Here is a 72,089-nt window from a genome sequence, read left to right on the forward strand (position 1 = left end):
TCTCTACCCTTGCTCTCCTTCCCACCTCACACAGACCCTTTTCTCCCCACCACCTTTACTTCATGCTATCTTCCAGAGGCTATAAACGCCCCACACTACTCCTGATATCTTCAAACAGTCAGCTGGCCCCATCCCACTTCTGAATTTGCAGGTGGATGAATGCAGACTGGCCTGATCACCCTTCTCACTGTTCAGATATCCAAAGGAGATGGTTTCCAGGGCAAACAGGATGCTTACGTGGCCCAGTCACCCATAGATGGCGCCCGAGTCCTCTGTTTGGGGAGGTTCACATGAGTGTGCTGGAAGCAACCTCCCCACCTATGCAGCCACCATTCAAAATATCTTTTTGATATATTCCAATGGTCTAAATAAAAAATGTTGTCAGCCAGTTGCCAGTGATGGGTAAACTTTAAAATATTCAGAGACTCTGTTCAGAAAAGTACCCAAAATGATCCCCCCCCCCGAAACAATCCGTGAACATTTGAAGTCCCCATCCCATGACACTCAAGTCTTTCCCTCTCCTGTTAACACCAGTTCCTGTCTGGGCCTTTACAGGAGCTTTTAGAAATCACCTACTGAGATTTATATGCTCTGCAATATTTATAGTTAAAGTAACAATTCTATGAAATCCTCCTGAGTGCATAGCTATGCCCTGGGGAAGTTCCTGAACCACAGGCACAAGGGACAGCTGACAACTAATGTTTTCTCTTTCTATCTCTCTCCCACACACTTACCATGTACCATCTCTGGATCCTCTTAGTTTAGTAGTCTCAGTTTTTCCATGCCAACTCAATAAGAAAAAGAAGCAATTTTTTGACTAACTGTAAGAGTGCTGAAAATAGGACATGAACATTTGAAAGGAACAACAGCTAGGTATTGTGGCAGAAGTGGTAAAAGTATTATGTGAAGAAGTGCTAGTGGCTTGCATCATCACCAAGGCACTCATTATAGAGATTCTCCTTTTGTCTGGCAGTGAAGCTCTGAGGTTCCTTGTACAGAAAAGCTGCTGTATAAAAGGAGAGATGACAGGTAGAATCACCTTTGAAAACCACCTGGTCCCAAAAAAGAAGCTTTAAGTTGGAGGGGTTTCCCAAGTTGTAAAGTTCAGGGACTGGGCAGAAAGAAAAAGCTCTTTTTTTGTTAAAGAATTCAGATTTGTTTGAAATTCTAAAGAGAGAAAGAAGTCAAAAAGCTGCTTCTTGGGTTAGAGCTGTGATGCCTTATCTGAGGTTTTGGCAAAATGGAGTAACCTGTGCAGTGTGTTATCACCAACAGGAAACCAATCTGCAAGGTCCCCAAATCTGCTACTGCTCAGCAACGGGGCAAGAATATGAAACTACCAATTTTATTTAAAAAGTACCTTAAATGGGAGTCTGCAGAAGGCCTAAAAAAACCTGCAGATACACCACATTTAGTACAGCGCTGAGTTAATTAGTGAGCCCCTAAGTGCCTTTGAACTTGTTGGGCTTTTAAAAGTAGACATGTGAGACCTCTGGCCAGATTTTCTGGTGAGTTTGGTCCCTTTGGCCACTGAGGACAATCTATAAAGAGGCCATAATCTACTCACAAGTGCCTAGCAGAGAATTTCCTGGCAAACTGTCAGTTGACAGAGGTGCATGATTCTATGTCTCTGCTCCACTGGTGTATGGCCCAATATGTACTATGTCAGTGGTGCAAATAAGAGATGTCCAGCAGCTTTCTGATGGCTTGTGTACATAGGAAGGGTTTTAACGAGCTATGAGGTATAACTATCAATATAGTTAAATAGTATAATTATACATATATAGCTCTCCATGTGGACACTCTTAGCTCAGAATAAGAGCAGCTTCTTTTGGTTTAGCTCATTAGCTTTCCAAATGATAATTGGTAGCCCCGCCTCCCATCCCAAGGCTTTACCAGAAAAAGAGAGTGTCCACATATGGGGTTATGTCACTATAGATATCAATTTACATTCACACTATAGCTTAAATTGGTATAACTTTCCTACGCAGACAATCCCTAAGAGTTGTAGGAATTGAGTCTAACTACTGCCACATACCACTTGGCCCTTATGTGCAAGAAGGAAATTCAATAACATCCAAATTGAGATGGTCTCCCGTGTGCATTACAATACAGCCAAGACCAAGGGATAGGGAAGTGGTGACTTTAGAGCTGGGAGTTTTTACAACAAAGGTTGTTTGGAATGTTGTTTCAAGAAAAACATCTTCCTACATCTAATGGAAAGAAACAGTCTGACTGGGAACTGGGACAAAGCTAGGGTCTGACATTCAAAGAGCTATAGGCTGCACTTTCCTTTTCCAGTTCAATGTTACTGTTAAAGATTGTGCATATTTATCTGGTGATTCTCAGGATATCCAGGATTGAGAGTCACTTTGTTACTCCCCTGCCGCCAGAGAGAGGGAGACTTGTTGGTGCTTACCTGGGTGTCAGCTCACTGACATCTCTAGTCTATTAGAGAAAATCTTCTCTGGGCAATGCTAGACCTCATTTTGCTTTGCAGGTTAACGATAGGTGCATCCCAATCCCAAACTGTTTTGAAGCATTCCCGTGTGATATCCAGCCCCTGTCACTGGCTACTCAGAAATACCATGTTTGCTATCCCCAAGGGGAGTTTACACACTAGCTGGCTTGATTCAACTGAGATTCAGCTCCTATAACATCACGCAGTAAGACATATTTATAGTGAAAACAATCACAAGATTATTATCAAAGACTAAGAATAATTTAAGCAATAATGACAGGTTTCAGAGTAGCAGCCGTGTTAGTCTGTATTCGCAAAAAGAATGCCACAAGTACTCCTTTTCTTTAAGCAATAATGAATACGGATAATGGAAACAAAGGTTACATATAAAACAAAGTCAATTCACACTTTTATATACTATCCATAAATGCATTACACAATTCTATTAATGATCTGATCTGGCTTTGATGTAAGATCTTACGTGACATTATTTATGGATAAATACCAGGAAAGTGGTATGCTAGGTGTAGTGAGTTTGTCAGGCCTGTTGGGAGTTACTGTTACAGAACAGTGAATCCTTTGGCAGTTGGCATTGAAAGGTTCTTAGGATCCTGTAAATGAATTAGCCGAGGAATAGATTGTAAATGCCTGTGTCAAATTTTTCTCTTGTTTAGGAAATAACTCACTTTTAAATTTCAAATCTTCCTACTGCTTGGAAACCATATAATTTTTTTAAACTAGAATCTGAAATCATGCCTGTTTACATGCTGCTACTTTCAAACGTTAGGGAATCATTCTTGTTTTATTTACTGATTTTCTAAAATGTATAGAAATGTATTTTTCCTTATATAATGAAAATAAAACTGGGTATTTTTAAGCACTTTAAAAATATATTAATTCAGTAATTACCACTAGAATTATTCATTCAAAAGCAAACAAATAACCACTAGCCATTTCATTTTCTTCATTTCTTTCATGAAAATTTCCTACGTGAAACAAAATTCTTGTTATTTCTGCCATGGCTAAAACTCTTTAGTGCACCTGTGATATAGCCGCTTCTTATTTTAAAATTGAAAAGGCTTTGTGGAACCCTGTGAAACCCAAAAAATAATGAATAAAGCCATCATGAAGTAATACTAGAAAAACAGGCACATATTCACATTCATATGAAAGGAAGGCAGCCTGGTGATTATGGCCCTCACTTGGGATTCAGACAGAGGTGAAAGTAAACCATGCCGGCCTGGCCTGGCTTCCCCAGGCCGGCGCTTTAAAGGGCCTGGGGCTCCCTGAAGTGGCCAAAGGCTACCCCACGGGCTCCAGGAGCGGGACTCGGGGGGGGGGGGGCGTTTTAAAGGGCCCCGGGCTCCCCGCAGTGGCCGGAACCCCTGGCCCTTTAAAGTGCTAGAGCCCTGCTGCCAGAGCCCCTGGACTAGCGGCGGCAGGGCTCCAGTGGTGATTTAAAGGGCCCAGAGCTCCGCTGCAGTAGCAGCAGCCGGAGCCCGGGGCCCTTTAAATCGCCCCTGAGCTCCCAGGTGCCTCTGCAGCTGGTAGCTCTGGGGGTAATTTAAAGACCCTGGGGCTCCCAGCCACACCTCTTCCGGTCGAGGCCATGCCCCTCCTGCTCAGGACTCCAGAGTACCGTTAAGTCCTTTAAGTTACTTTTACCCTGGATTCAGAACATCTGGGGTCTATCCCTAGTTCTGTGACAGATTTCCTGACCTGTACCAAAGAATTTAATTTCTCTGTGCCTCACTTTCTCAGGCGTAAAATGGGGATAATACCTCCTAGTTGACACAGGTGTTGTGTTCAATTGTGTTTGTAAGGGGCTCAGATACTTTGAAAAACCTGTGAACATTCATATTCAGGAGTACAATTATTTTTTTAAAAAAAACTATGCATATCCTATTTCTAAATATAATTCTCTGTTCTAACTTACTCTTCCAGGCTATTGATGTTCTTGCTACTGGGACCAAGAATAGTCTGGCTTCTGAGGTGGCAGTGTTGGACTTATTTTTGACACTCTCCTCCCTTCAGCCAATCTTTCCTACTCTTACTTCTCTGCAGGGTGAGAAAAACAAAGTCTACCAATTCCTTCATTCCCTTCCCGAGAGGTCAAGGAGAGGGGAGCCACCCAAAATCTTCAAAAAGAAAAGGAGTACTTGTGGCACCTTAGAGACTAAAATTTAAGTGAGCATAAGCTTTCGTGAGCTACAGCTCACTTCATCCGATGAAGTGAGCTGTAGCTCACGAAAGCTTATGTTCACATAAATTTGTTAGTCTCTAAGGTGCCACAAGTACTCTTTTTTTTTTTTTTTTTTTTTTTAAGATGAGCTATTACCAGCAGGAGAGAGTGGGAGAGGGCGGGGGACGGAACTTTTTGTAGTAATAATCAAGGTGGGCCATTTCCAGCCATTGACAAGAACATCTGAGGAACAGTGGGGAGTGGGGGGTGGCGAATAAACATAGGGAAATAGTTTACTTTGTGTAATGACCCATCCATTCCCAATCTTTATTCAAGCCTAAGTTAATTGACAGAGCCAGAAGGATACCCAGAAGTCACCTACTACAGGACAGGCTCAGTAAAGAAAATAACAGAACGCCACTAGCCATCACCTTCAGCCCCCAACTAAAACTTCTCCAATGCATTAAAGATCTACAACCTATCCTGAAGGACGACCCATCACTCTCACAGATCTTGGGAGATAGGCCAGTCCTTGCTTACAGACAGTCCCCCAACCTGAAGCAAATACTCACCAGCAACCACACACCACACAACAAAAACACTAACCCAGGAACCTATCCTTGCAACAAAGCCCGTTGCCAACTCTGTCCACATATCTATTCAGGGGACACCATCATAGGGCCTAATCACATCAGCCACACTATCAGAAGCTTGTTCATCTGCACATTGACCAATGTGATATATGCCATCATGTGCCAGCAATGCCCCTCTGCCATGTACATTGGTCAAACTGGACAGTCTCTACGTAAAAGAAAAAATGGACACAAATCAGATGTCAAGAATTATAACATTCAAAAACCAGTTAGAGAGAACACATCAATCTCTCCGGTCACTCGATTACAGACCTCAGGGTAGCTGTCCTTCAACAAAAAAACTTCAGAAACACACTCCAACGAGAGACTGCTGAATTGGAATTAATTTGCAAACTGGATACAATTAACTTAGGCTTGAATATAGACTGGGAGTGGATGGGTCGTTACACAAAGTAAAACTATTTTCCCATGTTTATTCCCCACCCCCCCCCACACCGTTCCTCAGACGTTCTTGTCAACTGCTGGAAATGGCCCATCTTGATTATCACTACAAAAATTTCCCGCCCTTCCCTCCCCGCCCCGCTCTCCTGCTGGTAAAAGCTCACCTTAAGTGATCACTCTTGTTACAGTGTGTATGATAACACCCATTGTTTCATGTTCTCCATGTATATAAATCTCCCCACTGTATTTTCCACTGAATGCATCCGATGAAGAGACCTGTATAGCTCACGAAATCTTATGCTCAAATAAATTTGTTAGTCGCTAAGGTGCCACAAGTACTCCTTTTCTTTTTGTGAATACAGACTAACACAGCTGCTACTCTGAAACCTGTCATTATCCAAAATCTTCAATCACTTGCTCTGGAGGCTCATGGCAGAGGGTTTATTGTTAATATTCTGGCCCCATTGAAATTAATGGCAAAATTCCTTTCAGTAAGTCCAGGATTTCACATTCACCCCTATTACTATCTCCTCATGGACGGCTGAAAGGGGAGAAACGTCCTGCCCCAGGCAACAGTTCAAATGTAGATGATCAGGTTTTAGAGAGCAGGCAAAGGCAGGAATGTTAATCAATGTACTTGGCTCCAGTCTGCTCTTGACAGCAGCAGCAAGCCTAAGAGAGCAGAACATTTGGTTGCATCATTATTGTTTGTTACAGATTGCCAAGGGCAGCAAATTTCAAAGGTGGGATTGTGATTCAAACTCAAAGCAAGGAAATCTACAGTAAGCGGTGAAACTTGCAGTGTGCCCTCCAATATCTTGGCACAACAAGGCACCTGATTAACTTGTTTCTTGGTTCACCCCATTATGTCTCGGGTAATGGAAGACACATTGATTTTCCCAGAATTTTCAGAACTAGGTTTCAGTAGGTTTCCAGATTCCTAAACTTGGAAACTTAAGTATTGTATCTGATGGAATCAAGAACCATATTCCCTCACTCAGTACAATGCATATTTTCCTGTGTTAGTAATTCTGATTAGGCTCCATCTATCGCTTCAACTCCTGTTGATAATGTAGAATCAATCCAGAATCAATAGTGTTGCCTCATCTCATTCCCACTGCTGATCGCTTTGGTATACAGAGGATTTAGGACATTTGAAAAACGGCATTTGGAAGACCCCTGGGATAACATTTCCATATATCCATTAATCATCTCAACTTGTCTTCACACTTTTCACACAATATCAGTGAGAATTCCAAAATGTGCCCACTCACTTTGGAACCAAAGGTGACATTCTAACCCATACAGCACTCACTGCACTGAATAGATATATTTTATGGTATGTAATATCAGTGTTTTGTGTTCTTCATTACATTTGAAACAATCCCAAATTGGTTATTCTTCTTTCTCTTTGTGATCTACAAATGAATCTGTGAAGTTATTTTAGTGTATTTATTCAAAAGGTTCTCCTGCAATGCTCTAATAAATAAAAATATTAGACTATCCAAGTTGGCTATAAGGCAATATTTGGTAACCTAAATGTCTTGTTGATACTTAGGGATGCCAATACTATACTATTGATTTTTTTTCTGGGTATGTCTATACTGAAGCAAGGAGCATGTTTCACAGCTCAAGTAGACAGACGTGCTAGGCTCTGCTTGAGTAGTGCACTAAAAATAGCAGCATAGCTCATGCTATCTGCGAAAGTAGAGACCAGGGGGTCTGGGCAAGGTTTGTACTCAAGTGGCTGGCCATGCTCCCTCAGCTATGCTGCTATGTTTAGCATTCTAGCTACAGCAGAGCTAATACATGTTCATCTATTTGTGCTTGGAAACATGCGCCCAGCTGCAGTGTAGACAGACCCTTTAACTCAGAGTTGTTCACAGCCTCCATTTTCTCCTTAATCAAGAATAGTATCTAATAATCTGTAATAATTTTATGAATATTATATGTTACCCGGTTAGTGAGATAGTCACTGCATAGTTATATTGGGTAAGTGGACTTTCCTGTAAAGTTTAATAAGGGGCTGTGGGATAAACAAGTGAAGACCTTCTGCCGGGTGTAGTCAGCAGCAAACAAGGCCTGGCACATTCAGTCATTTCCCCTTGCTCACTAACAGATGCTGGCAGAGAGCTCCTTCCCCTGTGGAGCCTTGCCCTTCTGGAACTTCTGAAGCAATCCTGGGCCATTTCTCCCTGTTCACCAACAGATGATAGGAGCAAGCTCCCTACTCTTTACAGCCTGAAGCCACAGGGCTGTCTCAAGTAGGATGGCAACAATAGCTCTTGATAAACAGACTCCTAACAAACACTTGGGGGCAGTTAAAAGATAATGGCCAAGCTATTAGCAATGAAGATACTACTTCTAGGCTCCCGCTGAAATTACACAGCTATTTTACCATACCATGGGAGCCTAGAGATCAAAGGGATGCTAAATGTCTAGAAAGAATCTCTGGAGGGAGGGAGGGAGGGAGGGGCGAGTGTTAGTAAGCTCTTCATGGTAAAAATGGACATGGATATAGAGAGAAGTCCTTAGGAAGTGTCTAAAGTAGTTGAGGCCTTCCCAAACTTCCAAGGGGATGGTAAACCTTAGGAAGACAGGTAAGTGTATAGACTGTTTTCAAAACATTTTCTATGAAATGCTCTGGTTCTAAACAAATAATAGTTTGTTGTAAGTGGTCACAGTTCCCTGAAGAAAGAGCATCACAGGGGCTGAATGATATCGGACCTGCTATGAAGTCACAGTTGTTACACAGGGGACTGCATCCCAAGGCCCAGTCTGAGACTAGTGTGATCCCACAAGCAAGGTGAATGTATCGAGGCCTGTTACCTTAGATAATGCACACAGATACCAAGAGGGGACAGGCAGGGGGCTAACTGTTAATGGGCTAACTGAGGCACTCCTAAAGAAGAAAACGTGCCACTGCCTATTTTTTTTTTAAATCACTCTATCACATTTGCCAATTAGAGCTAGTTGAAAATCATCACTGACACTTTTTTCCCCAATGAAAAATAGCTTTGTCTCAGCAGAAATTTCATGAAAAAAAACCTCAAAAAACTCCATTTTTTGTCAACGAACAAAAATGTCGGTTTTCAATTAAACTTTTCAAATGAAAAATAATCATTTCCTAATAAGCTATTATCTGTGCATACATCCATTTTGTGGTCTTCAGCATGGTATCTTTTGTCCATGGCCAAGTTACTATTCACAACAGCCACCTGACACATCCACCCTGACCTAGGAACTTCTCAGCTCTATCTACATTAGTATATTGTCTCTTTGCTGGTGATTGCAGATGACAACAGGTCATACTGGACCAAAGCTGAAGACAGTTTAACATCTATTGTGGAAGGTGAAAAACCAATGTTAGCACTTCTGCAAAAAAAAAAAAAAAAAGTGTTCCTCCGAAAAAAGGGATCATGAGCTCCACTCATGCTAAGAAAATGACCCTCTGCTACAAGTAGTTCTTGGTGAAAGGCCTCCTTGAGACAACCTAACCACATAGCATAGAAGAGACTAAAGCATCTTTCAGAAATCTTAGACCAAGCATTCTTGAAATTTATTTCCATCAGGTCACAAGAATGGTTTCTCTGATGGTGCTGAAGTGGTATTTGAAATGTGTGGATTTTATATGTTTTTTGATTCAGTGTTCATGTTTAAATGTGAAGCATGAGTCCCTCTCAGATTCAGAGATAGCAATGTATTGATGTGCACAATGAAGGCTATCCTATCGAGCCTGCCACTAGCCAGACAGCCACAATACCAGTGAAGATGTGAACTTATGTCAAAATTATGTAATGAGGCCATACTGCAGAGCCTAATAACCATTTAATAGTTACCATGATTAAACAAACTATCCAGCATATAAACACCAAGGTGGATCGGCAGTTTCATTATATGTTTAATTATATATTTGAAAGTATAGCTTTAGTTATAGAAGAAACCTGCTTTTCTAGACAGAAGGGGGGGCAAAAGAAAATGATTTATGCAAAACAGACCCAAAGTCCACCTGGACTACTGTATTGTATACAGTGATGTTACAGTTGTACCAGTATAACTATTTTGGTTAGACCTGTGATTTTTTTTTAAAACCAATATAATCATACCAATGTAGCCACTAGTGTGGATGCAGTTATACAGGTATAAAGATACCTCAGGCCACATCTAGAGTACGAGGACTACAGAGGCATAGGTATGCCAGCACTGTAGTTATGCCATCATAACCCCATAGTGTAGATACAGCCTACAGTGACAGAAGAAGTTTTTCGCCATCTCTGTTGTGACACCACTTCCCCACATGACAGTAGGTAGGTTGATGGGAAGCTCTCTTCCATTGACGTGGCTGCATCCACAGTGGAGGTTAGGTTGGCATAGCTACATTGCTTAAGGAGGTAGATTTTGAAAAGGTCTTTTCTATACTAGACACCTGTATCGGAAACTACGATGCTCATTGGTGTGAAAAATCCACACCTCTGAATGACCTACCTCCCTCTGTAGACAGCACTATGGGGGTGGGAGAACATCTCCTGCCAACATAGCTACTGACTAGCAGGGATCTGGATTAACTATACTGACAGAAGAGCTCTCACCCGTCAGCTTGGAGCATCTTAATTAAAATGCTACAATGGCAGAGCTGCAACAGTGTGGCTGCGCCAATGCAGTATTTTAAGTGTAGACTGACCCTGAATTATATAGATGTGTCAATCTAAATTTAAAGTGTAGACAGGGCCTTACACTGATATAGCTTATTCTCTTTCCTATAAATGAAGAGCTATACTAGTGTAAAGCATCTTTATACTGGTATAACTGCATGCACACAGCTTTAGCTATACTTATGTAGTTAAATATATGTATCCTTATACCCATATTATAAATGAACTTTGGTTAAAGCAGTACACTTTCTAGTGTACACAATGTCTAAAAGTGAAAAAGCCATGTCATTTTAATTAATGTGATATTTATCCAGCTTTCTTCTAATAAATAACTTATACACAAGTGGATCTAAGTTTTCAGCAGAAAGCAGCAATATATATTTATCATAAAAATCACCATTCTAATTGTCAAAATCTGCAAAGTGGGTTAAACTGCTGTACTATTTCTCTGATATTCAGCTCAGAAGCCCAATAGCTCGTTCCATCCCCTATCCCCAATCAAATGGGACTGTTATGGATTTAAGGACTTGAGTAATCTATATCTTTTACACCATGCACATACTCACGAAGACTCCTGCTCTCTCTTTGAACTCAGATAAAAAGCTGTATATTGATATTCACAACAAACATTCAGACAGTACAAAAGAAATATAGAAATGAAATAGAAGTTGGCATAAGCACATGAAACATCAGATTCTGTCTAAACAGATCTAAGGCAGAAAACCTACAGCTCAGAAATGTGTCTCATCTCACCCTTTCATTCCCTGAATGCAGAAAGAGCAGACAACCCCTTCTCATTTTCTCTCTCTTTTCCTTCCACATTCACACATCACACTGTCCCTTATGGCCTAATCCAACTCTCCACTGAAGTGAATGAGAGCATTTCCACTGACACAAATAGGTGTTGGATAAGTATTTAATTACTATTTCCAGACAAAAGCTAGGCTGGTGTTAAGGACGTGAGAACATATCAATAATTTTGAGTGATCTAAATTACAGGGATGATTTAAATACTTCAGTAGTTGTGGCTATCACGATAGTAGGCATTCTTCATGAAATTCTCTGAAGTAGAACATTTTTCTCCAGCCTCAGCTGAAAGAAAAACTTTCACCTAAGAAGAAAAGACCATTAAATGTTAAATGCAACCTTCAAATATACTCCATGTACACGATTTCAGAGAGTTTTAACTATGTGGCAAGTTTGAAGGATCTAATGCTATGTCTATACTGTGCGTCATTGCAGACTATGGTGTTGTGAACTGCAGAGTGCGCCGAAGTGTTTGAAAGAGAACTATTTTAATGTAAAGTAGGTACCTTTTAGTTCATGCCAGCAGTATCCACATGGCATAGTTAGAGAGCAACGCTTTTGTGCTTTGCAATTCACATCCCCAAAGTGTAGACAAGCCCAACTTTATTTGTTACTCAGATCTTTTGAGACACACATAGGTGGGTGTATCTATATAATTTTCTGACACAAGATGCTGGATGTCTTGAAGGGCCCATTTTTAAATTAATTTCAGCTCATAAACTAATTACCGCATTTATTTGTAAATTCTCAGAAAATTCATTCTATTCTTAAACAATAACTGCTTTAATTTTGGGGAGTGCTGCATTTCCCCCCACATATAACATATGGATTCCTGTTTTAAGTGCAAAGTTTAGCCTTAACTCTGGAGCCACAACAAGTCTCTCCATACTTCATTGATTAGTATAAAAAAAGATCATAACTATTAATATGCAGCTCATCTGAATAAGCTTTCATAGCCAAGAGAGTTCTCACTTCTGCTCACCCCCCCCCCCACACACACACCCATGTTGCGGCCCTTTAACATCTGATTTGTAGGGAAATTACCTGACTTCCCTTTTGGGATATCTTTGGCAATCTTTTAAATATTTTATTTTACTACTTTTCCTGTGTTGTCCATTCTCTCTTACTTGTTGGTTATATGCAGACACAAACTGAGCACAACAACCTGGTAAAGAAATTGACCACGGATGTGTAATGAAATTCCATCATAAAGTAAGGTTTCTACAATGTTAACAAAAGAAAAGGAGTACTTTTGGCACCTTAGAGACTAACAAATTTATTTGAGCATAAGCCTTTGTGAGCTACAGCTCACTTCATGCATCCGATGAAGTGAGCTGTAGCTCACAAAAGCTTATGCTCAAATAAATTTGTTAGTCTCTAAGGTGCCACAAGTACTCCTTTTCTTTTGCAAATACAGACTAACACGGCTGCTATTTTGATACAACATTAACATGGCCCCATTGCAGACCCTGCATATTGTATTTTATAAATTTAATATAAGTCATGAAAGAATACATTGACAAGGAAAGTAGGAACACATTACACATCATATGGAGCCAGATACTGAGCTAAGGTAAACAGGCATAGCTCCATTAATTGACGATCTCACCTGCGTGTGTGGCTGGATTAATTTTACCATAGAAACCTTAATTTGTGGTATTTCATTACTTCCCTTTTCTGAATTTCAGAAACATAAAATTGCAATAAATGTTACATTGAGAATAAATTTATTTATGTGGCCCAGCTATCGTAGGCTCCCATCACCAGTGTTCATCCTCCAGGCTCTCCTGTATCCTAACCACACCCGCCTCTCAGAACTCCAACCACGTGGACTCTGAATTTACAATTTAGCTATTCATCGACATGAGAAATTGGAGCAAACAGACACCTAGATAGGTTTCAGAGTAGCAGCCGTGTTAGTCTGTATTCGCAAAAAGAAAAGGAGTTGCACCTTAGAGACTAACAAATTTATTTGAACATAAGCTTTCATGAGCTTCACATCTGATGAAGTGAGCTGTAGCTCATGAAAGCTTATGCTCAAATAAATTTGTTAGTCTCTAAGACACCTAGATAGATTTTGCACAGGATTCTAAACATCATTACTTTTCACTTAGCTAGCACAAGAGAGACACAGATCTAGACAAAGTAATAAACATACCTGAATGCATTTCCCTGCCTCACTTTCCTCACTAATCTGAAGAGTTCTTTTGGCTTAGGGCAGAGTCCTCTGAATAGACAAGGTTCCTCCTCTCCTTCACATAGCTTCTCTTCTGAATCATGAAGTCCCTCTCTGCTCCAGGTCAGCTAGCTTTTTCCTTCCTCAGCTGGTTTTGACACTAAACAGGACCACTCTGCTACAAAAGCAGCATTCCCAAATCTCGTGATTTTAATCAACTCCAGCAACTTTGGGATGTGTTTTAACTAGTCTCATGAAAACGATGAAAGATGCCAATTCAGGAATAATCCCCTATTCCAAATGACCACTATCTCAGACTGAAGCCAGCAAAATGGCTGACATTTCCTTATAGTCTATCTGGAAGTGAGACTGCCCTTAATAAAGCTGGCTAGTATCTACCACTGTTTTCAATGAGATTGAAGGCATGCCCCCAGGCAAAATGGCTGTCACTTGTTCAGGGAGATGGACAGGACACAGGGACTCTGAGGAGCAACAGAGACACAGAGCATGGAGATGGGAAAAGTGAGGGGGAGCAGGAGCCAGATTTAGGGATTGCAGGGGAATTGGAGCATGGTTGATTGTGATGTGGATGAGAGATGGAGGAGACAGAAAGGCAGCTCTCCCAGCCTGGAGGTAGTAGTGGACTAGGAGAGTCTTTTCCGAGCACCAATGGGAATGCAGAAGTGCCTACTCTTGCAAATTGATTGAAAGTCACAAGATTTTGGACTTCTCAATCCACAGCACCCTGAAGAGAAGTTGGAGAAAACTGGTTCTCTTAGCTTTGGTCAACCTATTGTTCCAAGGTGTTTCTACCTGAATAGGTGACCATTAAGGTTTAACAAAATTGACCACTGTCCCTGGTCTGAGACAGGTGACACAGACCATGTTAATTCATGGCTGACTCACTTTGCTTTGAGGCACTCCATGATGCAGCAATTTCATAAAATCAACCAGAATTCACAAATTGTACCTAGACACATTCTCTAAATTGTCACAGTGTGTCAGTGAGTAATTGTGATCATTACTTCTGGTGGGGAAGAATTAGCAGATGGATACTCAAGAAGCACTTATCCTATTTTGGTGCATTCTAGAAACAGGCAAAGAATACAGAAAAAGAAGTTCATTATGGTGAAAACTGCAGAATTATTTTGAAATAGGAGGTTTTTCAAAGTGTTCCACAAGGCGTCAGCAAAGTCTTTATTTAAAGTTTCCATAACAAGAGATATGAAGTGTGCCTAGCATATTTTGGTTGTTATGAAGGCACTTGGCGTGCAAAGTGGTTGTATTTGATGTTTAACTGATCTAGAAAGCCAGCTTTCTTAAAGGAACCACTAGCATTGTGTTTGTACTGTGAATAACATGGATTAATTTAGTCACTGGAGAGGCGTTTTTGATGTGCATAATCTCCACTTTATGTTTCAATTAGCTAGGCTGTATGACAAATATATATTGTAATAGCTCCTGTATGGTTGTTTAACAGAATATAAATGTGTCATCATCCCTCTTTGATATGCTGAAGAAAAAAAAGATTATTCAAAGGGTTTCAAAACCTACAGAGTTCAAGTGGTTCTAAAAGCTAGGCTATGCTTCATGTGGAACCAAAATTCAGATAAAGAAGTGAGTAGCGAAAGAGCAAGATGAGTATCATTTTGCACCACCCACCCGCCATTGCAATGTTTACTGGGTGTTCTTCTCTTATCTAACTAGAGCAGTAGTGCAATTTCAGGTGTTCTGACTGGTAGACCATGTGCTGATATTGAAATTCAGCTTGCCCCCCTGCACCTAATGTTAACATTAGATAAGCACTGGCTAATACAAATTCTCCCAACTTTTTACTGCTTATTTCTAATGTGTGTCACTAAGCTTCAGTATAATCTTATACAGAGTTACTAATACCCTCATATGGTATCAGGAAGACTTAGATTTTTCCATTCCTCCATTTCCTCTTGCCTTAACCACTGACATTATATGAAGTGGATAATACATAGGTTTGTAAGCACAGCATAACAAACTGAGGCATGTTATCTTGGCAGTTAGAAAGATCACAGCAAATAAAACATACTGCAACAAATAGATAAGGTATTTAGTCTAATACAAGCTCAGATCCTAATTCTTCATAGACCTGTCCATTAGCTGTTATGATTACCTGGAAGATGGTAATATGCTTAAACAACATTAGGACATTCAGAATTATTTTTAAGTAAATAAATAGCAAATAAACAATCATGGCATTTACTAAGGTACCAAGCAATTCCTGGGATAACTAGCATCTAGTGATGTAAGCTTTAAGATAGCAAAGAAAGGACCCTTAAAACTGCCAAACTTTTCTCCTTTAGAGCAATATATACTTTATATATACACTTACTGATTTTATACCCTATTTTTAAGGAATAAAACTTATTTTGCTGACTTTGATTTTTCTCTTCTTCTGCATCAATAGTTCTTTATGCATGATTTCTTGGAAACTCCATTTTACCTATAAGTCTACAGAAACGGAACCACATCAGGAAGAATATAACCTCTTGTGAAAGTAAATATATTCTCAGTTCTTCATTCTCTTTATTCTTCTAGCCCAAGTAATTTTTTCCTTGTACATATTGAGATGGGAGATTAAAAAGATTCTTTAGAGATTGCTCAACCCCTGTTTCAGTATATAAAAGCATCAGTACAACACCATAGGGACCTATCCCTGATACTCAGGAAGACTTCCCATTCACTGGTGGTCAGTATTTCCAGACCTCAAGGTTGGGAAGAGGTGGGGCAGGGGTGGAGGTTTGAGGGAAGAGGTGGAGTGGGGGCAGGTCTTGAGGCAGAGCCAGGGAGTCAAGCACCCCCTGGCACATTAGGAAGTCAGCACCTCAGGGACCCTGTACACTGCTTCAGGCTTTCACTGCTAGTTCCCTGTGCCTCTTTCTATTGGGCCCTTTTATCTCCAGCCCAATCTCTGGTCCAGTATCCTGAGGTTCTTCTCCCTCTGCAATCTCAGAATAAGTTCAACCAGCCACAAACTCGGTCTGATTGTTAGGATCCTATGGCCAGAGATGAGCACCCTCTTCACACATCTAGTCTCAGCCAGGAACTGACCTGCTAAGCCCCTGCAGCTCCTCTTATCTGGGCTAGAAGGGCCCTGATTGTCTGTTGCTAGCCCTGTTAGCCCTTAGAGGACCAAGTTTCTATGGCGTCCAAAATGCCTGCTCCAGAGAGTCCTCTCTAGGCAAGCTTGGAGTATCACCTTTGTTAAATTTTTCCTCTCAGCTGACTCCTTTTGGGATGGAGAGTAATAGGACTGTGGAGCCTCCAGAAAGGAGCGGTAATGGACAGGTGCAGCCCATCACACTTCTTAACTTGTCTGCTGACTCCCAAGTGGTCAGTGTCTCCTTCTGGCCCTTCTAGACCTCTGGATGATTAAATCTTGTTGGTAGCCTTGCCTGAGCAGGATAGAGTGTTAGGGTGCCAATGCTGCCAGAGGAGACAGGGAAGCATTTTTACACTGTCACAGAATTTAGACTGTACAGGAATTATGTAGAATACAGGACAGTTTGTTGGGGAGGAAGGATACAAAACTAGAAATGCCCATTGTCCTTGACACAGTTCGCATAGATCATACAAGTTGTGTCACTGGAAATTCCAGGCCCCTATGTTTTAATGGCCCTTTTGCACAAGCAGAGAAGCTGTCCAATTAAATATAGTTGTACATACATGTTTGTTAAAACTGACAACCATTTCAAAATGTCTCCTTGACTCTACACTTCATGGCATAAAAATATAGTTACAATATTTGTAACATTAAAAGTATGAATTACCCATGCAGTAGTGTTGGATTAATGCACAACGTGGGTGTGTTGGAGACAACTGGCTTCACCTCATGACTTCTTGTGTCACTGAGGTGTACCATAATCAAAAATACCACATAGTCAGCTGTATCTTAGGCCCTCATCCTACAAGAATCTGTGTGGGCTGACATTTGCACTCACATAATCACATTGAAATCAATGGGGTTGCACATGGATGTCTGGGTCATCCCTCAGAGATATTTGTATATTGGTTCTTTATTGCTTAACTATCCTCCTATAACATTCCTTCATATGGTTCTATTTTCTGGAGAAATGCCATTGGCTTGGGAAATAGCAACCCACAGACTACATCAATTTTTCATTTGAAAAAAGAAAAAATATTTAATCTATTATACCAGAGGTTTTGAAATGTCCTTTTATTTCCTTATATTTCAATATGATTTTATGTGCAGAAAATCACAGTCTGCAAAAATGCCACAACGGAGATCAGATCAGAAATTATTTTTTTAAACATTGTATCTCTAGCTTATATTAATGTATAGGTCATTGAATGTTATGCTCTGAAAATGAAATACAACTTATTCTACAGATTTCAGCACAGCTAACCACAGACTGGACTTTTGAATGGTATGCTTTGAAGACACAACAGAAACGTACTTATAGTAAGTCACAGTATTATGGGAATGTCTGTTGTAACTCCATCGTTAAGGGTCTGTTGAGATTTGCACAGAAAGCAAGACTAAAATCTCTTTTTTCACACTTTAGGGCCAGATGGTGGGCCAGCTTGCACAGCAAGATAAAGCAAGATGAAAGCATAATGATCTCCCTTACTCTTTTTTGGTGATTACCTGGATAGTAAGCAGACAGCAGTCTCCATGGGGTTGCTATGTCCCTATCCCTTACAGCAAAAGTGAGTGGAACTGGGCAGAGATCCAAGACTCCACCTTTCAATAGGCTGGCTAGCATAGCTTTACCTGCCCATTAAGGGGAAGTGTGGGGGCTTGGCACACTGTATTTCCTCTGAAGACTGGGGAAATGGGGAAGTGGGAGACAGACTGTGTCTCTCAACAACTAATTGCCCCTTGCTCAGAACTCATGGCAAAGCCACAACTATGCCCTCAATGCCTAAAATTAGTCTCCATATTTGACAAAATAACTCTTCACAGACTAAACAGGTTTTCCATGCAACATTTACTATCATTTGCAGAGGCATCCTTCAAATATGTTCCCATTTTGAAAACCTGTCCTGCTTTCACAGTTTGTGTATCAAAACCAAGTCTCCCCATGCTTTGATACCACCACAGACACCAAGAGTTATTCCCCTAATTCAGAATAACGTGTTTTAGTCACAAGATTAGACCCTCAAACTGCTCAGATCAGTCAGCTACTCGCACTTTCTGATGCAGCATCCTGTCTTCCTGACTCATCAGCTCTTTTCTGAACATACAGCTAGTAATCCAGAGAGGCAGGCTGAGCAGAAAGGTTATGGAGACTGGGCTCTGGAATAGAGATAGGGCTCTGATGGGCTATTGGGAGTAAATATCGATGTGGTTGGGATTTGGGAGTATAAAAGGTTGAGCATAATTTTAGGGAGATAGAATTTTTTTTAGCAGGGATGTGCAGATAGGTTGGTCAGGGGGAAGCCTGAGAGGGCAATTTTGGGAGAGGGTTGCAGCTGGGCAGGGGGCTAAGGTGGGATGGGGCCCAATGTCTTTGCACAGAGGTGTCAATATTTGAAGTGCTCTGTAGTGGTCCCTCACTCTCAAGTGTGGAGGGAGGCCACTCCGCCACACTGGGGGATGAGCAATAAGCAGTCTACCTCCAGTAGCCTCCTAGCAGAGGCAAAGGACCCTTAACAGTCTGGAATTCTTGGGCAGGGCTGAGCAGTAGTCTGTCTTTAGCCCACAGCCTCCTGGGGCAAACAGCAATTAACAGTCTATAAGGGGAATTCCTGGGTCCTTTTGGGTGGGGCAGAGCAGGTTTTAGACTGAGCCTTCTAACTAAGGCAGCTAGCAAACACACAATCTTGGATTCTGGCCCTCTGGGCAGGGCAGAGCATAAGCAGGCTTTAGCCCATAGGCCCCTGGCTGGGGTTGACAACAATTAAGAGTCTAGCATGCCCAGACTCTCAGACAGGGAGAAGCAACAAAGGGCCCGGCATCTTAACTAGGGTAGACCGCAGGCAAGGGCAGGACTCTTGGCCTACGGCATGGAAGCTGCCAGTCCGGGTGGGTGTCAGGGGGTAAGGGGACACAAGCCCACCCGAGTCCACCCAGCCCAGCCTTGGTGGAGTGGTCTGCCACTGGGTCAGCAGGGGAAGGCAGGGGCCAGTCGAAACATGCTTACTCGTGCTCCGGCAACAAAACCGTACTGTTTTCTCTGGGCTACTTCCTACCACAGTCTGGGCAGGGCAGTCTGTAGTCCACAGACCCTCTGGCTCCTCTGGGTACACTGTGGACCATAGTCCCCACAACTCTTCTCCAGAGTCAATCTCCTCTGGGGACAGAGCGCTGGACAGCACTGGCTCAACTCCAAGGTTCTGCAGTGGAGGGGAGGCATCCATCTTCTTCCCTGGCTTCCACTCAACTGAGCTGTAGAGCCCCCCCTTTATACTTCTTGTCCCACCCTGGTTAGGATTGCCAACCTTTCAGGATTGGCCTGGAGTCCCCCGGAATTGGCATCAGTCTCCTGGTGACTATTGAAAGCAATCTGGGAGATTTTAATAGGATATTTTAAGAAAATGATGTTACATCATGTTGGGGGAAAAATGTCCTGGAATAGTTTCAGTCAGAGTTGGCAACCCTAACCCTAGTACTTCTGAAAATGAGGGGGAAGGGTGCCCACCAGCGGGAGTATGGTGGTCCCTTGTTCTCAAGTCCAGAGGGAGGCCACTTGGCCTCACTATATGCTCCGGCCAGTGATGCTGGTTTTCTTTCATATACAGTGGGGAGACCTTTAAGCATCAATACTTTAGAGCACAACCATTGGCTCCTCTGCTGCTGCCTCCTTGGTCTCCAGGGCACCAAGTAGCAGACTATTTCTATGCCAAAGCACTGGTGTATCAACAGCTTCCCATGGTGAAGACTTGCTGCTAGGGAGCCCATCAAGCACCAGTGCCTCAGGGCAAAAGCGCTGGGCTTTCCGCTGAGCCAACCCACACAATTTCAGTAACCCTGCACTCAACCTCCTCCAGTCAAAATACTCTACCTCATATCTTGAGTAACTGTATCCCTCTGCCTCTCACATGGCCCTTCATCACCATCATTCCCTTCATGTCTCTCTCTAACCCCACTGCAGATGGTGGAAGAGAGGTAAATGAAATAAATGGTAACTGCTGGATTGCAGAAAACTGAGATTTGACAGAATAGCAACTGAGGGGTTCTACATGATGTAATCACTTATCTTCTGGTTTAGGGTTAATGCTGGGATATGCAGGCTAGCAAATTTAGCTCAGAAAGTCTGTGTGAAAATATTAACTAAAGATGAAGACTCAGGAAGGACTTATCTGACTCAAGTTCACAGCTTAGATCCACTGACTTCTGCTAATACAACCCAAACTGTAGGCTGCTGGCAGTGGAGAGTTTATCTGGAGTGGGAACACAATGATGGAAGCACCCCACAATCGCAGCCCCATCAGTGATGGCCTGTGTAGCCCACCAATTGGGCAGAGCCACCCTAGAAGAGGGATGGGCCCGAGCGTATGAGTGATACAAAAGATTCAGATGTCCTAAACAATCTCTGCTGGAAGGATTCTTATCGAGTTCCTGCCAAAATTTAAAGCTGCCCTCCTCTGCCTTGGTGTGGTTGGTATTACAACTTGCCCTTCCTCCCAGGATAAATCCCTACTCGATCACAGCACTATAAATTGCACTGCAATGAATCAAACCTTTTAGCCTACTTTCTTATATTTATTCTGTGCCGTATTGTGCAACTCTTATGTTGAGCCATACTTGAGACATAGAAGGCCCAGACTTTATGAACTGTTCACGCTTGCTGAAGGAGAAGTGAAGAGCACTGTTGGTTGCTATTTTCACTGGTGGAAATGATCATTTTGGACAAAAAATGCTGGTTTTGCCACAATAAAAAATTTGTAAAGCACTTACAGGGATTTGTATATGGGTTTATACATCAGTCCAAGCTCTCCCATCTCCTCCGCTCAACTTTACTGAGACTCAGGCATCAACTCACATCTAAAATCTAAACAAAAAAAAAAATGTCATAGTGGGATGTGATCCTATTGTGACCTGACTCCTCTGAATGTTATCTCAGATTTTCAGTAGCTCCATTAGCACTTGGGCTCAGAGAACTTAGCCCTATTCTGATAGCTCGATAACCGAATGGCATGATTTTCAAGCTCACTCTCCTTATAAGTCTGGCAGGCAAATAGGAATGAGTTCAAACCTGTAGAGGCTTGTTCATATGTCTCAAATCTCTGGCAACCAGTTCCTTCAAGTCTAGTGCCAATGTTTTTCTCGTATAGAAACAGTATGAGCACTCCACTTTTATCTAGGGGATCAAATTGCTTTTATTTTCCAACCACTGAAAACATGTGCAAATTGTGTAGACACTTCCATTACATTCTTTTAAAAAAGAACTGTGTGAGGAATGCTCCTGTGTAATGCTGTCCATCAGAAAAACAGAATCCATTTCCCATCATCCACGTACATAGATGTACAACATGGGATACATGGCTGATGATCACCCTCAAGGTTGTTAGTTTTTATTCAGCATCTTTCTTCAATGTTACATCCATATTAATTTCAACATGTTAGTGTGTGGTTTAGAAATGAAGTATCAGTTATCCAATGATAAATGAGCACTAGGGTCTGTCCAGTAAAAGACAGATTTAATGGAAAACTTGGAAACTAGTAAAGTTAGTAGCAAGCAAAAAAAAGCTTATAAAAATCTTATAATAGTATAATTTAAAATGGTCATAATATAAGAGGACAAGAAAAAGCAGAACAAATGTAAATGATAAAGACTGAATTAAACATTGTGGCCCAAAACACATGCACTAATGTATGGCATCAGGCAATTTGTGTTTCCTTGAGAGAGTATGACTTGTACCAGCAGCTTGTATGACTTGTAGCTACATAAAAGGAAATAGTCAGAAAGATTGAAATAGATTAACTCTGCACATAATATATAGCTCTTATATTTTAATTCTACACTAGTAACAGTACATTGTGCTTATATATTGCATGTATAATTATGGAGCAAAACTAATCCCTGGTGTAACCCCATTTATGTCAATTGATTTACATCAAGGATAAATATTTAATTTTTTTCTTTCACTCTTCTCTCAGATTTACTGGAAGATTGATTGTTATTAGTAAGCCACTTCCCTTTTTATATTGAACAATGTACTACTGAGTCATATTAAACAAAATTCCATTCCAAAATTTAATTAAAAAAACATATTTCCATGAAACCTTTTCCTTGAATCTGCATTTTCCAATGGAAGAGCTTTCTATAGGAAATTTTCCAACCAGCTTTAATGAAAGAAAGGAAAAAAAGAAAGGAAAAAAAAGTGATCCGGGTAACTACAGGCCATCTGTTGACATCTGTAGTATGCAAGGTCCTGGAAAAAATTTTGAAGGAGAAATTAGTTAAGGACATTGAAGTCAATGGTAAATGGGACAAAATACAACATGGTTTTACAAAAGGTAGATCGTGCCAAACCAACCTAATCTCCTTTTTTGAAAAAGTAACAGATTTTTTAGATAAAGGAAATGCAGTGGATCTAATTTACCTAGATTTCAGTAAGGCATTTGATACCGTGCCACATGGGGAATTATTAGTTAAATTGGAGAAGATGGGGATCAATATGAACATCAAAGGTGGATAAGGAATTGGTTAAAGGGGAGACTGCAATGGGTCCTACTGAAAGGCGAACTGTCAGGTTGGAGGGAGGTTACCAGTGGAGTTCCTCAGGGATCGGTTTTGGGACCAATCTTATTTAATCTTTTTATTACTGACCTTGGCACAAAAAGTGGGAGTGTGCTAATAAAGTTTGCAGATGATACAAAGCTGGGAGGTATTGCCAATTCGGAGAAGGATCGGGATATTATACAGGAGGATCTGGATTACCTTGTAAACTGGAGTAATAGTAATAGGATGAAATTTAATAGTGAGAAGTGTAAGGTTATGCATTTAGGGATTAACAACAAGAATTTTAGCTATAAGTTGGGGACGCATCAATTAGAAATAACGGAAGAGGAGAAGGACCTTGGAGTATTGGTTGATCATAGGATGACTATGAGCTGCCAATGTGATATGGCTGTGAAAAAAGCTAATGCGGTTTTGGGATGCATCAGGAGAGGCATTTCCAGTAGGGATAAGGAGGTTTTAGTACCGTTATACAAGGCACTGGTGAGACCTCACCTAGAATACTGTGTGCAATTCTGGTCTCCCATGTTTAAAAAGGATGAATTCAAACTGGAGCAGGTACAGAGAAGGGCTACTAGGATGATCCGAGGAATGGAAAACTTGTCTTATGAAAGGAGACTTAAGGAGCTTGGCTTGTTTAGCCTAACTAAAAGAAGGTTGAGGGGAGATATGATTGCTCTCTATAAATATATCAGAGGGATAAATACAGGAGAGGGAGAGGAATTATTTCAGCTCAGCACCAATGTGGACACAAGAACAAATGGGTATAAACTGGCCACCAGGAAGTTTAGACTTGAAATCAGACGAAGGTTTTTAACCATCAGAGGAGTGAAGTTTTGGAATAGCCTTCCAAGGGAAGCAGTGGGGGCAAAAGATCTATCTGGCTTTAAGATTCTACTCGATAAGTTTATGGAGGAGATGGTATGATGGGATAATGGGATTTTGGTAAGTAATTGATCTTTAAATATTCAGGGTAAATAGGCCAAATCCCCTGAGATGGGATATTAGATGGATGGGATCTGAGTTACTATAGAAAATTCTTTCCTGGGTATCTGGCTGGTGAATCTTGCCCATATGCTCAGGGTTTAGCTGATTGCCATATTTGGGGTCGGGAAGGAATTTTCCTCCAGGGCAGATTGGAGAGGCCCTGGAGGTTTTTCGCCTTCCTCTGTAGTATGGGGCATGGTTGACTTGAGGGAGGCTTCTCTGCTCCTTGAAGTATTTGAACCATGATTTAAGGACTTCAATAGCTCAGACATGGGTGAGGTTTTTCATAGGAGTGGGTGGGTGAGATTGTGGCCTGCGCTGTGCAGGAGGTCGGACTAGATGATCAGAATGGTCCCTTCTGACCTTAGTATCTATGAATCTATGAATCTATGAATGCTTGAGATTTTCACCATGAAATTTTAAAATCCTCATATAATATTTGTTTAGGATTAATTTTTGTTATTCATAAATGAACTAGAATATACTTGTTCATGAATGAACTAAATAGCTAAATGAAGAGACTGGCCTTACAGAACAAGTTCAGTTTCTTTGTCTGCAGTTTCAGCATCACCTCACTTCACTGTCAAGGGGCTCCACACAACCTGAAAGGAACACCATCACTAGGGTAGAAATGTTGTTCTTCCAGAAGTGCAAGAGTCTACTTTGCACAAGTTCTGATGGCTTAGCACCAGTTCAACTATGCATATAAAGATAGCAGTCTTGCTTGTTAGAGGATCCTCATTCATAAATTACAGTCCAGCTGTTTTTCCTCAGCAGGACACCAGACTATTGCAGAAGTATTACCATGCAGCACCTGCCCTCATAAAACAATGTCACTTTATATCTTTTCAAAACTATTTTGATTAGAGTTGTTCTAGTTTATTTTTGAAGCAGTCTTCACAAACAAGTGCAATGCAGTTGAGCAAAAAGATCTGCATAATAGTAACAGTTATACAGTTATTTATAGGGTAAAAGCAACACATATGCAAAACACTTTGCAAACATTCACTAGTCCTGACAAACCCCACTAAGAAGGTGGGTGTACATATTTCCAGTTTGAAGATGGGGAAACTGAATAGGGATTTTCATACAAAAATCATCCACAGAATTTGTTAATACAAGTCTGTATACATTACCAAATGTACTGCAAGGATAATTAATAGACATTTGTTCATCATTTTTACATCAGATCCTTATAGCACCACACTCAGAATAATTTATATTTATTTTTGCATTTCTATTTGTGTTTTGGATATGTACACATGAAATGTTCTGTAACCTTCCCATCCTCTCTTCTCTGCATTACTTGGGAGCAGGAAACACTCACTTGTGTGCCTGATGTTGTCAACAGTAAAGGAGATCCTGAATATCACATTGGTGATGTTGGATAAGTAGGAATCCTCTATCCACTCTTGTACTGCAGTTCTCTTCCTATAAAAGGATGTTAATCTTGGCAATACCTTCCCATTGCTGGGCCCAGTACACACTCACTGGCATGCCTTGGGATTCTCCAGGAATAAACCTGAGCTAATCTATGCAATGCATCTAACTCAAAAGTACCAATTATAAACGTACAACCAATACACACTTAGGTTTGAGTTAACACACTTTTATTTAATAACTTGAAAACATAACAGATTGAGATTAATTAAAATGTCACAACCAATTTAAATCAGCAGTGGGCATTTCAATAAATCAATTAATATATACAGGTTACAATAGTAAATGAAACTTAACCAACTCACATCTACACTGTCACAATTTACTGCACCCCGTGAATACACTCCTCTGAATTTCAGAGTTCTAAACGTATGTGCGTAGGCATGCTTGAAGATCTTGAAGTTAGGGACAGCATTCTGTTGGACCAGTAAAACAGTCCAGCCCACACAAAAAGGAGCAGAGCATGTCTAACTTGGGATCTTTCCAAACTGCACAACCCCTCTCAAGATGGGAATTGTTTTAAGCAGAGGTTAGTAACCCTGGATCCTGGTTACACAATAAAACCACTTCATCTCTTCTCACACTCAGGTAAGCCCTTAAAATCTCTTTGCTATCACCCTTCCCTTGAAAGCACTTTCCTAAACGAAGGTGGTGATTATTCACACTGCCTGCATGGCAGGCTAACCTCAGCCAGTTCTGGGCACAGCAACAGTCTCTGCCCTCACTCCAGTGAAACCCACTAATAGCCTCTGAGACTCCCTACTTGGTCAAAGCCGCAGTGGACTCTCAGGAGCAGCTCCTGGTTTAGACAGAGCTCCTCAAAGCAATCTCCACTCCCCTGACCAGGATCCCAGCTCCCCACCCAGAAGATGGAGCCCACTCTCCCTGCATCCCATGGACGTGGAAGTCTCTCTCTCTCTTCCGCAAGGCATTAAGGGAGCTGCGGTCTCCAAGGCTGGATTGCAGCACCCAAGATCTTCCCAACTGGAACACTCCCAGTTAAGGTCAGAGGCCCCTCTAGTAGTGGTTGCCTACAGTTCATTTATATTACACAAACAAGATGGGTGAGATACTATCTTTGTTGGTCAAATAAAACAGCAGTTCTCAACCAGAGGTCTGGGGCCCCCTGAGGGGTCACGAGCAGGTTTCAGAGGGTCTGCCAAGCAGGGCCAGCATTAGATTCACTGGGGCCCAGGGCAGAAAGTCAAAGCCCTATTATGCAGGGCTGAAGCCTGAGACCCTGAGCCCTGCCACCCAGAGCTGAAGCCAAAGCCTGAGAAACTTATGTTCGTGGGGCCTCCTCTGGCATGGGGCCTAAGCAATTGCCCTGCTTGCTAACCCTTAACCCCAGCCCTGGCTTTTATATGCAGAAAAAAAGTTGTTGTGGCACAAGTGGGCTGTGGAGTTTTTATAGCATGTGGGTGGGGAGAGAAGGGGGGGACTCAGAAAACAAAAGGTTGAGAATCTATACAATAAAATATACCTCACCCAGCTTGCCTCTCTCATATCCTGGCACTAATATGGCTACCACAAAACTACAAACATACATATTACATACATATAAGGCCAGATCAACTATGCTGATTTACACAACCTGAGGATCTGGCCCATATATTCTATACTGTACTGATACTACATGTTATTTATTTGTGTTTATATGTTTGAAAATCAACAAGACTTTACGCAATAGAACAAATGTATATAAAAGAAAGCATGGATTCCAAAAATAAAAATCAGAGGTTACCATACATTTTTAGAAATATAGAAATACTTTCATTTCTGTATGATGGGATGGTCTCCATGCCTTATGGAGTTGTATTTAACTTAGTATAGGAAAGGAAATTTCTAAATTTTTATTAGGTAATCATTACACTAACCGATTTGCTTCTGTTTCTTGTAATTTAGAAGGGAAATAGTTTGACCTTCAGTTGAAGTTCTCTCAGATTTTGTCAAACTTTATGCCAACAGCAGTCACTGATCTTAATTGAATGGAAACAACCGTTCTCATCCTCTGTGTCACATTGCTGGATTTCGTATCATTGAATTTCAATCTGGTTTCACTGGGACCTACCGAATGTGGTTTATCCCAGCCTTTGATTCTGCTTGTTACACTTCTATCCAGGGCAGCATTGTTTGCCTTTTTGTCTGCTCTCTGATTAAATTGACATCTTTTACCTTTTGTGACTCCCGTGTCATTTTCTGTTGACAGCATCTAGTAATGGTAACAGACCAGTGTCCTTGTGGAAGGGGCAGAAATCATTGATTGGCTGGGCGTATTAATGCAGACCCTTTAAATGTCATGCAGACATGGCTTTGTGCTAAGTGGCAGCTGAATGGGTGCCAGTGAGAGATGTTATTAAGCACAGATAACAGGCAGCACCCTCTATACACTGCCAATGTCACTTTGTACCATTTGAGGAACAGCTGGGAGATAAATTTGTTCAAGCAATTCTTCCTTCCCATCACCTTCTACTGAAGCTATTTAAAGCAGAAGAGTTGCAATCACATTCTTACTAGACTGCTAGTGGTCTGAAGTGCATACAGCTTCAAAAAAGTTGAAGTTTTTTTTGAACAATCTATGTACACTTCACAGCTAAAAAAAAATCTCTTCAGAACAAGAAGACAGAGCCTGATGACATGAGAGGTTAAATGTTTGCCATCTATATGTGCTTTATATTTTCCTTCCTAGCAATGAGTATTGCTAAATTATTATTATTACAAAGAATTATTATAAGAAGCCCCAGCCCTACAGGTCCAGATAAAGGAGACAGATTAGTTATAGCCATTCCATTTGTTGTGCTAGCTGAAAGTGATTGGGCCATGAGAGTATCCCGGAAATAATGTGGTCACCACTATACAAAATGTTTGTGTTTGAGAATAGAGAGATGGCTGAGGTAAGAGTGAAGTGGCCCTTTCAGTGAAGCATTTGTGCTTAACTTTAAGTACATGATTAACTCCATTTATTCATGGGAGCACTTAAGTAAATTGCATTGACAAAATAAGCATTTAAGCAGGTGCTTAAAATTAAGCACAAAGCTAAAGCTTTGCTGAGTTAGGATCTTGATCAGGAATGGAACAGTCAGCTTACAAAAGGAATATTGACCTCTTTCTGTTCTGTTTACACTGTTGTAAATCCAGTCACTGTGACCAATGGGTTTACATTACATTCCCTGGGTTTACATTGGTTCAACTGAACTGAGAGCATATTTGCCCCAATAACTCTCCCTGACCTTTGAGCCTGCTTTATTAGCCTTGCCAGTCACCCTATGCTATCCTCCAATGTTTAAACAGAAATTGGTAAAAGAATATATAAGCTTTCATAGTAGTCTCCAAATCAAACTCAAATCAAAATATTTGGGGCTATCATTTTTAGTGGATGTAAACAGGCTAATTGTGAGTTGGCCTGTTCATAAAACAAGTGATATATATTATATCAAGGCTCATCTTGGATTTCCCAATACTAAAGGCCCAGAGTGCAGGTACTTCAATAGATTTTAGATATAGTAGGCCTGATTCTATAGTCATTTTTACTTGTGTAAAATCCAAGGGGTAGAATTTTACACCAGCGTGACACCAATTTTGCATTAATATAAGTGATGACAAAGCATAAAGCAGTGGAGAATTGGGCCTAGGGCTATTATACATAATTTGTGGTATATCCTTAGTTAATTGTAAACCAAATTTTAAAAGGAGAAGAAAATACCCTTCAAAAGACACCACTTTTAGAATATGTTACAGTAAGTGGTTGCCCGATCTGTCAGAGCGCCCCCTGGCATCAGGTTGTGGCATTGATAGAATCCTTTTCCTCCACTGACCCTATTCCCACCATTTTAGTTCTAATGCTCTAATAAATTTGTTAGTCTCTAAGGTGCCACAAGTACTCCTTTTCTTTTTGCGAATACAGACTAACACGGCTGCTACTCTGAAACCTGTCATTTTAGTTCTGTTATTTCTCCTGGGAGAATTCTACACCAAAAAATTAAAAATTCTGTGCACAATATTTTAAAATTCTGCATATTAAATAATGCAATCATGCTGGTTTCCATTATTTAGGTAACTTAAACTACTATACAATGAATGGATAATGGGAGTGGGGAGCATTGGAGGATGCTTTCCTAATAGTAATTTAGCTAGGTTTGACCCTTTATTTCTAATTAGTCAAATATATGCAGCCATATGCTCAAATTTACATCATGGGCAACTGAAGAGCAAGTGAGGGCTGGTAAATCAAACTCAGACTTTATATTGGCTACTGACCATCTCCAGAAAGGTCAGAAGCAAACAGTTCATGGAGCACACTTTGATAGAAAACTTTTAGTCCAAAATTTTAGACCAGTTCTAATCACTAAAGCACCATACACATTTATAAGGTCACACTGTCTTTTACACCACTCTGGCAATGTAAAGGAGCCTTAAAAAAATTATACTTGTTTTATACTCCTGGGGGAATTCACAAAGACAATGGGAACAATTCAGTACGCAGGCGGGATACTACATTCTGCTCTGCCTGAGGGGACAAAGCCTGCCCCATGCCTACCTCCTCAGAAACACCTGAAAGCGCTTCCGCTCCATGCCAAGCATCCCGCAACAGCAAGCGAGAGAAACAGAGTGTCTCTCTCTCAAACACATGACTGCCCAGCCCCAAGCCCCATGATTTACATCTCTACTGGTTGCTCCGGGTGCCTGAACCAACCTGCCTACACTGCCAGGGAGGGATATACACTGCCTACACTGCCAGGGAGGACCATTCCTGCACCTTCCCTTTGCTTCCCCATCAGAAGCAATTTTTCTGCGGGGAAGCAAAGAAATCTGTGGGGAACATGAATTTTGTGCACATACAGTGATGTAGAATTCCCCCAGGAGTAAGCAGCTGCTATATCCTGCATCTCCCATATCCTAGCCCTCCGGCCAGATCACTTTTCAGTTCAGTCATTTTCAGAGGTAACCAAAAAGGTCCAAACAAAAACCTCAAAGTCTTGGTGACCTCATAGCACCACTTCAGCCCCAGCCCAGGCTCAACAGTCCTTGTCCCTTTCCAAAGGCTTACACAATCTCTTCTGTGAGGTGGTGGTTGGGGGAATCCTAGCATGCCTCCTCCACCCTAGTGTCCTGGTGATAAGCAGCTAATGTCTTTCTTCCGATCCCTTGCTGGTTCCCTGGCTGCTTCCCATCTTTGCTGGCTTGCAGTCATGTATTGTGGAGCAGTACTCTCCAGTCCTTTCTCCCTTGAGTTATTCCCAGTCTGTTGCTAAGGAGATTTCTGCAGGTTTCTCTTAGACTCTCCAGCAGATGCCTGAAACCCATTCACTTTTGCTGCCCTCTCTCTTCAGAGCCAGCCCCACTCCTGACCACAGCCCCTGACTCCAGGCCCCACTCCCAGTCACGGCCCCAATCCCAGTCCTGCTCCCTGCCATGGACTCAGCCACAGTTCCAGTCCCACTTCTGGCCCTGGCTTCCAACCACAGCTCCAGATTTTATTAGGGATAAGGGGTGGTGCAACTTAAAGAGTTTGGGGACCACTGATCTAGACTATAAAGCCCAACAGTCTGCCTACTTCCCTGTCCTTCAGGGACTTCCCATTAAATCCAGTCAAAGTTTTGTTCTATGGTATTTTCTGAGCCTGCTAAAACCAGCTTGAGAAGCTCATCAGGGTGCTGGAGGTAGATTTAAAATCAGAAGTCTCTTGCATTGCAAATTAATCATTTGTGGAGAACTGAATGTCAGGATCCACCCCCATTTCCTGACATCTGTTAGCACATTAACTCAATATATGCATATAGTAAACACTACAATAACCCAGTCAAGATACAGTTTTCACAAATTATTACAGGCAACTCCAAATCCATCACAGTCCATCACAGAAATGTCTGACTGTCAAGATACAATCCCCTATTTACTCTATATTGATACAGTATCTGTAAATATGTGGCCATTATTCATGCCATTGCAATGTAACATCCCTGGGAGGAGCATAGCCATTGGGGATTACATGCTGGATTTCTCATGCTAAGAGCAGGAATCTAGTGCCTGAGTTACTTCCGTGCGTGGCCCAGCTACTAGAGGGAGACAGAGCACCAAACTGAATAAGCATGAATTACATCATTAATTGGACCAGTGCACATTGTATTTTTTGGTTAGTATTATTTAAAGTCTCAAAAATATCAAATTAAATTAGAGAACTATAAATGTCCATGTCAAGAAACTGCAAAGCTTTTGAATTTTGATTACATAAATAGAATAGCATCTGTTTTTTAATCATATTTGATACATATCTGTGGAGCTCTTTCCTGATGGATATTTTTATTGCTGTGTCTCCAATTGCTGAGAGAACAATGTGGTCTCTGGCACTCATATGTTGCTGTAATTAAACTTTCAGCCCATCTGTGCAGTAGACTTAATATTTTCAAGTGGAACAGAATTTTTTAAAAAATGTTCTCTATTTTTGCTTGTTAAGAAAGCGATTATCTCGCTGAACTTTGTGAGAATAGTTGTTTCAGAGCAGATAGCAAAGAAGATGCTCTGAAAATGTTTCAACAGAGCAGAAGGAAGAAACCAGGTAGAACACTAAAAAGTTAAACGAAAGATTCTTCCTTTCCAAGACCTTTGCTCAGATCCTTAAGTGAATGTGCTTCTTTAGCAAATGTTATGCCTAGCAGTGTGCATCAGGTTTTTGTGCACTGGTGGAAGTGTGATTGGAGACTATGCATAGGCACAAATAACATTAAGTGCTATGCTTTGCACAGAACCATAGTAAGTCTCCAGCCCTTTGTATTCTCACTCCTTTCACTACAGAAAAGCAAGGTAAAAAAGGGGAGGATGTGCGCAGAGAATGGGTGTGTCTGAGAAAAAGTGCCCTTAACTGGGATCCAGCTCTTGCTAATGTGTAAATATACACTCCAGTCTTAGGCCTTTCTTTCTCTGGTAGGCAGGGATAACTTGGTGTCACACAGCATTACTTTCATTATTGGATCAGCACTTCTGAATGTACAAAGGTCTCCTGAGGCACCTGAAATCATCAGATAACCAGCATTCTGCCATGTGGGAATCTACAAAGGGACTTGGGTGCCATATGGTCACCATTGTAATGCCTATCTTTTAGCACTTAGAAAAATCACAGGAACAACACTGCTATCCTCAAAGCTAAGTTAGTCTCACTATACAGTGACTGGGCAGAGATAGATGCCTTAGAATGTTATCCACAAAAGGCAGCCTGCTAGGCATGGAGATATCTAAGCTAGCCCATGGGAGATGCCAATGACAGTGTTGTGCGTTAAGTCCCACTCATCTCTCAGAGGTATGTGCCCAAGTTTGAGCTGCAGGGAGGCCCCTAACTTTGCTTTCACTTCATGAATATGAACCCACCTCCTGGAGAATCAGGTGGCTTAGGTGCCTAAACTGTTTCTTGAGAAAGTTACTTCAGAACCTTCCTCAGTCCACACAAAATGGCCAAAGTGTCATCACTCATCTTGTGAATTTAGCCTCGGGGTTAGACTACACACTGGGGATATGGGCAATGCTGGTTCAATACCCCACTCTGACTCCTGGAGAGAAAAAGATTTGAACAGGGGTCTCATATCTCCCAGGAGAGTGCTTTAACCATTGAGGTATGGGATATTCTGAAGTGGAGCTCTCTCAGCCTCCCCTGTTGAAGGTTTTCAATTGTGGCTGAATAATGAAAGATTGACTGGAGCCAGGGAAGTGGACCCAGGGTCTCCCATCACTCAGGTGAGTGCCCTAACCACTGAACCAGAGTCACTCAATCACTCACTATTTAAGTATTTATACACTGTGGAATGGTCATTGGGTGAAAGAGCAATGGAATCACTTTGTAATCCAGTGGTTAGCACACCCACCTGGGAAGTGGGAAGCCCTGGGTCTGCCTGCTCCAATCACTCTTTCATTATTTATCCATAGAGGAACAGCTTCAACAGAAGAGAGAGAGCCTCACATCAGAGTATCCCAAAGCTCAGCGGTTAGAGCACTTTCCTGAGAGGGGAGAGACCTCCCGTTCTACTCCTCTCAGTCTCAATCTCTGGTAGAGACAAAGAAATTGAACCTGGGTCTCCCACATCCCAGACAAATGGTCTTACTACTGTGCTAAAAGATGCAAGGTATGCACTACTACCCCTCCTCTGGCCAAATTTTGAATTGGACCCGATCTGGAAGGTGTACTCAGAAACCACCTAGCAATTGGGCCCTGCATGCAACTTAGGCAGTCAAATACCTATCTTCCCATGTTGAGAGAAATTGACTTGACAAATCCACAGCCATTTTGTGCACTCAGCCACCATTAACTGGAAGTGAGAACACCACATAGTCAGGAATATCTTGAGCTTTTCAAAAGCATAAGAAATAGGTGTAGCTGCAGTTTTGCCAATGTCATATATATAAAGGGAAGGGTAAACACCTTTAAAATCCCTCCTGGCCAGAGGAAAAACCCTTTCACCTGTAAAGGGTTAAGAAGCTAGGATAACCCCGCTAGCACCTGACCAAAATGACCAATGAGGAGACAAGATACTTTCAAAAGCTGGAGGTGGGGGGAGAAACAAAGACTCTCTTTGTGTGGTGCTTTTGCTGGGAACAGAAGGGAATGGAGTCTTAGAACTTAGTAAATAATCTAGCTACATATGCTAGAGATTCCAATTTGTTTAAATCGCTGAGAAAATAAGCTGTGCTGAATGGAATGTAGATTCCTGTTTGTGTCTTTTTGTATCTTACGGTTTTGCCCAGAGGGATTCTCTATGTTTTGAATCAGATTACCCTGTAAGGTATTTACCATCCTGATTTTACAGAGGTGATTCTTTTACTTTTTCTTCAATTAAAATTCTTCTTTTAAGAACCTGATTGATTTGTTCATTGTTCTTAAGATCCAAGGGTTTGAGTCTGTGTTCACTTATACAAATTGGTGAGGATTTTTAATCAAGCCTTCCCCAGGAAAGGGGGATGTAGGGTTTGGGAGGATTTTGGGGAGAAAGACTTTCCAAACGGGCTCTTTCCCTGTTATATATATTTGTTAGATGCTTGGTGGTGGCAGCAAAAAAGTCCAGGGACAAAAGGTAAAATAGTTTGTACCATGGGGAAGTTTTACCCTAAGCTGGTAAAAATAAGCTTAGGGGGGTTTCATACAGGTCCCCACATCTGTACCCTAGAGTTCAGAGTGGGGAAGAAACCCTGACATGGTGGCAGAGCGGTGGGATTAACTTGAAATCAATTTGAGATTTTTTTTGAAACAGAAGCACACATTTTAAAAGGAAATATTTAGCTGAAAAGCAGGTTTTTGGCAGAAAGCAGAGGTTTTTTTGTGTGTCTCTGCTTTGGGGCCAGAGCAGAGACAACAGGGAATTGTCTTTTGTGAGCTGGAGTTCTCTACCTAAAGGCAATCCGATGAAGTGAGCTGTAGCTCACAAAAGCTTATGCTCAAATAAATTTGTTAGTCGCTAAGGTGCCACAAGTACTCCTTTTCTTTTTGTGAATACAGACTAACACGGCTGCTACTCTGAAACCTGTCATTAAAGTGGAGAAGTTTTCTATGAGCATGCAGGCTGACATCCCAAGTCCCAGCAGCTAGGAAGAAGGTGAACCACTGGAAACCCTGCCACTGACCACTTGACACCATCTCAGACTTTAGGTAACTATAGCTGGGTTGCTCTAGACCAGTGCTTCTCAAGCTATGTGCGTGCAGACTGGCAGCTGCTGGCTCATGGACCGGCACTGGTCTGCGGACCACCATTTTGAGTAGCATTGATATAGACTATTGCTATTTTAGCTGTGTTCTGTAGACTCAAACAGGATTTTTGGTGTGAGAGGATATAACCATACATTGGTTAACCTGGAAGATCAGTTAAATGGGATTTCCTCTTAAGAAAGCATCTTATCCTCCTGCACCAGATGATCATAAAGATGCTTGGTAAAATATCTGATTAGGTAAAATCACTCTGCTTGCCACATATTTCCCATCTGATTATATAATTTCCAAAATACACAGAATACAGCAAATGTCAGAGCAAACATGATCTGTTTTTTCCACCAAATGCATCCGATGAAGTGAGCTGTAGCTCACGAAAGCTTATGCTCTAATAAATTTGTTAGTCTCTAAGGTGCCACAAGTACTCCTTTTCTTTTTGCGAATACAGACTAACACGGCTGCTACTCTGAAACCTATGATAAATAATGAGGTCTGGCTAACATTAATTGTCAATGGGGACGAGCAGGTTTATGCTACTCCACACTCAGGCTATTTCCTTTGAGTAAGTAATAAACCAGCCATTTAGTCTGCACTATTAACATTTTCCATATTATTCACTAGCAACAGGGGATGGGGTAAAACATTGTAAAATTTAAACTGATCAATTTAAGATAAGGTACGTTTTAAGGGAACCAGTAATAAACCTAATTCATTACTAGTGCAGGACTAAACCTCTTTTCTTGTACCTACTTTGCTCAATATGATCTAACAAAGAAGCTGGTTAATTATTGGGAAAAAATCAGTGTCTGAATTCCAAATGGCTGTTCATAATTGTGTTTCTTTTTATTTCCTATTAATAGAGATTCGTGCAAACAGGATTTTGTTCACACATTTGAGAGAAAGGTAGTCTTTACATGAACATTACTCCTGGCTGAACATTTTTGAATGTTGAAGTTTTTTTATGATGAAAAGGGATACCTTTTTCCACAAAATTTTCCACAAAATTTTCAATTTTTGACTAGCTTTAATGAATACCCAAATGAGCAAAGGTATATATGGAAAAGAATGTTTGTTATTCATGATTTACTACTTGTATTTCTGCCTTTTTCTGCTTCAAAAGTCATCATCCAGTCAGGAAGCAGATATTATACCACATGATATACACGACCAATCAAGTGGCACATAACTAATATACAAAAGCAAAACATTAAAGGGAACAGTTCATGAACAGCCTTTAGGCTGAAATTTCTGAATGCTGAAGTTGCATAAACTTTAAATCTAACAATTCAACAAATACTATCCTAAACATTGAAATGTTTGCATGCAACTGACATATAGAAGTGGCTTTATTTATTCATTATATATAATCTGACGTGCTCTGTTGTATCACAACTTTGCCTCTCTTTTAAGGAAACTGTTTTTCCACTGATATCTCATTAGTTATTCTGCATTACATTCGGCAAGGTTCTCAATATTCTCAGTAGGATCAAAGCTCATACAGAATTTTTTCAGGTATATGCTGCTGCAATAAATCAATATTTTCAAGAAACAATTGAATCTGAAGGGAAGTCAGTGTCAGTCTATGCCTTAGAACCTTTTTGGATTCACTGAGCCACATCATAGCATGCAGAGAGATAAGAGGGATGAGCTGGAGAAAACAATGGAAATGTTGAGCACAAAGTCAAGAGCATGCATCCTTCAGATATGCAGAGAACTGTAAATGGTATATTTAATAAGTGTCACAGAAGCTGCAGAAGTTCAGCTATAACAAGGGAGATAATTAGTAAGTGTTTAATATAATGCAAGGTGTACATATGAAGGATTTCGTTACAGGAACTGCAAGAACATTATTTATGGCTGAGGAAAGCAGGCTGGCATAATGATGCTCAAGCAAGAGAGCAGGTAAAATGTACAAGACTGCATATCACTGCAGCCAGATGTGGGCAGAGATGAACACGGATTACATACAGAGCAGAGAGTCAAAAAGTCAAGCATTTGAGGTGGACATGTAGTGGTTGTAGGGATACTGCCTCCACTCCCTTGCTGATGGGAATGCAAAAACCAATGAATGGCAATGAGCTGTCCCTTCAATAGCTTAGTAGGTCCATTTGCCAACTTAATGATAACATAGAAATGCCCAGAGTCAATGGAAGTGAGCTCACTAGTTATCATTAATCCTGTGTGATATAGGTTGAGTTATTTATCTCTTTCTGACACTAAGCATTGTTTCGGATAGTAGGTCTTTGTACCTATCTTATTTGATTTCTAATATTTCCCCCCTTTTCTTTTTTAAATATCTAATCACATCTGGTTTCATCACAGTCTCTTTCTCTATAACTGCAGGTTTCAAATTGCAGAGAAGTGAAACAATTTAAGATTTTCATTCTCCTTCATTATAAATGGAGTTTAATCTTATCAGAGTTTACTATAAGTATGTTCTACTATACAGATGACATTGTCCAACGTACTAAATTAGATATGATCATTCACTTAAAATTCTAGAACTGACAGTAACCATTACAGTTATATTGATTCTCTCTTCTGTTACTCATTAAAATTAAAAACATTCTAGTCCTAAAGTTTTTGACAAAAAAGTCACACATTGTTAAAAGGGAATACTGGTGTAAAGTATGAGTTAAGGATGGAACAAAATTATTAGATTTATAAATCACTAAAGAGGACCATTGCCCTCAAAGTACAGACTAAAACAGAGAATATTGGATTTTCATTTCATAAAATGCCAACTGCAAAATCTGTAAATGTTTGAAGAATAAGCCATAGGAGCTTTGACTTGGTTTTTTATTGTCTATCCCTATTTTGTCACACACACCTGCTTTTTTCTTTGAGACATCTTCCTGATGCACATGAATTCTGATATTATGATTCAGAAGGTGAGCTAAAGTAACTATGACCTATATTTGAAAAAAAGAAAAGGAGTACTTGTGGTACGTTGGAGACTAACAAATGTATTTGAGCATAAGCTTTCGTGAGCTACAGCTGAAGTGAGATGTAGCTCACGAAAGCTTATGCTCAAATAAATTTTAGTCTCCAAGGTGCCACAAGTACTCCTTTTCTTTTTGCAAATACAGACTAACACGGCTGCTACTCTGAAATATGACCTATATTGTTTCATTTGTTCATTCATTTACTCCACTGTCCAATCAATTTGAAGCTTCAGAGCTTAATATAACTAAGAAACACATATTCTGGGATTAGAAATTCCAGGACAATAGAACCATATACCTCTCCTTTTTTCATTAGATGAAGACACATCTAGCCTGAAGGCAGGGTAGTTTATTTTAGTAGTAGCAGAACTCTTATTAACTGATGTATTTTTATGCTATAGGTATGCACTCTGCAGTCTTGCAAATCTTTCTGCTTGTAATCAATCTACAAAATCTAGAAAATACAGTGACCACCATTGCCCATGGTTATCACACTTTAGGACATGAATTACCATAGTATTTTTTATACATATGTAAGCAGGGGAATAGTCCCGCTATTGTGGGGAACTTTCCTGGATTCTGCACTAGCCCAGAAATGGGCTAGCAAAAGGATCTGAGTCCTCGCTCCCACTTCCTTTACCCAGTGGTCTCCCTGCCCTTGAGGGCTCTCCTTCCACTCTCCTGTCTGGCAAAATCCTCGTAACCCCAACAAGGCTGGGCCCAGGATTCCTGGGGGGCTCAATTCCCAACCCTGCTGTGGTCACCTAGGACAGGAGCTAGGGTGTCCCCACTCCGGGGTACTCTCTCTGCACTGGGCACTTCTCTGACCCACTGACCATTACATACAAGTTAAAGCAAATGCAAGTTATTTAATCAACAATTAATTTTAAAAATCATAAGGAAAAATGTGAAAGGTTAAAGGAAACATCACCCCGCTCTGTGGCTGAGAACATCACAAGCAGCGTCTCTGGAATGTCAGGACAGTTCACAGTCTGTTCCTTGTAAGTCCCAGGCCTTCTTCTCAGGCCCTGGCTGTGCTGCAGGGATGCTGTCGGTTGGACACTTGCTCTGGTGGTGGCCCCACACTCTCAGGCTCTAACTGGCAGGACCCTTCTTCCCAGTGTCACCCCCGCCCTGTCGGGGTTATGATCAAAGCCTGGCCTGCAGAGCCTCTTGGCTGAGGTGTCTCCCTGTGCTAGGCCTGCTGCCCAGGATCCCCCTCGTTTTCCCCAGCTGCTCACTGCACCCAGCTCCAGACTGCTCCAGCCGCAGCTCCAACTCTCTGTCTCAGCACTGCTGCTGCTCTGCCTCCAGCTCCCTGGGCTGCTTCTTTGGCCCCTGTGGCTCTGGTTGCTACAGCTCTGCTCCCACAACAGGTCTGCTCTGCAGGCTGCTTCTGTGACTCTGCTCCCAGCACTGACCCGCTTTCTAGCCTGCTTTTCTGGCCCCTCTGGCTCTGGTTACAGCTCTCCTCCCAGGGCAAGTCTGCTGTTTCTGGGCTGTGCCTCTGGCTTTCGGGCTGCAGCTCTGCTCCCAGGACAGGGTCTGCGCTCTCTGGATCTGGCACAGCTCTGCTCCCCAGCTCAGCTCGGGCCCCTGCTTTTTCCTTAGCTCAGCCCCACTCTGTCTGACCCAGGCAAATCCAGTTCACATTGAGGACGGGACCTCGCTGGCCTCCTGACTCCCTGATTAGCCTGCCCACCCTGTCATTCAAGTTGCCCTGGAGCATTGGCCTCTTCCCATTGTTCCAAGGGACTGTCAGTCTCAGGGTCCTGATTCCCCATTGACCCTTCCCCCTTTTAGTACTGGGAGCTAGCAACTAAAACACCCCTTGAATGTTAGTAAGGGGCAACTGTCCCCTTACACATAGAATAGTAAATAGCTTCCTATAAAGGAGTAGACTCACCCCTGCGGTGCCTCCTGCTGGTCATTGGGGAATTAGCTCTTTCCAGTGCAGAGCACCCTCCGCAGGCCGGTGATCCGCACAGCTCTGGCCCCCGTGTCCCTCAAAGACCCCAGTGCCCCTTTCTCCGGGTTCTGCCCCCCTGGCAGCACCCCCACACTTTAACTCTGGGGAACCTCTTCCTGGGGATCCTCCAACCCACTATCCCCACCTTGCCTCAGTCTGGGCTACTGCCAGTCATTACCAAGCCCCTGCTCCCTGAGGCAAACTGCAGTGTAAAGTCCACTCATCATAGGCAAGGGGATTCTGACCTGTTGCCTTCCTCTGTCTCCCAGTACCTCTATAGGCCTTGGACCAGGCCCTACAGCGTGGGGAGTTGCCAGCCTGGAGCGCCCCCGCTCAGCCTGCTCTTTCCCCGGCACGGCACGGCACGGCACGGCACGGCACGGCACGGCGTATCCTGTCAGGCAGGCAGCCAGGCCCCGCTCTCTCCTAGCCTGGAGAGAGACTCCTTGGGCCTCTGGCTCACAGGCTTTTTATAAACAGCTGGGGCCTGATTGGGGCATGGACCAGATGCTGCTGCTTCCCCAATCAGCCATCCCCAGCCACAGCCCTCTCCAGGATTGCTTTTAACCCCTTCTATTTTAGGGAGCAGGGTAGCCACCCTGCTACACTTCCTATTAGTAATACAGTAGTAGTAAGTAATAGTATCCTAATAGTATTCAAATACCACTTCAGTATTTAAAGTACCAATAATAAAATATGGCTTTTTAATAGTGACTATTGCAATACAGGGCACATCTAGGCAGTTGAAATAGTTTGATCATTGGGAGGGCAAAAGTAAGGACACAATAATTATTTATATTGCCAATAATTTCAAAAGATTTCAATAACGATCAGGTCCCCATTGTTTTAGGTAAAGTGCAAACATAAAAAGATACTGTACTGGCCCTAAAGACATCATAATCTCAGGACTGGTCTACCCTAGGAAATTAGATCAATACAACTGCATCGCTCAGAGATGTGAAAAATTCATGCCCCTGTGAGACATAGTTAAGCCAACCTAACCCTGGTGTAGACCACGCTACTACCTCTTGGATAGGTGAATTAACTACAGCAACAGGAAAAATCCTCCCATCACTATAGTGAACGTCTACACCAGGGGTTCCCAAACTTGGTTCGCGGCTTGTTCAGGGTAAGCCCCGGCAGGCCGTGAGACACTTTGTTTACCTGAGCGTCCGCAGGTACAGCCCCTCACAGCTCCCACGGTTTGCCATTCCTGGCCAATGGGAGCTACAGGAAGTGGTGGCCTGGCCCGCACTGCTTCCCACAGCTCCCATTGGCCGGGAATGGTGAACTGCAGCCACTGGGAGCTGCGAGCAGCTGTACCTGCAGACGCTCAGGTAAACAAAGCATCTCCCAGCCCACCAGGGGCTTACCCTGAACAAGCTGCGGACCAAGCTTGGGAACCCCTGGTCTACACTGACGCGCTGCAGCTATGCCTCTGTAGCGTTTTAAGTGTAGACATAGCCTAAAAAGACAAAAAACAATCAAAGAGGTGAAGGATGGGGTAAAATGCTACAACATGCAGATTCCACCCCATAATCATATTGAATAGTACTTATTCCATGAGTGGTTCCACTGAATTAAATGGTACCCTTTAACATAACGAGGAGGAAGGGTCAGGATCCATCCCCAAGTAATTAACATGATGGCAGCACCCATCGCAAGTTTTGTGTATGTTTACACACGTTTCATTTATATTACAAATTACGTATATTTAGATTCTAATTTTTTTTTTTAGATGAGGAGGGTAAGAGGTATGGAAACTAAATAAAATAAAAACACAAGTCATATGCAAGTCTTCCCTTGTGTAAGCTATAACATAAGAGCCAAGCCAATTAAAGACAAGGTGTCTTTTTAAAAATTATACTATCACTGAAACAGAAGTTATGGACTTGATGCAGAAATTATTGGCTGAGGTCCTATGGCCTGCATTATTCAGGAGGTCAGACTAGATCATAATGATCCCATCTGACTTTAAATCTATGAAAAATAAATGTCCTTAGCTTTCCTAGAGTACAGTAATAGCTTGGATAAAAGCCCTTGCCTTTCCAGGGTTATCCTAAAGTTTTATAATGAAAGTTCTCCCCTTCCAGCGTCAATCAGGAAAGCAGAACTTACCATTTTGTTGAAGTTCTCTTCCCTCCCAGAATCACATGCTTGTTTCCTTTTTTCATCCCTAGCATCTGGACCTGATGAGCTATATCCCCTTGACTCCTCTTTCTACTTCTATAACCCCGCAAGGCCAAAAGGGAAATAAAGGGTTGGCACGGGGCTGCCTAGCACAGGGCAGTCTCAGTGCAGGCTGGTGGGTTTGGCAATTATTTGCAATAAAAATAAAATATAAATCAGTAGTCCTACAACACCAATTTCAAAGTATTTAGGTGCCTAGATATGGATAAAGACGCAAACATTTAGACACCCAAGTTTGAAAATTGGGCACACAGTTGAAAAAGCTGGACTTATAACAATGTAAATAATGACCCAAGCTGCCTGTCAAGACTACTGCCCTTTATAGAGAAAAAAAACCCTTATTTAAATAATTCCAGGCCCCCACAGCAAAAGAAGTGGAAACATTTTCTGTGCTCATGAAATGAGTCAGAAAACATTTCATGGACTTTGCTTTATTCATATTTTTATAGCCGTGGGGCTGCCACGACCTTGGTGGTGGTGTAAACAGCATCACAATTATTTTATAGCACGTATTCATCTGTTCAAGTACTAATTTTGAAGTGAATGGCTCCCTGTGGGACACAACTCAATTATACATCAGTTTTACTTGTACTTCTTATGAACTGTTCTATATTTTACTTGAAGTTATCAAGTTGCTATTTTAATATATCTGAAGGCTGAAAAGATGTTTTGTCCATTGCCTAAATACATAATTTATTCCCTTGTGATTTTTGAAAACTATCTATTTTAAATGTACATGGGGATTTGGGGCAACCTAGACACTAGTGCAGCAGGGGGTTAAACAATTCAGTGGAAAAGTGCCATGTTGGGCCCCAAGTTCATAGGGACAGGATATTGGGGTAACACTAAAGGAGTACTTGTGGCAACTTAGAGACTAACAAATTTATTAGAGTATAAGCTTTCGGGAAGTGAGCTGTAGCTCACGAAAGCTTATGCTCTAATAAATTTGTTAGTCTCTAAGGTGCCACAAGTACTCCTTTTCTTTTTGCGAATACAGACTAACACGGCTGCTACTCTGAAACCTGGGGTAACATTGCAAAGGAAATAGGATTGCCTCAGGCCATTAAAACAATTGAAAGCTGAAGTTTGTTTTCTATACTAAAGTATATGCTCCTCTATGACAAAGAATTTGAGAGCTTTTTGATTCAAAAGGCTACTCTTGTTATTGCCATTCATTATGTCCTATCAGCGTATCATCATTGCCCTACAGCCACAAAGAAGTTTCCTCTCATAGGCCTAGACTCAGGAAGGTCCTTGAACGTGTGCTTAACTTCAAGCATGTGAAGTCAATGTGTTTTCTCATACATTTAAAATTTGGCACACGTTCAAGCAACTTGAAGAATCAGGGCATGACGATTTGGGGATTCTGTCTGTATCACTTCTTAATTGTAGGTGACTTTATATAGTTGTATCATGAAATTACTGTCTCATGAAAAGCCTATATGTATGTGGCTCCATCGTGAGTTAGCACGGTTGGCCTGGCAGGGACTTGACACAGACAATAGTGATTGATCAGGACTCAAGGATGGGCTATTCAAAGTAAAACATCTTCGGACAATGGGTTTCCTCAAGCTGAGGGAAGATACTGCCTCCTCTTTTCTGAAGGCAGGGAATTTAGGAGTAATGGAAAGTTACCAGGAGCACAAAAAAATAAACTGGTATCTATGAATGGACTCACAGGGGGAACTGAGGAAAAGAGCAATTTTGCACCAGATTAAGATGAGGGAGGCTGCTGCAGAGGCAGGATAGGCAAGGGAGCAGAAGACCCTGACTCATTGAGTTCCATCAATTGCCCAAAAACTCTCAAGAGAAGGGTGAGTTAGTAAGAGACATTGTGTTTAGGATGTTTTAGTGTTTTGTATGATCTATGCTTTACTTGTTTATGAAAGAGCATAAAAGTGCAAAGTATATGTCTGTGTGTGTCTGCTTCACAACTGCTGCTTAGCTCTGAGAGAGTTATCCTGTAAACCAGAAGCTTCACTCTTGTGGGATGGAGTTCTGGGAGAGAAATGTGTTTCAGTACCAGGTAATCTGAAAGGTCAGTATTGATCTCAGAGGAGCTAGGCAGCTAAATACAGATTCCAATACTTGGAGAGTGGCACCAGGTCTATGCCCTGAGAGTTTGCCTTGGGATCTCAAGATTGGGGCAGTGGCTGGATTCCAGTCAGAGTCCTGAAACTTAACACACACATACCCAAAAGCTCCAGAGCAAAGAGGCCTGGATTCTCCTCTAGCAGTCCTAGGAAGAGAGCTTATTAGGCTCTGTGACACAGGGCCACAAAATGTAACAACCAAATATATAGAGCTAGGAGCCCAGTTGTTCAATAACATTTCTTCTGGAGGAAAGATAACAGTGGACTGGTCTGAAAAATTCAAGGAACGGAATATGAAGGAGTCTTGGAATTAGTTTCTGTAACTTTCACTAAAGTATCTGAAGGTTGCATCCCAAGCAAGGGGAAAAATCATAGGCAAGGGTTGTAGACCAAACTACATGAACAAAAGAAATTCAGGAAAGAAGTTGAATGCTAAACACTGAGGATGGGATGGAGTTTAAAGATAACTCCTAAACAAACACTTTGTCTCAGGTTTTAATATGGTAATAATGAGCTTGGGCGGTGACAGAATGGAGGGGGGATACATGGTTTTACAAAAGGCAGATCATGCCAGACCAACCTGATCTCTTTCTTTGAGAAAATAACCAATTTTCTAGAAAAGGAAATGCAGTAGATCTAACCTACCTTGATGTCAGTAAAGCATTTGACAGAATTTCAAATGACAATTTTTTAGTTAAATTGAAGAAGATGGAGAATAGAAAGTTGGATAATGAACAGGTTAAAGGGAAGACTATAACAGGTTGTGCTGAAAGGTGAATTGTCAGTCTGGAGAGAGGTTACTAGTAGAGTTCCTCAAAGATCGGTCTCAGGACCAATCTTGTTTAACATTTTCATTAAATAATCTTGGCACAAAAAAGTGGGAGTGTGCTAATTAAATCTGTGGATAACATACAGTTGGGCAGTATTGCAATATAAAGAAGGACCAGAATATCATGAAAGATTAGGATGACCTTGAGACCTGGAGTAAAATAGAATGAAATTTAATAGTGCAAACTGCAGGGTCATATTTAGGAATTAACAAGAATTTTTGCTATAAATTGGGAATGCATCAGTTGGAAGTGACAGACGGGGAGAAAGACCTGGTGGATTGATCACAGGATGACTGAGCTGTCAATGTGATGCAGCCATGAAAAAGGAGAATGCAAGCTTAGGCGGCATCAGGTCAGGTATTTGCAGAAGAAACAGGGAAGTGTTATTACCTTATACAAGACATTGGTGAGACCTCATCTGGAATTCTGTGTGCAGTTCTTGTCTTCCAGGTTTAAGAAAGATGAATTCAAACTGGAACAGTTGGAGAAGGACTACTAGGATAATCAGAGGAATGCAGAACCCACTTTACTAAAGGAAACTCAAGGAACTTGGGTTGTTTAGCCTAATAAAACAATGGATGAGGGGAGATAGGATTGCTCTCTATAAATATATAGAAAGGGTAAATACCAGGAGTTACTTAATATTGGCACAAGAAAAAATGGGCATAAACTGGCCAGTACGTTTAGGTTTGAAATTTGATGAAGGTTTCTAATGCTCAGAGGAATGAAGCTCTGGAACAGGCTTCCAAGAGGAGTAGCAGGGGAAAAAACCTAACTTGTCTTAGACTGAGCTTAATAAATGTATGAAGGGGATGGTATGATAAGATTATCTACAATGGCAAATGGCCCATCCATGATTGCTATTAGCAAATATCTCCAAAGGCTAGAGATGGGACACTACATGGGGAGGACTCTGAGTTCCTACAGATTATTTTTTCCCAGGTGTCTGACTGGGGGGCCTCACCCATATGCTCAGTGCCTAACTGTCATATTTGGGGTTGGGAAGGAATTTTCAACTAGATCAGATTGGCAGAGACTGTGTGGGCTTTTCACCTTCCTCTGCAGAATGGGGCATAGGCCTCTTGCTGGTTTAAACTAGAGCAGGGATCAGCAACCTTTGGCATGTGACCCATCAGGAAAATCCGCTGGTGGGCTGGGAAGGTTTGTTTACCTGCAGCGTCCGCAGGTTCAGCCGATCTCACTGACTGCAGTTTGCCGTTCCAGGCCAATGGGGGCTGCGGGAAGCTGCGTGGGTTGAGGGATGTGCTGTTCGCTACTTCCCACAGCCCACATTGGCCTGGAATGGCAAACCGTGCCAATGGCGAACTGTGCCCAGTGGGAGCTGCAATCAGCTGAACCTGTGGATGCTGCAGGTAAACAAATCGTCCCGGCCCGCCAGCAGATTTCACTGAAGGGCCACGTGACAAAGGTTGCCGATCCCTGAACTAGAGTAAACATTGGATTCTCAGTAATTTGAAGTCTTTAAATCAAGATTTGAGGACTTGAGTAACTCAGCCAGAAGCTATAGGCCTATTACTGGTGTGGGTTGGTGAGGTTCTGTGGCCAGCAATGTGCAGGAGGTCAGCCTAGATGATCCTTTCTTGCCTGAATGTCTATAAGTCTAGCACAGTGGGACCTGAAATCTGATTGGTGCCTAGGCACTACCACAATTAACCTGATTAATACTAACAGAATAAGTGGGATAAATGTAAACCTGGGATTACTGGCATGAGTTGTTCACTAAACCCAGTGCCCTAGCAGAACAGACAGAGCATCTGATTGGAACAGAACTTTTAAATAAATATAAAAGCATTTTAAATGATCTAATTTTTTTTAACTGTATCTAAAAATAAGGGTCTTGTGAGCAGCAGCATCAATCCACAAGCAAAATTATCCTTTCATAGAAAATGAAAAGCAACGTTCTCTGGGAAGAGCTGTAATGTGCAATTTTTTCCACTAAGGAATGCTCTGCTACCATGTAGAATCTTAAACATATTTCCACTTACCCCTTTTTTAACTTCTTTTCTCTTCCTCCCCTCTGACATTCAGATTGTAGGCACCATCAGTTAAAAAACATAATGCCGCCGAGCCCATAGATAGTGCTTTTCATCTTATACAGCACTTTTCTTTTTAAAGAACACAGAAACTGTCTGTTTCTCCACCCTCAGTGGTGGTATAAGTACCTTCCACAACATTCTCAGCTCTTGCAAGCCTGGGAATGAGATTCCAAGAGTAGAAATTGAACTCTGCTCTCCCATTATGCCACCAGGCTGGCCCCTCACTGCACAAGTCTTGTAAGTATTTTATGAGGCTTAATTAGATACCTATCAAAAAAAGAAACAGTTCTGGAGGTCTGAACCGAAAAACAATCACAAACCAATTCCCACTTTTTGTGTGAAACTCAGAATCACTCTCATTTACTTTTCTCTTTTTATTACTCTTCCCTTGTGGAATTTTCCTGGTAGTCACTAGATTTCTACTTTTCTCAGATCATAAATCCATATGATCTCACAGATCATCTGGGTGTCTTGGCAAGTCTGATAGTGCATAAATTGGTTTAGCCTGCTTTACTTGGGGTGTTAGGAAATTTATGTGAAGCCTACAGAAGTCTATCATGAGATAATTCCTGGCCCTTTCAATATCCTAAGCTAGCAATCAGTTACTCAGTTTAAGGCTGCTTTAAAGGGTCTCTGGATTCAATTTTTGCTGATAGCCTCATTCATATGTTTTCACATTTCAGTCTCTCAGTAGCTTAAGCTAAAATACGGTGGCTTGAAAATGCAATCCTTGAAGCCAGTTATCAGATTGTTGCTCTGAATTCTAAAGCACAACATATTTTCCTAGATAAGAATTGAAGGATCCTAAAATAATGGACAAATCTCCAACTATGGTCTATAATTGTCTAGTGGTAAAAAGAGGAGGTTATAATTACATGGTTATCATCACTGCCATGTCATTGGCTTGATGACCTTAGAGGAGTCAATAATGCCCAGTCCAGCAAACACTTACACATGTTTGACTCTGCTCACTACTTTTCAAAGGGACAACTCATGTGCTTAACTTTAAGCACAAGTGGGCTGAGGCCTTAATTTCACCATGCTTCATACTGCCCATCTGTAAAGTGGGTAATATGTAAATAAAATGAAATTTACCTTATCTAAGTGGAGTTTAGGACAGAGCTTATTAGATTACAGCCTCATTTTCAAAGATGCTTAGGACCTGCATTTCTGATTAGCTTTAGTGAGTTTGTGCATATTCAGCATTGCTGAAAATCATGCCAATCATGTTTTAGAGTGAGATCCTTAGATATGAGGATACATACAAAATATTATTTAATGAAAATAAAAAACATTTGGGACATACAATATTTATAGGAAAAAACGTATGAGGTTGAAACCCAAGCAGCTCTCAAAAAGATTTGCTTGTGGGAGAGAGGAAGAGAAGAAGTGGAATCTCATGCTCCTTTGTAGGTGGCATTCCACTACCTCCACATCTGGTCTTACTAGTCTTGCAGATGTGACTTCCTATGAGATGTCATGCAACTTCCTTCCATCTGATGACCTATCCAAGATTCCCAGGATGTAGTGCAATGAGGTTCTGTCACGTATCAGTGCTATAACCTAACTAAACAGAGTGATGGTTTTATTGGGTACGTCTACACAGCAAAGAAAAATCCACAGCTGGCCTGTACTGGTTAACTTGGGCTTGCAGGACTTGAGCTGTGGGACTGTTTCATTGCTGTGTAGACTTGCATGATCCCAGAGCCTGGGTTATGGCCCAAGCCCAGAAGTCTACACAGCAATGAAACAGCCCTGCAGCCCAAGCCTTGAGAACCCGAGTTGGCTGGCATGGGCCCTTTACAGCTATCTAGTTGCTGTGTAGACATACCCATTGGGATATAGGAAAGAATATTTTGTTGTTTTAATTTGTTGCCTGCTTTTATTTTCTTGTTGTTCTTGCTATCTCACAATTTGTTGGAATCATGAAAAAATAGTTTCTAGAATGAATTTGAACTGATCAAAGAGCTATTAAAATTAGGGATCTGTCAACAACGAACTCCTTTAGGCAGTACTATTGCAGTCAGATTATCTTCTGGAACAAAACAGAAATGGCACACCACAGACACAACCTGCCTAATTATTTTGTTTTTCTTTTTGAAAAGATAAACATACCAATCAACATATCTAGAAACAAGGCTGCGGCTTTGTCATGTGTTCTTTAGTCCACTATCCCTAGGCCACATTCTGATGCCTTTATTCCTGTTGAGTAGTGCCACTGATTTCAGTGGGACCAGTCTTGGAGTAAGTTAATAATCAATATGAGTAATGTATCAGTAAGCACCATGATCTGGGGTTCAGCACCTAAGTTCCAGTAAGCCACAGAACTCCCCCTAACCCTGTAGCTGCCAAAACTCACTTAATTCCTAAAATTTCAGGGTAAATGTTCCATAGGTGCCTATGTTTCTTCCTCACGTACACCACTGTCTCCTTCTAGGCATTCAGATGCCCATCACCTACCTAAGCCCCAGAGCAATTCACAAACAGAAAGAAGATAGTTGTTCACCTGCCTAAGTTATGCGCAGGCCCAATCCAGTTGGTGGATTCTAAGCACACCTACCAGATCAGGTTCTGTTCATAATCTCTGCTGCTGCTGCTACTAGTGGCAGTAATCTTATAACTCTGAGCCCAGTGTTACAGTACTCACCTAAGATATTCAATTACTCCTCTGTCAGAGGGGGAGTAAGGATTTGAACAGGGGCCTTCCACCTCTCAGGTACTACTCTGATGTGGATGCTCCTCTCAATCTCTCCTGTTGGATAAATAATTGGAGTGATGCGGAGCAGGGGGACTGTATTCTGGGTGGATGTCCAAACCATCACACCATGTAATAATTCTCTTTTTCATTCTTACCCCTTGGCTAAGTATTTATACACAGTAGAACAGCTTCAAGGAAGGCATTCTCCCCACCATCAGAATATTCATAGCTCAGTGGTTACAATACCCTTCTGGGAGACTAGAGGTCCTTGTTCAAATCTTTTCTCCCCATCAGGCAAAGTGGGAATCAAACCCGGCTCTCCACATCCCAGGTAAGTGCTCTAACCACTGGGATAAAAGTTAAGTGAGCCCCACCCTCTTTTTGCACAGAGTGAAGCAGGCATCCAATTTATTCTCACAAGAAATAACTTAGATGTGTAGGCCACCTGACTCCAAGACAGAGGTTCCTGGCTGTGGATCGCAAGCAGAGATAGGCACCTCCGTGCAGCCCAGACACAGTGTCTAAGTTCCTTTATGGATCCAGGCCCATGTGATTAGAGTAACAAATCCAATAAACTAAAAGGTTTTGTCCAGTCTGATTTCCGAAACATGTTACCAAAAGGAACACATTTGATAATATGAAGATGCCCAGGCTAAATTGTTATGAAGAAAAAACACTGCAGGAATTACATGTTAGGTGGATGATGTCAGCACTCTGAATTGTATAGCTGGCAATTACAAGAAAGCCAAGATTCAGCAGGAGTAGTAGCTCCATCAACACCAGCTAATCCAAATTCACATTTTATTTTTCTCTACAGGCCATGCCAGTAATTCTTTCAAAACTGCTGATATGAGCTAACAAACCACCCTGAAAAGAAAAGGAGTACTTGTGGCACCTTAGAGACTAACAAATTTATTAGAGCATAAGCTTTCGTGAGCTACAGCTCACTTCATCGGATGCATTTGGTGGAAAAAAGAGAGGAGAGATTTATATACACACACAGAGAACATGAAACAATGGGTTTATCATACACACTGTAAGGAGAGTGATCACTTAAGATAAGCCATCACCAGCAGCAGGGGTGGGGAAGGAGGAAAACCTTTCATGGTGACAAGCAAGGTAGGCTAATTCCAGCAGTTAACAAGAATATCAGAGGAACAGTGGGGGGTGGGGTGGGGGGGAAAAATACCATGGGGAAATAGTTTTACTTTGTGTAATGACATCCATTCCCAGTCTCTATTCAAGCCTAAGTTAATTGTATCCAGTTTGCAAATTAATTCCAATTCAGCAGTCTCTCCTTGGAGTCTGTTTTTGAAGCTTTTTTGTTGAAGGATAGCCACGCTTAGGTCTGTAATCGAGTGACCAGAGAGATTGAAGTGTTCTCCAACTGGTTTTTGAATGTTATAATTCTTGACGTCTGATTTGTGTCCATTCATTCTTTTACGTAGAGACTGTCCAGTTTGGCCAATGTACATGGCAGAGGGGCATTGCTGGCACATGATGGCATATATCACATTGGTAGATGCGCAGGTGAACGAGCCTCTGATAGTGTGGCTGATGTGATTAGGCCCTATGATGGTATCCCCTGAATAGATATGTGGACAGAGTTGGCAACGGGCTTTGTTGCAAGGATAGGTTCCTGGGTTAGTGGTTCTGTTGTGTGGTGTGTGGTTGCTGGTGAGTATTTGCTTCAGATTGGGGGGCTGTCTGTAAGCAAGGACTGGCCTGTCTCCCAAGATCTGTGAGAGTGATGGGTCGTCCTTCAGGATAGGTTGTAGATCCTTGATGATGCGTTGGAGAGGTTTTAGTTGGGGGCTGAAGGTGATGGCTAGTGGCGTTCTGTTATTTTCTTTGTTGGGCCTGTCCTGTAGTAGGTGACTTCTGGGTAATCTTCTGGCTCTGTCAATCTCTTTCTTCACTTCAGCAGGTGGGTATTGTAGTTGTAGGAATGCATGATAGAGATCTTGTAGGTGTTTGTCTCTGTCTGAGGGGTTGGAGCAAATGCGGTTATATCGTAGAGCTTGGCTGTAGACAATGGATCATGTGGTATGATCTGGATGAAAGCTAGAGGCATGTAGGTAGGAATAGCGGTCAGTAGGTTTCCGATATAGGGTGGTGTTTATGTGACCATCGCTTATTAGCACCGTAGTGTCCAGGAAGTGGATCTCTTGTGTGGACTGGTCCAGGCTGAGGTTGATGGAGGGATGGAAATTGTTGAAATCATGGTGGAATTCCTCAAGAGCTTCTTTTCCATAGATCCAGATGATGAAGATGTCATCAATGTAGCGCAAGTAGAGTAGGGGCATTAGGGGATGAGAGCTGAGGAAGCGTTGTTCTAAGTCAGCCATAAAAATGTTGGCATACTGTGAGGCCATGCGGGTACCCATCGCAGTGCCGCTGATTTGAAGGTATACATTGTCACCAAATGTGAAATAGTTATGGGTGAGGACAAAACCACCCTGAGTGCAAGTTGCAATAGTAATTTAGGCACACTACTATATTGCCCCAACCACACTGCCACATCTCCCTGGTGGGTAACGTAATCATCTGTGCCAAATGCACTGTACAGGGCAGCTCCAATCACTAGACTGGGTGGAGCACACCCCAGGGTTTTCATGTCTTCCTGAAGTATTTAGGCATTGGGTCCGACAGGCTAGCGCCCCACCACCAAACTGCTATGAAAGCCACAAATGTTTTTGTCTCAAATCAACCCGATTTGTGACCTATTAAAATAAATCTAATAAATAGGGGTCATTTGTGAAATGTCCAGAATAAGGTCCAGGTTTGTCCCCATTGGAATTCACTTTAAAGTTCAGATGAGGAAAGAATAGGTGAGTACCATCTTATGTATTTGGGTGCTTGGGATACAAGAAAGGAAGGAGTTGGACTCCTCCTTAAATGTTACATTGCATTTGTGGATATAAGGCCCCATTTGACTGTTGACAGGGAATTGCTTTGTCTGATCTTTAAACTTGGAGGCCTCCCTGACAAACCCTGTAGATTATTCCATACCCTCTATGAGGACTCCTCATGCTGAATTATTGTAAATGGACAAAAAAAATGCCTTATTTCAAATTAGGTCAGGTGTTTGACAAGGATGCATTTCTGTCCCAGAACACTTCATTGTCTCCATAGACTGTATGCTTGACCAGACACTAAGTAAATACCTTTTAGGAATACACCTGGATGATAAGAACCTAATTTATGTCAATTTTGTCAGTGGCTGCACTACTTGTCAAATCTATGGATGAGCTAGTTGTGGCACTTAAAACCCTGGAAAGCTCAGCAGCAAATGTTGGCCTGAAAACTAATTGAAGTAAAATAAAAGTTCTTCCAGTTGGCGATTTTGAACACACTGTGGGCTCTAGCATCTTAGTGAGTAACCCATCCAGTCAAGACTGTCCATGATGTCACCTACCTTGGCTCTGATGGCAATAACATGGGCAGCACTGAGAAAAAACTTGAAGCCTGCATTGAAAAAACTCTCTCAAGTGGGGTGCTTCAATGATGGGTTCGATCACAGAAACCCCCTGGGAGCTGCCACCTAATGTGCTAAGACTACTTCTGCCCCCGCTTTCCTGCCCCGTCAGCTTAGGACTTCAGTGCCCTGCCTGGTTTGAGCAAGACGCACTAGCCTGCTTGAAACCCTGACCCAGGTCTGAACCACATCCCCTAACAGCTGTAAGCTCAATTGAAAGCAGCTTGCAGAAGTGTGCCTGTCTAATGCTCAGATGTCCAAACCCCAAATAAATCTGTTTTATCCTGTATAAAGCTTATACAGGGTAAACTCAAATTGTTCGCCCTCTATAACACTGATAGAGAGATATGCACAGCTGTTCCCCCCACCCCCCGCAAGAATTAATACATACTCTGGGTTAATTAATCAGTAAAAAGTGATTTTATTAATTACAGAAAGTAGGAGTTAAGTGATTCCAAACAGTAACAGACAGAACAAAGTGAATTACCAAGCAAAACAAAAAAACACACAAGTCTAAGTCTTGCATAATGACAGGTTTCAGAGTAGCAGCCGTGTTAGTCTGTAATTGCAAAAAGAAAAGGAGTACTTGTGGCACCTTAGAGACTAACAAATTTGAGCATAAGCTTTCGTGAGAGCTGTAGCTCACGAAAGCTTATGCTCAAATAAATTTGTTAGTCTCTAAGGTGCCACAAGTACTCCTTTTCTTTTTAAGTCTAAGTCTAGTACAGTAATAAAAACTGAATACAGATTTAATCTCACCCTTAGAGATGTTTCAATAAGTTTCTTTCAGACTAGACAACTTCCTAGTCTGGGCACAATCCTTTCCCCTGACACAGCCCTTGTTCCAGCTCAGGTGGTAGCTAGGGGTACCTCATGATGGCTGTCCTTACCCACTTACATATCTTTTGCATAAGGCGAGAATCCTTTGTCCCTCTGGCTTCCCACCCCTCCTTCTCAATGGAAAAACACCAGGTTAAAGATGGATTCCAGATCTGGTGACATGATTACATGTCCTGAGACCACTTCATTCCTCTCAGCCTGACTCACAGGAAGGCCTGCCTGCAAACAGAGCCATCCATAGTCAATTGTCCTGGTTGATGGGAGCCATCAAGATTCCAACCAATATTAATGGCGCACACTTTGCATAATTACAATAGGCCCTCAGAATTTCATATTTCTAATTTCAGATAGAAGAGTGATACATTTATACAAATAGTATGACCACACCCAGTAGATTATAAACTTTGTAATGATACCTTACAGGAGAGACTTTTTGCATGAAGCATATTTTAGTTACATTATATTCACACTCATCAGCATACTTTCATAAAATCCTATAGAGTGTGTCACAGCCTCATCAAGAATGTCTTTCACAAGCTGAACACTCTGAGATGTAGAGACACAAACGCAAGGATCTATAATGCTTTGGTGGTCAGTATTTTGATTTATGGGATGGAAACATGGCCCCTCACTGACATCATTTGCATAAAGCAACTTTGAATGATCAAAAACATCAAATGGTATGAATTCAAGTCAAATTAAGAGATTCATTTTCTAACTCAACAGGTCTTACTCTCTCAAATGTTTGCCAAACTCTCTCTAAGATGGCCTGGTCAGCTGCTCCAAAGGTCTACCAAATTCCCTGCGAGATTTATCTTTGACTTGGACCCAGTGAAATAAGGATGGAGAAGACCTATAAAGAATGGATGGACAGTGTCCGACACCTGACCCTCATGGGTATCCTGCCCTGTAATGCAGCACATTTGGTCCACGACAGAACATCTGAGATGCATTCTGTAGTCAGTGGCCTCACACAGTCCAAGCAACAGCATGAAAACTAAACAAAAATTGTCCATTGTATAATACTGCAATTGTTTTCCATACAGGTGCCTTTAGTGCAATTCAGAGAAACAAGTTTTGCTCTGTATTTCACAGTTCTCATAATTGAGATGAAAAGGAATCAGAAGGTATAGATTGATAGATATAGATAGACACACAGTCACTGGCCTCATTTCTTTTGAGAGAAATTCACAAATGAATTATGCAGTTTATCCCAAATGAGTGCTGCTAAAACCTTCATACCAGCATGAATTCTACAGATGCCTTAATATTTTCACATTTTTAACACCAAATAGTGCAAATCTTTCTATCCTTCTGCCTGTACAGCCAACTTCCTTAATTGACATGGGTCAGATACTCAACTGGCATAAATCAATATAGCTTTATTGAAGCCACTGGAGCTACACTAATTTATACCAGCTAAAGGTCTGGCCATAGGATGCCAACTGTACAGGGCTGAGAGGGAGCCATAAAAATATTCGAAAATAATTGAAAATAAGTCTTCCATATGTAAAAATGTCATGATTTTAAATGTCAATTTCTTGTTGCTCTTGCATAGCCAGAAATAAGTGTTGGGCCTTAACAGAGAGCAGAGAATGGGATAAGGCTCTTCTTTCAATCCCTATATGAGTATTAGATATTGAACCATAAAAATCAGGAAATTGGTTTAAAATCTTGAGATTTTTAAAATATAAATACTTTTTTGTGGAGAGGTGCAGTGGTTAAAAAGTTTGACTTCAGGAATTTCAGCCTTTAAGAGAAAGCCACTTGCCTGCAAAGTATGTGTGATCATTTCAGATTCAAAATTCATCCTTAAATGCAAATGCAAAAATGTGAGCCTCCCTCCGAGCTGCTTAGGGGGAACCCATCCTCCAATTACCCTCTCCTAACTTCTGGGTTGAGGGACCCGTCATTCTATTCCTCTCCATCTCCCACTCTTATTACTGTCTTCTGCACCTCCACAGTCTCTTCCAGCATCTCTTCATTCTTTCTCCTAAACACCATATTTTCTTCCCATCTAGCCTCCTCCTGCATCCGCCTTAGTCTCCCTCACAACCCCACACTCCTCTGTATCCATTCGGTCTTCCTTCTGTGCACACACACGTAGTGTCTTCCCGCTCCCCATATCCCTGTCACATCCTCCTCACTGCTTTATTCAGTCTCTCACATTCCCCTGGCTCTGCATAGTGTACACTGTACAGTATAGCTCCATATATAATAGAACAGCATACATTAAACCTGAAGGCAGTCCTGCTTCACCCCATCTTTACAAGGGGCAGCTTCACTTTCACAGGCAGAAACTACATGGAAAGGATACCCACTTTTCCTGGCTTCAACTCTATTGAAAATAATAGGAGATGGTGGCCATTGTGAATAAAGGAGAATCAATCAGATGGAAGACAGTAATAAGGAGAGAACATGAAAGTAAACTGAAAATCACAAAGGATAGTGGGACTTTTGATAAAGTGTCAAGAGTTGGCAATACTCAGAAAAATTGTCCGGAATTCAATCTCAGACATTCAGGACTCAGAGGAATCAGGTGGGAGAGAGTGGATTTGAGGAAAATGTCTTTTTTGGGAAAAAGAAAAAGGTAATATTTCATTGCTAACAGGGCTTTTCTCTTCTCTTTTTAATGGTAATTATTTGAAAATGCCAGTACTGTCAACCTCAAACATTCAAAAAATTACAAGAATCAAGCCCCACAGATATTATGAGGTTCATTATCATGCAATCTTTTAAAAAGTTATACATATATAATTTTTATTTGCCTTTTGGTTTTTGAGCCTTGAGATTCAAATTTTCTAACTTTTCTCTAACTTGGAGAGTTGGAATCTTTTTTTTTTGGTTAAGTGAAAGATGAAATTCTCACATAATCAAATGACTCCAGCAAATCTAAGATTAATAATAAAATCACAAGAGTTAACAATGCTGAAGCTCCCTTAGTATGGCTGCCTAAGTACACTGGGAATACCTCAGCTGAGAATGCAGGTTTATCCTCATCTGAAGCACCATGCATCTACCTAATAATCCCCTTGTGACAGAATGGTCGGGGAGGTTTAGACTTATCGGTGATCTTCACTGGGATTCCACTTTACCCTGTCTCTGGTGTCTCCCATTGGCAACTCCTCCAATATGGGGGTGGACCACCTTTTGGTGGATGGGTAACTTTGCCCTCTGGCCAGGTTACCAATTTGGTTCTCCCCCTTATGGGATAGCAAAGTCCAAAGGAGTATGAAGAATACCATGTCTTTATAATGGGAAGGGTCTTTGGCCCTCCCCCACACCCTTGTGAATGGCTCCCCTCACCCCACAGTTCTCAGCATCGCTATCCTTTCCTCACTCTTGAGATGAAGGTTGGGAAATGAGGTTTATGTCCCTTCCATAACAAAAGTGGTTGGTAGGGAATCACAGGCCCTCTCACTCCACAGGCTCCAGCACAGGGCCCTATGAGAGGCAACAATATCAGGAACCCTTGAGTATCTCAAGGCTGTCTCCTTAGGCCATTTCCTACTGTTTACCTCATCCCACAACATCTCAAAGTCTAATAGAAAATGTAAAAAATAAAAATAAAATAAAAAAAAAAGTTTGAACTTCAAGGTTCAGTGACTAGTCCCTTTCTCGTAGTGAAAGCTTCTGCAATACCATTGTTCAGGAGCTGTTAGGGTAGGTCTGTCTTCCTACCCTGTCTGCCCCCATCTGAGCTGTGTGGCTCCCTTTGAAGCTTCTTCCTCCAACTGGAGCATGTTCTGTAGGGGAAAGGAGAAAGGGAGATCACCAGGCCCAGAATTGCTCCTTAACCCCTTCGGTTCTAGTGTAGGGTTTTATATACCGCATTACATCCCTCTCTTTCTTTCTCCCCAAAACTCCTCTCAATCTCCCTAGTCCTCTTCTTTACTTACCCTTGATATCCCTGCATACCCACCACTTTCCCAAAGTCCCTCATGGACTTCTGTCCCCAGACACTTTGCTACTCAGTCTGCAAAGAGCACAGCTGGTGAGTGATGGAGCAGAATGGGTAAGAAAATTCTAACTCAAACAAAATTTCTGCAAAAAACAAAATATTTTGCAGTTTTTCAAACCAGCTCTAGTCAAGGAAGTGGGCTGGCAGCTTCACAAAACATAACTTAACTACTCAGATCCATAAGCTATCTTCTTTAATAACGATTGTGTGAGAGAGACAAGAGAGAGAGGGAGAGAAACCTGGAGTTGTTTGTGAAAAGAAATCAATAGAAAAATTAAGAAAACAGGGTAAAATGGAGCATTTTAAAAAGCTGTGGGGAAAAACAGAATATTCAGTTTTTCTACAAAGTTATCATGCCAGATTTAGAGAGACTAAATACAATCATTAAAGTGTATAAGAGAGGAATTTGAATCTTGCTCTAAGAGCAAATCTCAATGCAATAATGCTCATAGATGAAATTACTATTGATGTGTCTACAATACTCAGAAAATGTTATTTATAGATTCTAAAATAGATATTTTAATTTACTATTTTATTATGGTTTCTGACTTCCAGCAATGGCCCTAAGCCTATGTGCACATATGCGCACACAAGAGTTACATATTCTACAATAGCAATTTATAAAGGGAATGTTTTTCCTCCAGCATACCAAAATAGCCAGTTTTAGCTACGCTCATAAATAGAGTTTGAGAACATCCTTAGCATGAATGAGGAGCCAGAGCCATTTATACATAAGGCAGGCGGAAAATTTATGCTCTTGTAAACCACACCTGATATCACTGTTCGGGGCATCATTTCAGAAAACACTTGCAGTTGTTCTGGTTTCTATGCATACTAAGCTGAGTGAAAAAAAAATGCTGTATCTCATATGCCATGAATGCTGATGTATAAAGCAAGAGATCAAGGTTTATATGTGTTTCTTTCACTTTCTTTGTCTCGTGTCTTGTATTATCAAACCTGGATCACAATCCACTATGAGTCATGTAAAGGTCACAAGAGGCCATAGCTGATCCTCTCACTGGCATAGTATTTACTATATTAGACTAATTTATATTTATAAAAATAAAAAAAATGAACTGAGATGATGTGCATAAGAACACAGAGCCATAGAAATGTAGCATTGGAAGGAAAGTAATTTAGTACATCCCCTACACTGAGTCCAGAGTATGTATCCCAAGACCATCTGCCAGGTGTTTGTCTAACCTGTTCTTAAAAACCTCCAGTGGCAGGGATTCCACAGCTTCCCTCAGAAGCTTATTCCAGAGCTTAACTTCTCTTAGAGTTAGAAAATTGTTCCTAAGAGCTAATCTAAATCTCCCTTGCTGCAGATTAAGTCAATTATAACTTATCCTACCTTCAGTGGACATGGAGAAGAATTGATCACCATCCTCATTATAACAGCCCTTAAACATATTTGAAGACTATCAGGCCTCCCCTGTCTTTTTTTCTCAAGACTAAACATATACAAGTTTCTTTAACCTTTCCTCATAGGTCAGGTTTTCTAAACCTTTCATCATTTTTTGTTGCTCTTCTCTTGACTCGCCCCAGTATTTCCACATCTTTCTTAAAGTGTGGGACCCAAAACTGGACAATGCTTCAGACGAGGCCTCACCTGTTTCAAGCAGAGTAGAACAAGTACTCCCATGTCTTCCATATGGCATTCCTTTTAATACATCCCCAGAATGATATTAGCTTTTTCAACTGAATCACATTGTTGATTCATATTTAATTTGTGATCACTATGACCCCAGATTATTTTCTGCAGTACTACTGCCTAACCAGTTCTTCCCCATTTTGTAGTTGTGATTTGTTTGTTCCTTCATATGTGTAGTATTTTGTACTTGTCTCTACTGAATTTTATCTTGTTGATTTCAGATCAATTCTCCAATTTTTCAAGGTCAATTTGAATTCTAATTCTGTTTTCCCAAGTGCTAGCAACCCCTGTCATCACCATCATCCTCAAATTTAATAAGCATACACTCCACTCCATTATTCAAGTCACTAATGAAAATATTTACTAGTACCACGCCCAGACCAGATCCCTGCTGGACCCCACTAGGTATGTTCCCCTTATTTAAGAAAATTGGCAGCATGTGACCTCCAGAAGAAGAAAGAGGAGAACCCATGTACCCCCAGTGCAGATAGAGGTAAGAAACCGTTTTCAGGCTCTCTGCACAAGTACTATGACAGAATGGTTTGGAATAGTCACATCTGTTAGTCTCTAAGCTGTCACAAGTACTCCTTTTCTTTTTGCAGTGTAAATCAGACACACACAATAGAGTTCAGGTATATAAATACACCACAGGAAGGTCCAATTTAAAAGCTGTGAAGTATGTTTTGGAAATCAGAGAATGGGTTTACAGGAGAAATCTTTTAAGGAGAGATTTAAATGAAGAGAGGGAAGTAATTTGGCCCTGGAGGAGAGAAGCATTTTAAGTATAAAGTAAGGAATGGAAGAAGAGAGTAGGGTATTAGTACAATACAGTTCTTCTCACTAACTGCCATCTCTTTTTATAATATGTTTTCCCACAACCTCATTCATCCAGTTAGTATCTTGATTTCTCTTCCTTCAGAGTGGGACTGAGACCTGGATCAATTCACCATTAGACTGTAAGGGACTCTCTAAATCCATTAGTCTTTCTGCTATCTGATGAGATTTGATACAAATATGCTGACCCCATAACTGCTCCCCTCTCTTCTGCAGTATTTCCTTCACAGTACGACTCAAACGTTGCCCCAACTGGCACAGTGAAAACAAACAAGAAGCCTTTCTCCCCCTAAAGTCATCATTTTCCATTTCAATATCCTACCCAAATTTTTAATAATTAAATTAGTATGATCAGGTGACTTGTAAAGTGAAAAAGTTCTTTAGAAAAGCATGCAGTACAATCCCTACACATTTTAAATTTATACTATTTCTTCTGAAGAAGAAAAAGAAACAGAATAAAAATGTACCTGCCATTGCTATTCTATGATTCTGTTTCTCAGGTTTTTGATCAAAAATGCATTATGAAAGAATGCTCCTACAATGCAGTATGCTAAATTTGGTATTCAAGACCACATTTAAAATAATATTATGCTTTCATTTATTCTAGAGCTGTTATTTTAAAGCTACCACTTTCTTTGTTAATGCAGGAATATCAGATAAACTCAGAGAAGTGTGATAGAAATACTCATAATTCAAACATGGATGAGCCCATGGGGCAACAACCAGATGACATGCTGTGCCTGTCTACCCCTTTTCTAGATAGGATACCACCCTTTTCTGATACAATATGTAGCTATATTGAGTACAAACATATCAGTGATGTAGATTTATGTGTTTGATAATCGGTTGTTACCATTTAACTGATTCAAGGAAAAAGTAATTATCCTGCTGAGGTTGAAAAGCAGCCAAGAATAAAGCAGGTCTAACTTTACCAAACATGCCACTGACACAGGAACATTTATAACAACAATACCTTACACTTAGACACTCCTGTTGCACTGAAGTTATAAACATTGTTTTCTGTAACACTGTAATCATCCACAAGCCTGTATAACAGAAATTGGCAAACAATGTCCCTGCTTCAGTTCCTGACACTGCCTCATTGGAGACAACTGGAGTAACAAGAATAATTTTTTTCTATAAACTAGGGACGTATTAGTTGGAAGTGATTGCGGAGGAGAAAGACCTTGGTGTACCGGTTGATCATAGGATGACTATGAGCCACCAATGTGACGTGGCCGTGAAAAAAGCTAATGAAGTTCTAAGATGCATCAGGAGAGATATTTCCAGTAGAGACAAGGAAGTGTTAGTATCATTATGCAAGGCACTGGTGAGATCTCATCTGGAATATTATGTGCAGTTCTGGTCCTCCATGTTTAAGATAATTCAAACTGGAACAGGAACAAAGAAGGGCTACTAGGATGATCCAAGGAATTGAAAACCTACCTTGAGAGGAGACACAAAGGGCTTGGCTTATTTAGCCTAACCAAAAAAGCTGAGGGGGGATATGATTGCTCTCTATAAATATATCAGAGGGATAACTCCTCTCCCTCCCTAGTATTTATTTCAGTTAAGTGCCAATCAATAACTTTAGGCTTGAAATTAGTTGAAGGTTTCTCACCATCAGAGGAGTGAAGTTCTCGAACAGCCTTCCCAGGGGAGCAGTAAATGTAAAGAAACTTAACTGGCTTCAAGACTGAGCTTGATAAGTTTATGGAGGGAATGATATAAAGAAATTGTCTACCATGTAGACAGTCTTTGACTGCCAGCAGCAAATATCTCCAAAGGCTGGTGATGAGATACTAGATGGGGAGGCATCTGAGTTATTATAGATAATTCTTTCCCAGGTGTCTGGCTGGTATGCTTTGCCCACATGCTCAGGTCTGATCACCATATTTGAGGTTGGGAAGGATTTTTCCCTCAGGGTCAGATTGACAGAGCCCCTGTCAAGGTTCCTTCCCCACTCTGAAGTCTAGGGTACATGTGGGGACCTGCATGAAAACCCCCTTAAGCTTATTTTTACCAGCTTAGGTTAAAACTTCCCCAAGATACAAACTATTTTACCTTTTGTCCCTGGACTTTATTGCTGCTGCCACCAAGCGTCTAACAAATATATAACAGGGAAAGAGCCCGCTTGGAAACATCCTTTCCCCCAAAATCCTCCCAAACCCTACACCCTCTTTCCTGGGGAAGGCTTGATAAAAATCCTCACCAATTGGCATAGGTGAACACAGACTCAAACCCTTGGATCTTAACAATGAAAAAGCAATCAGGTTCTTAAAAGAAGAATTTTAATTGAAGAAAAAGTAAAAGAATCACCTCTGTAAAATCAGGATGGTAAATACCTTACAGGGTAATCAGATTCAAAACAGAGAATCCCTCTAGGCAAAACCTTAAGTTACAAAGACACAAAAACAGGAATCTACATTCCATTCAGCACAACTTATTTTATCAGCCATTTAAACAAAACAGAATCTAACACATCTAACTAGATTGCTTATTAGAACTTTACAGGAGTTCTGACCTGCATTCCTGCTCTGGTCCCAGCAAAAGCAACACACAGACAGAGAGAACCCTTTGTTCCCCCCACACACTCCAGCTTTGAAAGTATCTTGTCTCCTCATTGGTCATTTTGATCAGGTGCCAGCGAGGTTATCTTTAGCTTCTTAACCCTTTACTGGTGAAAGGGTTTTTTCCTCTGGCCAGAAGGGATTTAAAGGTGGTTAGCCTTCCCTTTATATTTATGACAGGACCCTTTACAATAAATTAAATAGGACACGCACAGGGCAAACACAGAATACAAGAACACTCAAGCATACACTTATGCTGTGATATCAGTGCTAATGACTAAGATAACATATTAGTGGATGGCAAGAGATCATGAGCAGAAGCATGCAATGGTGCTACCTAGGAAGAACCAGTGAACTGAGTTGATGAAGAGGGGTAAGAATGAAAACAAGACCATTGGCAACCATCTGACCCCAGATGGATGTGTGTTTGGAAATTGTTGGAAAACTTGCTTCTGTTTCATTGACCTAAATTACATAATGGTAAAAAATTACAGATGAAAAAGATCTAATCTATGCCCACCTTACTATGACCACCATCACCACCCACATGAAAACAAAAACAAAAAATATGTAAGAAGCCTACTTTTTTTTTTTTTTTTTTTAAGGAGACAGCACTATCCCTGTGTGATACAGGAGAGCCAGGGAGCAGTGGGAGCGTGGGAAAGGAGAAATATGTAAGCCCTAGGCTTATTAAGGCATGGCTCCCTCTAGACTAGGGAGGGTGGCTCCAGGTTAATTGACTACAGGTGCTCCAATCAAGGCCCTGTCAGGACCCTATAAAAAAAAAAACCCTGCTTCAGGCAGTCAAGGAGGAGGAGGAGGAAGGAGAGAGGGGACTGGAGCTTGGAGGTATGTTTTGGAAAACTAGAGAACCAGAAAAGCTAGCCCCAGCAGGGGAGGAAGACTCCCTTCCCCAGTGTCTAAGGACTGAAGGTACCTCACCCAAGGGGGAAGAGGGTAAGAACCTGCAGGGGTTGAGAGGAGCTGGGGCTCAGAGTGAGGAGCAAACCCAGACCCCTCTCCCACTTCCCTCCTCTACCACCTTCCTGGGCCACTAGCAGGGCCCTTGGTGCCCCTAGAGTAGGGGCAAGAGGTGGCAGCTTAGCCCTCAACCAAGAAAAGCACAGGACCCACCATACTAATGTTGGCCATCTTGTCACACCCTGGAACACCAAACCAATATTCTAACATTCACATTTCTAAACTAATGTGTGGAGAAGGAATAATGGTCATCTTTTGCAGTTTCCTTATACCTACCAAATATTAATCATGACCAGTGGTGCTTTTAGTTATAATTTTTTTAAAAAACAAAAAATTTAGTAATATACATCCAGGATGCCTATGGTTTTGTAATAATAATGTCCTTTTCACCTTCCTTTCTCAATATGTCAGGGATGTTATTCTAATTTTCTGTCAGGTGCTTTATTTTTCCTGCATACTTTTCACTCACTACTTCACCAGTGCAAATAGAGGTCTGCTATTACTGACATGCCTTAAGGTCTAAATTAAAACAAACCTGCAAAATATCAATAAAATTGACATAACTTTTTTGTTCTCTTGGTTGTAAAGCAAAAAGAATGTGGCCTCAGGGCAATCTACTGTGCCTAAAGGCTCACTGAGTCTCCTGCCACACTTTATATTGGGATATTTTTACACCGTGTCTATTGACATAGTGCCCTTGGGATTTTACAGGTCTTTGAACATGAATTGTAAGACTTTGCACATTTTAGCTGATGCAGACTAATATACTGTTGCTGTAATGTTTAAGGGTAGGCCAAAAATTCCAAGTCTTGTCTTGCATTGGTTAGTGTGAGTATCAAATTGCCACCCTAAACCATGCAAAAGGGAATGCTAATTAAAAGGACAGGATGTGTTCCAGTTGTTCTAATCAAAGAGAGCTTAATCCCTCCATAAGCTGGCTGGCTTTGTTGGAAGAAATTCTGAACAACCTTGTTACTTTTGATAACTGTAAGCCACTGACTCATGGCCCCTTGACAGCTAGCTGAGCATGTAATAACATTTCACTGTATTTGGGGACTGGCTTAGCTGGCTTTATAATAGATTATTGTGGATGTTAAAGTGAAATGTTAGTCTTTCTTTAAAGCTCTGTATTCCCTAGTAATTAAGGTTATAAGAAGGGCACTAAACACGATACAGTTTCAAGGTCACCAAACATTGATGTAAAAGTCTTCAGTTTGTGTAAGGCTTATTCTGCAGTGTTAGTAACCAGGAGGCAGTTCCTCCCTTACTGGTACATCATGATTTCACTGAAAGGCTTTTTTTTTTTTTAAGAATAAAGAAATGCTTTTCACTTTTAATTAAACAGCAAGTAGAAGGCACATTTCTAAGAAGGCAGAGAAATGAAAGATGTTAAAAGGCTGCATCGGAAACCAAGAAAGCAGAATACCACCACAGAGTGCGACCAGATGATACCACGTAGTTCCATCCATAGATGTGGAGATTGGGTATAACAAGAACCTTAGAAAGAAAAGGACTACTTGTGGCACTCTAGAGACTAACATTTATTAGAGCATAAGCTTTTGTGAGCTACAGCTCACTTCATCGGATGCATACAGTCGAAAATATAGTGGGGAGATTTTATCTACACAGATGTCAGGGTTCCTTCCCCACTCTGAACTCTAGGGTACAGATGTGAGGGCCTGCATGAAAACCACCTAAGCTTACTTTTACCAGCTTAGGTTAAAACTTCCCCAAGGTACAAACTATTTTACCTTTTGACCTTGGACTTCCACTGCCACCACCAAACGTTGGACTGATTACTGGGAAAGCGTTGTTTGGAAATGTCTTTCCCCAAAAAATCCTCACCAAAACCTTGCACCCCCCTGCCTGGAGAAGGCTTAATAAAAATCCTCACCAATTTGCATAGGTGAACACAGACCCAAACCCTTGGATCTTAAGAACAATGAAACAAAAGCATTCAATTTCTTACAAGAAGAATTTTAATAAAACAAAACAATAAAAAGAATAACCACTGTAAAATCAGGATGGTAAATATCTTACAGGGTAATTAGATTCAAAACCGAGAATCCCTCTAGGCAAAACCTTAAGTTACAAAAAGACAGACAGGAATATCCATTCTATTCAGCACAGCTTAGTTCCTCAGCCATTTAAAGAAATCCTAATTTAACGCATATCTAGCTAGATTACTTACTAAGTTCTAAGACTCCATTCCTGTTCTATCCCCAGAAAAAGTATCTCACAGACAGACCGACCCTTTGTTTCTCCCCCCCTCCAGCTTTGAAAGGATCTTGTCTCCACATTGGTCATTGTGGTCAGGTGCCAGCAAGGTTATCCTAGCTTCTTAACCCTTTACAGGTGAAAGGGTTTTTCCTCTGGCCAGGAAGACTCCAACGAAAGACTATTGAATTTGAATGAATTTGCAAACTGGATACAATTAATTTAGGTTTGAATAAAGACTGGGAGTGGATGGGTCATTACACAAAGTAAAACTATTTCCCCTTGTTTGTTTTCCCCTTCTACTGTTCTTGTAAAGTGCTGGAAATGGCCCACCTTGATTATCACTACAAAATGTTCCCACTCCTTCCCCCCCCCCATTCCCTGCTGGTAATAGCTCACCTTTCCTGATCACTCGTTAGTCTTTATGGTAACACCCATTGTTTCATTTTCTCTGTGTATATAAAATCTCCCCACTATATTTTCCACTGTATGCATTCGATGAAGTGAGCTATAGATCATGAAAGCTTATGCTCTAATAAATTTGTTAGTGTCTAAGGTGCCACAAGTACTCCTTTTCTTATGGATAGAGACTAACACGGCTGCTACTCAAGAATCTTAGAGAAATCTTGACCTTTGGCACAGCAAATCTAGAGGGGCTCTATGAATGAGAATCTCATTTTTGCTTTCAAGGTAGTGACAGTTGGTGGTGGTTTTCTACTGTGTATATTATTGTAAATGGGAAATCTTTAAAAAGACATTGTCCATACTGCAGGTATTTAAGAACCTGGCATGGGAAGGGTGATGAGGGGGATGGGAAAGAGCCCTTAGCATGGGGTGGCAATGGGGACCTGTGGTAAGGGAGGAGGCGGAAATGGGAGAATACAAAGAGCCTCTGCCACAGTGATGGGGAGAATAGAGGACCCTGGTATGGAACTGGGAGGGAAAAATGGGATCTACATCCATCAGCTTTATCCAGGCCTGTGATCAATGGTAGTCTAGCTCCTCGCAGAATAACCACACAAGCTTAACTATTTATATCATGTTTTTCTATCAAAACATTTTCTCATCATCCCAATCAATTTTTATCCCATCCAAATCTCTTGAGAGCTTTCCTCTCTGCCAGATTTATTTTCAGCCAACAGCAAGAGACATTGCTTTAAATGGGCTCCTTAGGCATGTCTATTTTTTCTGGGGAGTCTTAGCTGGGACTGCAGTTCTAATGGGAATTCTTTACCGTCACAACTCTTCGAGTCTCAGCTACCACAGCTACATTTTCAGTTTCTTGAAATTGTGTGTCTAAAAGGACTTCTTGCATAGTCCTAAGCCTGAAAAGGCATTTGAACTTAAAGAATTGGATAACACAGCTTTTGAGAGACAAAGTGAGTGATCCTTTATTACCTTATCCTTTTCCATCATGCAAGAATGCTTATTATTTGTACTGTACAATTATACTAGGAAACGTCCCAAACTTATATGCGCATTTGCCAGAGGAAGTTAGGATAGACTTCTTTGAAGATTCTTATCAAGAGAGAAAACTTCTCTTAATAAAGTGGTAGTATTAATTTGGCTACCTTTTCTGCAGAAAACTCCATACAGACCTGAAGACATTCAGTATATCACAAAAGTTTGGCTTTATTTTGCCAATCAGATTTTCATCGCAGTAGATCAGGATAGACATTCCCAAAGAAAGGGATCCTCCTCTCTCCTTTTAGGCCTCGACTATATATATGGAATTGTGTTTTGGGTTTTCTTAAACTGTGGTAGATGCACTAATGTAAACCCTTAGGCTTGGTTTGCACTTAAAAGTTAGCTTGACATAGCTGTGAAAAATGTATGAAAAAAGCTCAACACTGACCAACATAGCTATGCCAACCTAATCTCCAGTGTAGATTCACCTATATTGATGGAAGAATGCTTCTGTTGACATAATTAACTTCATTCAGGGAGGTGACTTTCCTACACCAATGGAGAACCCCCTACTGTCAGTGTAGGCTGTGTCTATACTACAGGGGTATGCCAGCATAGCTACTCTGACATAACTATGCCTATATAGTCTCTGTAGCACAGACACAGCCTCAGTATAGAGTTGTTGCACCACTGTGAACCAAGTCAGTTTTACACCAGTTCTGTGCATCTGCACAGTGCAGCTACATCAGTGCAAAAAAGCTGAATACTGAGGCTTTTGAAGTGAAGGGAGGGGGGAGGTATTTAAAGCTTTGTGTCAATAACCTTACTTAAACCTTAACTACCTGCTCAGTAAAGACAAATTACATTTCTTCCAGATTAGGCAATTATATCAGAAGATCTAAAACTTAATTACTACCTTGGTTTAAGAAAGAATAATAATGAGTGTAACCTAATACAATCCCACTGTATCATGTAATCATCCAAATTACTGTTAAAGAATGATCATCCTGCCCAGACAGAAAATCAACTGCTTTTATAAGAAATATGATGTTTTGTTCTCATTGTCTATGACAAGACATGATCTGCTTATTGACTTCAGTCAAAGCAGGATTGGGCCTAAGCTAAGCATTACTAAGCATAATACCGTTGATATTCTGTTGCACAGAGGCAACAAAGTTGTGGAGGACCTAAAGTGGATTATGTTTTACTCTTATATCAGGTGGTTGAATAGAGTAGCAGCAGAATTTTTAGTAAATGAGTATAAAAACATACTCAACTTGCTGAGATTAGAGTTAAGGTTGTGTCCAGTTTTGAAAAAAATGGGTAGGAACATGGTGGGTGATTGCATGTTAAAAGTGAAAAGGTTTTATTGTGGAGGTGTAGAGTTTGTGGGTATTGTGGTGGTTGGTCATGATTTCCTAGAACTACAGGCCATCTGGATGATGGAAATTTGCTTGTAGAGCCTCAGTTCAAAGTTAATGTTTTTTATATGTGCAGGAGCATATATGGCTATAGATATAAAGAGAGCTATATCTAGATATAGGAATAATCAGAAGAGCTGTTGAAAACTGTCCTGAGACAAGACTAAGTAGAGTTGTTTTATTATATATAGGTTTGGCATCATTCAAATTTTTATTTTTTTCAAGATTCAGTGGTAAATGTGTTTATTTTTAACCCTTTTTCTGATTTTTATCTATTTTAAATTTTCACCATTTCACAGCAGGGCTGCAGGGGGCTCCCTGATCAGCAGCAGGGCCAGTGACACCAGATTCCTGCACACACAAGATGTAGGGAAGGCTGGAATCCTGGTGGGACAAAACAGCCAGGACAGCAAGGAAGACAAGCCCCTGGCCACCAGAGGCCACCCCACTGGTGAACAGCTCCTGCCCATGGATGGTCCCCACATTCCTAGCTGGTGAGTGAGTCACCTGGACCATGACAGCGAGGCATTAGAGGGCTCCCTGGGTGGCCAGGGGCCAGCGATACCAGATTTCTACAGGCACAAAGTGCAGGGGAGGCTGACTGGTATTTGATGGATATTTCTTGCATTGATTTCTGTGTGTCTGGTGAAATCAACATTTACCAAGGACTTGCTATTTAAATCAAATCTGGCCAAGACTACTTGTATAGCATACTGTGAATGTCATTTCCATACCCCATAAGGTTTTAGTTTCTTGTAAGTTGTATTGAGGGTAGTGTGGGGCTATGCCCACTCTGGCAAACACACCTGAGTACTAGACTGTGTATATGCTTGCCATACCCATGTTAAGTGTCCACGTATGCAGTGCTGGACATGGGTATAATGCTGTGTCCCCCCCATGTCCACATTGCTGCTACTGTTACATGTTAGCACAACCATTTCACAGGCAGTATCCCAGAGTTCTGTGCATCACAGGGAGACACTCTAGGAGCCACTTTCCTGTATGTTCTTGGTACTGTCCCCTGCCTTCACACACTTGCTGATGGTAGTTCCTGATCAGATCACCCCTCAGTAGTGTTCCCTGTAATAATGGATGGAAGACATGGAGATATGGGATGGTAATCTGGTTCAGCTCCTGCTATTCATTCTAATACAAATGGTTATGCCATAGAATAGGTAACTGTCAAGGTGCTGCATGGAATTTAGGCAGAATTTTCTAACATTGACTTCTGACCTTAAGGGTCAATGACAATTCATTCCACTTACACAGTACAGATGTGCATGCCAGGATCACCATGGTATATGTTGGGTGGACTGTCATGTTTAGTGCAGGAGAACCAGCATGGTGTGGTAGGATCACATCATTTTGGAAACCTGATATGACCAGCCGTGGATTTAGAACATCCATATGAGGAAACAGACCTCCACAGAGCCATGTCAGAAAGCCTCCAGTGTCAGAACACTTGATTCAGGGAAGCCATACCTGTTCAAAAGTGGGTTATTATCCTGTGGAAGCTGGCTATACAAGATAGCTACAAGTCTGTTGCAAATCATTCTGGCGTTGGAAAGTATACTGTTGGAATCATGGTTGTACAGGTTTCTGCGGCAATTAACACTGATCTGCCCCTGGGTGATTGTCTTAAGAAAAGTTCCAGAAATAATAGCTAGATTTCAAAGGATGGGGTTCCCAAATTGTGCTGTGGACTTCGATAGCACCCATATCACAGTATGATGCCCACTACAAGGGGCAATGGAATATGTGAACCAAAAATTTTACTATTCAGTTGTCCTGCAAGACTTAGTAGACCACAGAAGCAAATTCATGATTACAAACATAAGTAACATGTTATGGATATGAGTCAACAGTGTACCCTTGTTACCAAGAAGGTGAACAGCATATTGTGCTCGATTAGTAGGAACATTGCCAGCAAATTGAGGGAAGTGATTATTCCCCTCTATTCGGCACTGGTTAGGCCACAACTGGCATATTGCATCCAGTTTTGAGCCCCCATCACTACAGAAAGCATGTGGACAAATTGGAGAGAGTCCAGCCGAGGGCAAGAAAAATGATCTGGGGTCTGGGCCATACAACTTATGAGGAGAGGCTGAGGGAACTGGTCTTGTTTAGTCTGCAGAAGAGAAAAGTGAGGGGGGGATTTGATAGCAGCCTTCATCTACCTGAAGGGAGGTTCCAAAGAGGATAGAGCTCGACTGTTCTCAGTGGTGGCAGATGACAGAACAAGAAGCAATTGTCTCAAGTTGCAGTGAGAGAAGTCTAGTTTGGATATTAGGAAAAACTATTTCACTAAGAGGGTGGTGAAGCAATGGAATGGGTTACCTAGGGAGCACTGCAGGGCCAAATGATGGATGAAGCCAGGTGGAGTGGTAAGAAGCAATTTATTCGGTTACAGCATCCAGATCGCTCGTTCCTTCCTCTCCGCCTCGTGACCAACAAAGTGAGCCCCGAGTTATGGTTATAGCATCTTTTATCCCGATGGCTCTCTTGGGACCCACCCTATCCCTTACCTTCCAAATCATCCTTGTTTCCCCCAATATGGTGAGGATTACCCCTTCCCGGACCTGACCTGTTTGCTTCCTAATATGGTGTGATTACCCCCTTTTTGGACCCAACCTGTTTGCTTCCTAATATGGAGAGGCTACCTTTCCCTGGACCCTACCTATTTTATTCCTTATATGGTGCATTTTGAAGCCCTATTTTACCGGCAGCAGATTGGGTAACTGAATAGCCTAATTTACAGTAAGGCCCCAAATTAGGGAACTTATTGGCTTAATTTATGAGAGGATGCTACTCCTGAGGCAATACTTGTATTGCCCTCT

General features: G+C 41.4%; 1 long non-coding RNA gene across 1 annotated transcript; it reads right to left on the reverse strand.

The window, feature by feature from the left end:
- Positions 1–11,280: 11,280 nt before the first annotated feature.
- On the reverse strand, positions 11,281–40,400 carry LOC119850193. Its single transcript, XR_005290756.1, has 3 exons — positions 40,267–40,400; positions 21,210–21,303; positions 11,281–11,440 (listed from the first exon to the last, which is right to left on the reverse strand). It is a non-coding gene; the product is annotated as an uncharacterized LOC119850193 (long non-coding RNA).
- Positions 40,401–72,089: the final 31,689 nt, after the last annotated feature.

The sequence above is a fragment of the Dermochelys coriacea genome, chromosome 1, assembly GCF_009764565.3.
Source record: "Dermochelys coriacea isolate rDerCor1 chromosome 1, rDerCor1.pri.v4, whole genome shotgun sequence".
Taxonomy (NCBI): Eukaryota; Metazoa; Chordata; order Testudines; family Dermochelyidae; genus Dermochelys; species Dermochelys coriacea.